General features: G+C 30.4%; 3 protein-coding genes across 3 annotated transcripts; all 3 read right to left on the minus strand.

Moving 5' to 3' along the window:
- Window positions 1-12,028: 12,028 nt before the first annotated feature.
- On the minus strand, window positions 12,029-12,473 carry LOC142241112 (uncharacterized). The gene has a single exon (XM_075312848.1). The coding sequence runs from the start codon at window positions 12,434-12,436 to the stop codon at window positions 12,101-12,103; it is 336 nt and encodes a 111-aa protein (XP_075168963.1). The 5' UTR covers window positions 12,437-12,473; the 3' UTR covers window positions 12,029-12,100.
- A 17,871-nt stretch (window positions 12,474-30,344) lies between these two features.
- LOC142238567 (uncharacterized) lies at window positions 30,345-30,823 on the minus strand. The gene has a single exon (XM_075310255.1). It carries the CDS (start codon window positions 30,735-30,737, stop codon window positions 30,399-30,401), a length of 339 nt encoding a protein of 112 aa, XP_075166370.1. The 5' UTR covers window positions 30,738-30,823; the 3' UTR covers window positions 30,345-30,398.
- Window positions 30,824-53,371: 22,548 nt separating this feature from the next.
- On the minus strand, window positions 53,372-53,837 carry LOC142237482 (uncharacterized). Its single transcript, XM_075308815.1, has one exon. It carries the CDS (start codon window positions 53,785-53,787, stop codon window positions 53,437-53,439), a length of 351 nt encoding a protein of 116 aa, XP_075164930.1. The 5' UTR covers window positions 53,788-53,837; the 3' UTR covers window positions 53,372-53,436.
- Between the last annotated feature and the right edge of the window lie 18,252 nt (window positions 53,838-72,089).

Below are 72,089 nucleotides of genomic sequence, written 5' to 3' on the forward strand. Positions count from 1 at the left end.
TAGCCCCCATATAGACCGATTTCCGGATTTTGCTTCTTGGGCATCCAGAAAACTGTATTTACTATCCGATTTGCCTGAAATTGAAAATCTAGAGGAATTTTATGACCAGAAATAGGTGTGCCGAAAATGGGATGTATCGGTATATGCTTTCTTACAGCCCCCATATAGACCGATCTCCAGATTTTATTTCTTGGGCTTCTAGAAACTGTATTTACTATCCGATTTGAAATTTCAAATCTAGAGGTATTTTATGAAAATAGGTGTGCCGAAAATGGGATGTATCGGTTCATGTTTTGGTATAGCCCCCATATAGACCGATCTCCCGATTTTACATTTTGGGCGTCTAGAAACTGTATTTACTATACGATTTGCCTGAAATTTGAAATCTAGAGGTATTTTAAGACCCCAAATAGGTGTGTCGAAAATGGGAAGTATCGGTTCATGTTTTGGTATAGCCCCCATATAGACCGATCTCCCGATATTACTTCTTGGGCGTCTAGAAATTGTATCTTCTATCCGATTGGCTTTAAATTAAAAATATAGAGGTATTTTAAGACCACAAATAGGTGTGTCGAAAATGGGATGTATCGGTTCATGGTTTGGTATAGCCCCCATATAGTCCGATCTCCCGATTTTACTTCTTGGGCGTCTAGAAACTGCATTTACTATACGATTTGCCTGAAATTTGAAATCTAGAGGTATTTTATGACCAGAAATAGGTGTGCCGAAAATGGGATGTATCGGTCCATGTTTTGGTATAGCCCCCATATAGACCGAACTCCCGATATTACTTCTTGGGCGTCTAGAAACTGTATTTTCTATCCGATTTGCTTGAAATTGAAAATCTAGAGGTAATTTAAGACCACAAATAGGTGTGTCGAAAATGGGGAGTATCGGTCGAAGTTTTGATATATCTCCCATATAAACCGATCCCCCGATTTGGGGTCTTGAGCTTCTAGAAACCATAGTTTTTATTCGATTTACATAAAATTGGAAATCAAGATGTATTTTAGGACCCCAAATAGGTGTGCAGAAAATGGGGTGTATCGGTCCATGTTTCGTTGTAGCCCCCATATAGACCGATTTCCCAAATTTACTTCTTGGACTTATAGAATCCGTAGTTTTTATCCAATTTGCCAGAAATTGGAAATCTGGATGTATTTTAGGAGCATGAAGAGGTGTGTCGAAAATGGTCCGTATCGGTCCATGTTTTGGTATAGCCCCCTTATAGACTAATCGCCCGATTTTGGATTTCGAATATTGGTCCATGTTTTATTTCTTAGGCTGCCAGAATCCACTTTGCCTGAAAATGTAAATATACTCGTATTTTAGACCCTCAAAAATTTGTATCGCTTTTATTTCTATCGGTCCATTTTGTAAGACATTGATCGATCGACCGATTTTACTTCTTCAGGATATAGCAGGAGCACTGATCATATAAATTGCTTGAAACTAAAAGTAAAATTTCCAGATTTTACTCCTCGTTATCATTTAAATAATGGCGGTAAATATCTACGGATTTAAGATTTCAAATCAAGGGTTTTTTCATAATTTACACGATATGTTTATGATTTGTTTAAAATTCAAACAAAATTGGTTCTTATAAATCCAACATCTGATCTAGTATTCATAGGTAGAATCTTTAACTATATCTTCGGGAGTGTACTGGTTGAATTGATCTGCTTGGGAGAATATCTGTCATCAAATATTATCAAGATACCCGCACATGCGAAGAGTTTTAAAAGGAAACTAGTATATTTGATTCATAGTGGTGGGTATTTAAGATTCGGCCCGGCCGAACTTACTACTGTACCGTTTTTTTTTTAACTTAGCGTCTTTTTATTTTCGACATTAGAATTTTCCACTTCATAATCAGAGTATTCCGTATATGAGATGTTACCAATAATTTCCATTTCAATTTCAGATTTTTGTATTGATCATTGATCAAATTTGAAAATTTGGTGGGTATTTAAGATTCGGCCCGGCCGAACTTACTACTGTACCGTTTTTTTTTTTTAACTTAGCGTCTTTTTATTTTCGACATTAGAATTTTCCACTTCATAATCAGAGTATTCCGTATCTGAGATGTTACCAATAATTTCCATTTCAATTTCAGATTTTTGTATTGATCATTGATCAAATTTGAAAATTTTATATATGTGCATATTTAGTCGCAGTCGGGTGCAACAGATATCGCAGATTTCTGTGATTTAAAAAAAAATCGCACAAAAGGTTGCAAAAGGCTCTTAGAGTCGCACAACGATAAAACCGATCACAAGGTCTTTGGCAAGCTGTTTTCACTCCCACTACTTGCCCACTTTTCGATGGAGAGAATATTTTGTGATTCCGACGACAAAAAATGTCCCATGTATATTCTGCAGATGATGAATTTCTGTCATATCAAAAATAAGGTTTGAATTACTATAGAGAGCAGTATTACCATTGTGCCACTTTTTCAATAGCTGATGCGTTTGTCTTACTTTTTGTACTGCCACTAAATTCCACAGTATTGAAGTTGTGACAACCAAAGCCTAACACTGAACCCATGTAATCTTGTGTCTTTGTCTTATTTACTTGTTGAGCTAATTCGAAGCACTGTCCGCCATGGATGTTTAAACTAAATCTCACTGCCATAATAAGAAAGGCATACAGATCACGTTTTATATTTTATTGACGCATAAAAAAATTAAATAAAAATTTAAATAATTGTTTACCTCTTTTTTTTGTTTACTGGGTATTACTTGCATATGTTGTGTAAAATATTCTCACAAATTTGTGAGAAATTGGATTTTTGGTACTTTTTTTGAAGTATTTTATAATCATACTAAGAGGAGTTATGTTCTGAAGACGCAATGATTTCGCTTTGTAAAATACCCAATAAGAAGATATTGGTACTCTCTTTAAGTATTCTAAACCTGTGTTTGTTTTTTTTTTTTTAAGATCGTTGGTGACATTGTATTGGCATTGCACAAACAAATCTCAAGTGGCATAGTATTTCTTAAAAATAATACAATTATCTAAAATACACGGAAATTTCGTGGAAATTTGATTTTCAGACATAAAAGAATCGAAACTTTACGCTTATAGAAAATTAATTATTAAGAGTCGGAAGTTTAGTCTCATTAATAATTCCTAAGAAGAAGATTTCGTGCTTAGTTCTCGGAGAATTTTGTCCAAATAAGACTTTCATTAAGAATCTACGAGAGAGGTGTGTTAAATACTTAGCATCAATTGAGGACACGGTTGCCACAGTTGGTAGAATTTTATCAACAGTGGTAGATTATTTACTTTTTGATAGATTCGTAGAATTCTTAGTAGATTTTAAACTTTTTAAATACATAAACATATTGAGAAAAACATTTTTACAGAAATATTTTTTTTTTACAAAATTTTCTATAGAAATAACATTTCGACAAAATTTTCTGTAGAAATAAAATTTTGACAAAATTTTCTATAGAAATACAATTTTGACAAAACTTTCTATAGAAATAAAATTTTCTATAGAAATAAAAATTTTTGCAAAATTTTATATAGAAATAAAAATTTGACAAAATTTTCTATAGAAGTAAATTTTCTATACAACTAAAATTTTGACAAAATTTAACAAACATTTTCTATGGAAATAAAATTTTAACAAAATGTTCAAATTTTTCTATAGAAATGAAATTTTCTGTATGAATAAAATGTTGACCAAACTTTCTATAGAAATAAAATTTTGACACATTTTTCTATAGAAATAAAATTTTTGCAAAATTTTTTATAGAAATAAAATTTTAACACAATTTTTATAGAAATAAAATTTTTACGAAATTTTCTATAGAAACAAAATTGTGACAAAATTTTCTATAGAAACAAAATGTTGACAACATTTTCTATGGAAGTAAAATTTTTACAAAATTTTCTATAGAAATAAAATTTTGACCAAATTTTCTATAGAAGTAAATTTTATATACAACTAAAATTTTCACAAACTTTAACAAACATTTTCTATAGAAATAAAATTTTAACAAAATTTTCTATATAAATACAAGTTTCACAAAGTCTTCTATAAAAATAAAGTTTTGCAAAATTTGTACGGAAATCAACATTAGACAAAATTTTCTAAAGAAATACAATTTTTTACAAAATTTTCTGTAGAAATAAAATTTTGACAAAATTTTCCATAGAAATACAATTTTGACAAAACTTTCCATAGAAATAAAACTTTAAGAAAATTTTCTATAGAAAATTGTCTACAGAAATAAAATTTTAAATTTAACAAACATTTTCTATAGAAATAAAATTTTAACAAAATTGTCTATATAAAACCTTCTATAGAACTTTCTATCGAAATAAAATTTTGACAATTTTTTCTATAGAAATGAAATTTTCTGTATGAATAAAATGTCGACCAAACTTTCTATAGAAATAAAATTTTAACAAAATTTTCTATAGAAATAAAATTTTGACAAAACTTTTTATAGAAATAAAATTTTGACATGTTTTTCTATAGAAATAAAATTTTTGCAAAATTTTTTATAAAAATAAATATTTATCAAAATTTTTATAGAAAATGTTTCTATAGAAATAAAATTTTAACAAAATTTTCTACAGAAATAAAATTTTTACGAAATTTTTTATAGAAACAAAATTTTCACAAAATTTTCTATAGAAACAAAATGTTGACAAAATTTTCTATGGAAGTAAAATTTTAACAAAATTTTCTATAGAAATACAATTTTAACAAAATTTTCTATATAAATAGAAATTTGACAAAGTCTTCTATAAAAATAAAATTTTGCAAAATTTGTACGGAAATCAACATTAGACAAAATTTTCTAAAGAAATAAAATTTTTTACAAAATTTTCTGTAGAAATAAAATTTTGACAAAATTTTCTATAGAAATACAATTTTGACAAAACTTTCTATAGAAATACAATTTTAAGAAAATTTTCTACAGAAATAAAATTTTAACAAAATTTTCTATAGAAATAAAATTTCGACAAAACTTTCTATAGAAATAAAATTTTCTATAGAAATAAAATTTTAACAAAATTTTCTATAGAAATAAAATTTTGACAAAATTTTCTATAGAAATAAAATTCTGAATAAGTTTTCGACAAAATTATCTATAGAAATAAAATGTTGACAAAATTTTCCTATAAAAATAAAATTTTTATCAAATTTCCTATAGAAAAAAATTTTGACAAAACTTTCTATAGAAATAAAATTTTTACAAATTTTTCTATAGCAATGAAATTTTCTGTATGAATAAAATGTTGACCCAACTTTCTATAGAAATAAAATTTTAACAAAATTTTCTATACAAATAAAATTTTAACAAAATTTTCTATAGAAATAAAATTTTAACAAAATTTTCTAAAGAAATAAAACTTTGACATATCATAATTTGTTATAGAAATAAAATTTTGACAAAATTTTCTATACAAATAAAATTTTAACAAAATTTTCCATAGAAATAAAATTTTAACAACATTTTCTATAGAAATAAATTTTTGACAAAACTTTCTATAGAAATAAAATTTTGACACATTTTTCTATAAAAATAAAATTTTGAAAATTTTTCTATAGAAATCAAATTCTGAAAATTGTAAATAGAAATAAAATTTTGACAAAATTTTACTATAAAAAAAAATTTACCAAATTTCCTATAGAAAAAAAATTGACAAAACTTTCTATAGAAATAAATTTTTTTCAAATTTTTCTATAGAAATAAAATTTTCTATAGGAATAAAATGTTGACCAAACTTTTTATTCCTATAGAAAATTTTCTATAGAAATAAAATTTTGACAAAACATTCTATGGAAAAAAACATTTTGAAAAAGTTTCTATAAAAATACAATTTTGACAAAACTTTCTATAGAAATAAAATTTTGAAAATTTTTTCAATAGAAATAAACATTTGTCTAAATTTTTATAGAAACATTTTGACAAAACTTTCTATAGAAATAAAATTTTGAAAAATTTTTCAATAGAAATAAAATTTTAGACAAAACTTTCTATAGAAATAAGTTTTTGACAAAATTAAGTAAAAATTATTTTACTACAAAAATAAATTTTTTAACAAATTTCCTATAGAAATAAAATTTTTACCAAATTTCCTATAGAAACAAAATTTTGCCAAAATTTTCTAAAAAAAATAAAAGTTTTTCAAATTTTTCTAAAGAAATAAAATTTTGTCAAAATTTTCTAAAGAAATAAAATTTTGTAAAATTTTCTATAGAAATAAAATTTTTTCAAAATTCTCTATAGAAATAAAATTTTACAAAAATTTTCTATAGAAACCAAATTTTGAAAAATTTGATTAAAAGGTTGGTTTAATTTTCCTAAAATTTTGGTAGATTATTCTTGGCACTATTGGCAACTGGGATTGAGGACCTATATGTTTCAAATAAGCGTGATGTGAAGGTATGAAGCGATATATAGGTCGCTTTGGGAGAAACGCTGCTCTGACGACATATACGTCGGGGAAGTTGTTGATTCAGAAGGCTTAAATATATTTTGACATGACACAGGGCAACCTTTTTTGGATATTAGATAAAAAAAATCTAAACCCCAAGCCCTGATTCATGCGTACCACGAGAGCAATATCAGGTCGATTATTAAATTTTGGTACAGCTTTCTATGTGTCCGGTCATGGACTTCCAAAGATACCTGTTTCTTACAAATCGCCAGGTTTATATTTTCAAATTGCACGAATGTCTTCTCTAAACGCCACAATCATTAATCACACTGACTAACAAATCTCATGTGAGCCTCTCGACAAGTGTGCATGTGATTGGTAATCTTTGTCACGTAATGTAAATCTCGTTATGAGACAAAGCATCGAAAACCAACAAGAAATACTCTGTCATTCATACTCCTTTGCCGAAAATAAAATTATTCATTCACTTAATTCTTACTTTGGTTCCAAACAAAAAAAAAAAGAAAAAATGAAACAAATATGACATTAAACTCAAAGTAAATCAACAAATTGACGTCAATTAAAGCAATCAAAATTTTAAAAATAGAAATAATTTGGAGCAATTTTTTAATAGTATGTTGAAATGACAAGCAAATCTGCCATGGTCCTACGTACTTTGAGGAATCCATTTTGATGGTTGGCAGATGGAAAATTCTCCACAAGGCTCGGGCGGAGTAGTGTCTCAAGAGTCTTGGCTATTGGCGAGAGAAGGGAAAACGGTCTGTACGATGAACTCTTGCTAGAGTTTTTGCCTAGATTCGGAAATGGAATCATCCTACCCATTTTCCAGTACCCATTTTCCAGACAAAAGATGGCTCGATGGTCATGTTGATGGAGACTATCAACATGACCATCCTATGACAAGGCTTGGGCTGATTGAGTCCTCTATATATGTATGTTGAAATGGCATGCAAAGCTGTCGTGGTGCTGTGTACTTTGCAAATCCATTTGGATGGTTGTGGAGGAGTAGTGCCACAAGAGTCTTCGCTACTGGCGAGAGAAGAGAAATCGGACTGTACTATTATCCTTTGCTCGAGTCTATGTCTAGATTCAGCAGTGGAATCCCCCTACCCATTTTCCAGACATCAGATGGCTCGGAGACCACCAAGAAGACCATCTTATGTCAAAGCTTGGACTAATTGAGACCTCTATTGATATACGTTGGAATAGCATGCTAAGCTGACGTGGTGCTATGTACTTTGCGGAATCCTTGTTGATGGTTGGCAGCTGGAAAATTATCCACAATGCTGGGGAGAAATTGTGCTTCAAGAGTCTTGGCTACACTCAAAAAAAAAAAGTGAACTCACTATTTCACTAAAGTCAATTTAACTATATTTTAGTTCATGAAATTATTATATTTGGAGAAAGATTCATTTACTCTAATAATTTTTTGCGTACGTTAGTTAAATGAACTAAAAGACGGGAAAAAATTATACACAAATGAAGTAAAAAGTTTTTTCGTACTTCTCAAAAAATAGTTCATTATTTCCTTAAATTTGTAAATTTTACTACAACAGCATCCATCATGAACTTCGTATGTCACTAAAGACATTCTTGCAATTTTGAACTCCAATTTTTTCTTACAAACTACAAAATTTTCTTTAAAAAGTGAAAAAAATCATTTATGTCTAATAAATTTTCTTGAATTTGTCGAAAAATATTTACTTATTTTTGTGATATCGGCGACGCCAGCGCTTGTAATACTGTTTAGTTAAAAATTTCTAAAACTATTCAAAATTTTCTAAAATTAATCAAAAGTTTTCTTCCTGGTGGGTTCACTGTTTTTTCAGTGTACTGGCGAGAGAACGGAAATCGGACTGTACAATTCATCCTTGGTCGAGTCTTTGCCTGGCTTCAGAAGTATAATCCCCTACTCATTTTCCAGACATCGGGTATGATGACAAATTTAGGAGACAAATTGGTCTGGTCTGGTCAAGTACTCAACAGCCAGTATTCTCAGATGCTTCGGCATTAGCATAGAAATTCCGCCCATCGTCTTGAATGGTTTCGCGCTATTGATAACATCGGTAACTTCGGCTGTGGTAAATTGTGGTTTATCGCTGGTTCGGAGACCACCAGATTTTGGGCTGATTGAGTACTCTAGTTATATATACCGAAATGGCATGGAAATCCGTTGTGAACATACGACAAATTGGATCTCTTTGGATCAGTCACCGTCATGTTACCAAAGGTTACTAAGATCCAATCATATCTTGTAGCGCGGTTCGAGAGGTCTCTTACTGTTAACCACAACTTACATGTTCCTACGCCTAGGTTACATTGCTTCCGGTGCTCTAACCATGTGTTCCGCTTGTATTCGTCTACTAACTAACTAGTTCAGTTCCCTCATTCTAGGATTAGCAGGCGTTCATCATTCTCGTCTGCAAGTCCCGCCGCTTTTGCTGGGAAGTTGGGCCTCACCTGGGAAATTTGGGCTGCTGCTCACGCCCAAAGCAATATGAACATCGGTGCCTAAAAGAATGGGCTGCCTCTATATTTAATCTTAATCTAATCATTTATTCCATAGTGTGGCGCAGGGTTTAATTAACCCCTGAGCGCTATGCTAGGGTAAGAAGTTTCCGAACTGCCCTCGTACGGGAGCTATATCTAAATCTGAACCGATTTCTAATAAATTTGGCACACTTTACGACACTATCAGTTGTTCTCTTTTTGCAAAATTTTAGAGCACATCATGTAAAAACTTTGGCTTCTGGAGCCATATAAGTACATATCGGGCGAAACATATATATGGGAGCTATATCTAAATCTGAACCGATTTCTTTCGAAAATCAAAAAGGTTCTATTCTGACACAAAATACATAATTGTATCAAATTTGAAGTCAGTTGGACTAAAATTGCTACCTAGTCTTTGATCACAAAAATACGTTCACAGACAGACGGACATGGCTAAATCAGGGGCCGACCCTGAGCATTATTTCCAAAGACATATTTCCAAAAACATTTGTCTATCTCTTCTCCTTATGGGTGTTGCAAATATATGTACTAACCCTGTACACAGTGTGGCGCACGGTATAATTAACCCCTGAGCGCTGGACACTTCTAAAATCTGGACAAAATTCCGCCGGTCGTGAGGGTCCACTTCTGTGAGGTTTCACTGTATTTTCAATTAACCCCCTTCGACGAGGGTGGTGCGTCTAAAAGATTCGGCCCGACCGAAATTACGGTTTTATATACACTGGTAAAAAAAGTTTCGTTATATCAACGAAATGTGTCATTAAAAGTGAGCTAATGAAACAAATTCGTTAATACAACGAAATTGTTCGTTATTATAACGAATTTTCTTTTAAATCAACGTAACGTTTCGTTCTAATATAATATTTTCATTGTATTAATGAAAATGGTTCGTTATATCAATGAAAAATGTTCATTGGATCAATTTTATTGGAATTTTCTTTGTGTGTACTTGTATTTGTTTAGAAGTGCCTGTTTTAGTGGACTTTTGATTTAAAGATTTTAAAGAGTAGCTGTGTGTTGCGAGTCAAAATTGGTTTAATTAGTTTCGAATAACTCGCTTTAGAACGATTTTCCACCTATACATGTATCCACACTCACAAAAAGAAAATTTTACTAAAATTGAGCCAACGACAGTTTTTCATTGATATAACGAAATTGTATCATTGATACAATGAAAATGTTAATTAGTATTATGAAATGTTTCATTATATAAAGAAAAAAATCATAATAATAATGAGAAGTTTCATTGTATTTATGAAATTGTCTCGATGGCTCAATATCAATGATAAATTTCGTTAATATTACGAAGCTGTTTTTATAAGTGCAGCAAATTCAAGGTCTGGTTTTGATTATATCGCTTCAAGTTCCAAGTGTATCAGATTAAACTATAGTACACATTACATTTAGACATATAATTAATACTTACTTTACTCCATAAGCCAGAAGCCCGTTCTTCTGACAAAATTATTGAAAGTCCTTAAAAGTCTTGGACCTTGTTGTCATGGTTGCCATAGTTGGTAGAATTCTACCAAAAATGGTAGATTTGTAGAATTTTTGTAGATTTTGTAAAACATTCCCCTTCAATAAAAGGGAATTCCATAAATTTTCCCTAAAATAAGATTTCGACAAAATTTTGAATAGAAATAAAATTTTGACAAAATTTTCTATAGAAATAAAATTTTGACAAAATTGTCTATAGAAATAAAATTTTGACAAAATTTTCTATAGCAATAAAATTTTGACAAAATTTTCTAAAGAAATAAAATTTTGACAAAATTTTCTATAGAAATAAAATTTGGACAAAATTTTCTATAGAAATAAAATTTGGACAAAATTTTCTATAGAAATAAAATTTTTAAAAAATTTTCTATAGAAATAAAATTTTGACAAAATTTTCTATAGAAATAAAATTTTCACAAAATTTTCTAGAGAAATAAAATTTTGAAAAAATTGTCTACAGAAATAAAATTTTGACAAAATTTTCTATAGAAATAAAATTTTGACAAAATTTTCTATAGAAATAAAATTTTGACAAAATTTTCTATAGCAATAAAATTTTGACAAAATTTTCTATAGAAATAAAATTTTGACAAAATTTGCTATAGAAATAAAATTTTGACAAAATTTTCTATAGAAATAAAATTTTGACAAAATTTTCTATAGAAATAAACTTTGGACAAAATTTTCTATAGAAATAAAATTGGACAAAATTTTCTATAGAAATAAAATTTTGACAAAATTTTCTATAGAAATAAAATTTTGACAAAATTTTCTATAGAAATAAAATTTTGACAAAATTTTCTATAGAAATAAAATTTAAAATAATAATAAAATGGTAGATTGGTAGAATTCTTGATGTTTTTGTAGATTTTGTAAAACATTTCTCTTCAACAAAAGGGAATTCCATAAATTTTCCCTAAAATCAGATTTCGACAAAATTTTGACAAAATGTTCTATAGAAATAAAATTTTGACAAAATTTTCTATAGAAATAAAACTTTTTACAAAATTTTCTATAGAAATAAAATTTTGCCAAAATTTTCTATAGAAATAAAATTTTGACAAAATTTTCTATAGAAATAAAATTTGGACAAAATTTTCTATAGAAATAAAATTTTGACAAAATTTTCTATAGAAATAAAATTTTGACAAAATTTTCTATAGAAATAAAATTTTGACAAAATTTTCTATAGAAATAAAATTTTGACAAAATTTTGTTTTAAATAATATTTTGAGAAAATTTTCAATAAAATAAATTTAAATAATAATAAAATAAAATTTCCCATAGAAACAAAATTTTGACAAAATGTCCGATAGACATTACATTTTGGCAATATTTCCTATATAAATAAGATTTTGACAAAATTTTCTATAGAAATAAAATTTTGAAAAAATTTCCCATAGACATAAAATTTTGACAAAATTTCCTATAGACATAAAATGTTGACATTAAATTTTGTTGACATTTCCTATAGAAAGAAACAAAGTTTTGTCAAAATTTTCCATAGAAATAAGATTTTGACAAAATTAGAAACAAAATTTTGACAAACTTTCCTATAGAAATAAAATTTAAAATAATAATAAAATAATTATTCCACTTCTTCAAATTATTTATTTTTTTGTATTGCGTTTATATGAAAAGAACATCCAAATCATTAAATCTAGCCATAATAAGGAAATCCACCATATCCTCCATATCCACCATATCCACCATATCCACCATATCCACGATATCCACCATATCCACCATATCCACCATATCGTGGATATCCACCAAAACCTCCGCCGTAAGGAAATCCACCATATCCGCCATAGCCATAATGATGTCTTACATTACGAGCTTCCTCCATTGCATGGTTATCTCCCAAGTCAGCTACATCCAGTAGACTATTCGCTTCAAATGATCCTCCGTGTTTTTTCTCACTTTTCTCGATAGGTTGACCTAAGACAGCTACAACAATAATAGCGATCATACCCAAGATAAATAAGGACTTCATTTTGTCTTAGTTTAAGTGTAGCTCCGAAATTGTTGCCTTTCGTAGGAATTCAAATGTAAACTGAATGAAATTAATGAAAAAATCAATAATTTTATACCTTTTTTTTCACCTCACATACATTCTAAGTCAATAATTGGATAATTTATTGGCCAATGATAATATTTTTATTTGCTACATATAGATTAAGTCATATTGTCAAAACAATTTTTTTTTTTTTTTTGAGTCAAGGCTATTTTGCGGTATTCGGTATTCATCCGAATGACGAGATTTCGTATTGAAATTAATACTTGTAAATGTGGTCATTAACAAATCACGATTACTAAGGAATACAATGTATTCCTGATGTATTGACGTATTTACGATAACAAAAAACGGTCCAGTCAAGTGTGTTAGAAAATATAGCAAAATGTCTTAGGATTTCCAAATAATATTTCCGTCGCGATATTCAGAAAAAAGTGAACTAAAAATGTGAGCAAAAGTTGCATACAAATGAAGTGCACAATTTTACTAGATTTGAAACAATTAATATTTTAGGAACATTGGTGAAGTATACTTAAATTGTGTTCATAGAATTCTGAAATGAGTAAAGTTTTCTTAAATTATGACTGTCTTGAACTTCATATAGCGCTAAATACATTTCAACAATTTTTATACCCTGCGTCACATAGGGCATTATAAGTTAGTGCATATGTTTGCAACACCCAGAAGGAGACGAGATAGACACATGGTGTCTTTGGCAAAAATGCTCAAGGTGTGCTCCTGAGTCGATATAGCCATGTCCGTCTGCCCGTGAACGCATTTTTGTAATCAAATACATTTCAACAATTTTTATACCCTGCGTCACATAGGGCATTATAAGTTAGTGCATATGTTTGCAACACCCAGAAGGAGACGAGATAGACACATGGTGTCTTTGGCAAAAATGCTCAAGGTGTGCTCCTGAGTCGATATAGCCATGTCCGTCTGCCCGTGAACGCATTTTTGTAATCAAAGTCTAGGTCGCAGTTTTAGTCCAATCGACTTCAAATTTAACACAAGTATGTGTTTTGGTTCAAAATTGAGCCCTATTGATTTTGGAAGAAATCGGTTCAGATTTAGATAAAGCTCCCATATATATATTTCGCCCGATATGGACTTATATGGCCCCAGAAGCCAGAGTTTTACCCTAATTTGCTTAAAATTTTGCACAAGAAGAACAATTAGTACTATAGTCAAGTGTGCCAAATTGTATTGAAATCGGTTCTGATTTAGATATAGCTCCCATATATATCGTTCGCCCGATATGGACTAATATGGTCCCAGAAGCCAGACTTTTACGCCAATTTAGTTGAAATTTTGCACTAGCAGTACAATTAGTAGTGTAGTGAAGTGTGCCAAATTTTATTGAAATCGGGTCAGATTTAGATATAGCTCCCATATATATATTTCGCCCGATAAGGACTAATCCCAGAAGCCAGAGTCCCAGAAGCCAGAGTTTTACACCAATTTGGTTGAAATTTTGCACTAGGAGTACAATTAGTAGTGTAGTGAAGTGTGCCAAATTTTATTGAAATCGGGTCAGATTTAGATATATCTCCCATATATAGCTTTTGCCCGATTTACACGCATATGACCACAGAGGCAAATTTGTAACTCCGATTTAGTTGAAATTTTGCACAGAGAGTAGAATTAGCATTGTAGCTATGCGTGCCAAATTTGGTTGAAATCTGTTCAGATTTAGATATATCTCCCATATATAGCTTTCGCCCGATTTACATGCATATGACCACAGAGGCCAATTTTTAACTCCGATTTAGTTGAAATTTTGCACAGAGAGTAGAATTAGCATTGTAGCTATGCGTGCCAAATTTGGTTGAAATCGGTTCAGATTTAGATATAACTCCCATATATATCTTTCGCCCGATAAGGACTAATCCCAGAAGCCAGAGTCCCAGAAGCCAGAGTTTTACCCCAATTTGGTTGAAATTTTGCACTAGGAGTACAATTAGTAGTGTAGTGAAGTGTGCCAAATTTTATTGAAATCGGGTCAGATTTAGATATATTTCCCATATATAGCTTTCGCCCGATTTACACGCATATGACCACAGAGGCCAATTTTTAACTCCGATTTAGTTGAAATTTTGTACAGAGAGTAGAATTAGCATTGTAGCTATGCGTGCCAAATTTGGTTGAAATCGGTTCAGATTTAGATATAGCTCCCATATATATCTTTCGCCCGATAAGGACTAATCCCAGAAGCCAGAGTCCCAGAAGCCAGAGTTTTACCCCAATTTGGTTGAAATTTTCACTAGGAGTACAATTAGTAGTGTAGTGAAGTGTGGCAAATTTTATTGAAATCGGGTCAGATTTAGATATATTTCCCATATATAGCTTTCGCCCGATTTACACGCATATGACCACAGAGTCCAATTTTTAACTCCGATTTAGTTGAAATTTTGCACAGGGAGTAGAATGAGCATTGTTGCCATGCGTGCCAAATTTGGTTGAAATCGGTTCAGATTTAGATATATCTCCCATATATAGCTTTCGCACGATTTACACCCATACGACCACAGAGGCCAATTTTTAACTCCGATTTAGTTGAAATTTTGCACAGGGAGTAGAATTAGCATTGTAACTATGCGTGCCAAGTTTGGTTGACATCGGTTCAGATTTAGATATATCTCCCATATATAGCTTTCGGCCGATTTACACTCATATGACCACAGAGGCCAATTTGTAACTCCGATTTAGTTGAAATTTTGCACAGGGAGTAGAATTAGCATTGTAACTATGCGTGCCAAATTTGGTTGAAATCGGTTCAGATTTAGATATATCTCCCATATATAGCTTTCGCCCGATTTACACCCATACGAACACAGAGGCCAATTTGTAACTCCGATTTAGTTGAAATTTTGCACAGGGAGTAGAATTAGCATTGTAACTATGCGTGCCAAATTTGGTTGAAATCGGTTCAGATTTAGATATAGCTCCCATATATATGTTTTTCTGATTTCGACAGAAATGGTCAAAATACCAACATTTTCCTTGTAAAATCGCCACTGCTTAGTCGAAAAGTTGTAAAAATGACTCTAATTTTCCTAAACTTCTAATACATATATATCGAGCCATAAATCATAAATAAATCAGATTTAAATATTTCCCATATTTATAACCTGCGCCACACTGTGGCGCATTATTTTACTAACATTGTGTTCCACCCTAGTGCATTAGCCGACTTAAATTTTGAGTCTATAGATTTTGTAGAAGTCTATCAATTCTGTCCAGATCGAGTGATATTTAAATGTATGTATTTGGGACAAACCAACACATTTGACGGATTTGATATGGTATCGAAAATTTAGATCTACAAAGAGGTGCAGGGTATAATATAGTCGGCCCAGCCCGACTTTAGACTTTTCTTACTTGTTTAATTTACATCCAAAACATTGAATTCGGATCACACCTAAAGAAGTGATGCAAATTCAATGCAACGGCTGTTGAAATGAAGGAATTCCGTCCTATGACAAGCCCATGTTTAATTCATCGCTTCTGCGTCAATTTTGCACCACTTCCGGATCCAAAAAGAACATTTTCATTACTGTTTTGGAGACGCTTTTTTTGCTGGGTTATTTTAAAATTTGTTATTTCCGGCTTTTTTTTAACAATAAAATTAAAAACAAATTTAATATATTTTTTATATTTTATATTACTTTGATGGATTAGATATCATACACACTGTAAACTGAATTGATGTAATCGATAGACCAAAAAAATGTGTACAATACTATGTAGTCGATTTCGTGGCTGACTGTAGCCTTTCGGACATTCCTATTTAATGTGAACTTGATATAGAACCCCAAATTATGTTTGTTATCACTTGTACCTTCTACCAAACGAATCAATTTAAACTCTTTTGAAATATTTATTTGGACATTTCATGTACAAAGCATGAAATGAAGCAGAACGCACGGACATTGCGTTCTGCTTCATTTGCATGGCTATCACCAACATCGGCAACATCCAGTAATCCAACAATTGGTGCAGATCCTTCGCTATGATATGCGGGGTCCACCCCAGGATGCGACATCACAACCATGGCAACGGCAGCAATTACTCCCAAAAGCAAAACGGATTTCATTATGATTTTTGATTGTTTATTTGATTAAATGATCAAATTGTGTTGACACCTTGAATTCTAACTGGGAACTGGGTTAAATTTATCTAACATTGGTAGATTTTATATATCTTTTTGTTTTGGTGTCATTCAAAATATGTGGCTAACGTTGTCAAATGGAATGATTTTATTCTATTACTGTGAAAAAAAGAAAGGGGAATTTTTTACCAAAAGATATGCGTTTCAAATGTATTTCGTTATAAAGAAGAAACCAAAATTAATGAATTAATCCATGACGCAATTAACGATAATGACGATAATAAAAAAAGAAATTAAAGAACAACGGCAAAAAATATACACAGTTTTTAAATTCGAAGACAAAAAAAATTAAATCATTTTAACAACATACAAAATTTTGAAAGAGATAAAAATATGTAATGCTAATAAAACTGAACTGGTCTGTTAAATTTACAATTGGCATTCGAAACGAAATGCATACACACAAAGAAAAAATCCTATCCTGCGAAACGAAATTTTACACAATCGAAATTCCCCTTTGTTTTGTTTTTAATTTGATTCGAAATTGTTACTGAACTACGGTTGTCACTCGTGCCAACAATAATCTAACAAAATTTTAGGACAAAATTTACAAAATAAAAAATCTTATTTTGAAAATGTTGTCAAAATGTTATTTCTATAGAAAATTGTCTCCAAATTTTATTTCTATAGAAAATTTTGTCAACATTTTATTTCCGTAGAAAATTTTGTCAAAATTTTAGTTCTATAGAAAATTTTGTTAAAATTTTATTTTCGTAGAAAATTTTGTTAAAATTTTATTTCTATAGAAAATTTGGTCAAAATTTTATTTAAGCTGATTTAAGGTTTTAAGCTGAAATCAAAAAAAAACAACAACAATGATTAAAGAAAAAAACCAACAATAACAAAACAAAACGAATGAAATTTTATTTCTATAAAATAGTTCCTAAAAATTTTATTTCTACAAAAAAAATTATCAAAATTTTATTTCTATAGAACATTTTGTCAAAATTGTATTTCTATATAGACAATTTTGTCAATATTTTATTTCTATACAAATTTTATTTCTATACACAATTTTGTCAAAATTTTATTTCGGTAAAAATTTTTGTCCAAAATTATATTTCTATAAAAAATTTTGTCAAAATTTTATTTCTATAGAAAATGTTGTCAAAATTTTATTTCTATAGAAAATTTTGTCAAAATTTAATTTCCGTAGAAAATTTTGTCAAAATTTTATTTCTATAGAAAATTTTGTCAAAATTTTATTTCAATAGAAAATTTTGTCAAAATTTGAAATAAAAAAACAACAAAAATTTTATTTCTATAGGAAATTTTGTCAAAATTTTATTTCCGTAGAAAATTTTGTCCAAAATTTTGTTTCTATAGAAAATTTGGTCAAAATTTTATTTAAGCTGATTAAAGGTTTTAAGCTGAAATCAAAAAAAAACAACAACAATGATTAAAGAAAAAAACCAACAATAACAAAACAAAACGAATGAAAATTTATTTCTATAAAATAGTTCCTAAAAATTTTATTTCTATAAAAAAAATTTATCAAAATTTTATTTCTATAGAACATTTTGTCAAAATTGTATTTCTATATAGACAATTTTGTCAATATTTTATTTCTATAAAAATTTTGCCAAAATTTTATTTCTTAGACAATTTTGTCAAAATTTTATTTCCGTAGAAAATTTTGTCAAAATTTTATTTCTATAGAAAATTTTGTCAAAATTTTATTTCTATAGAAAATTTTGTCAAAATTTTATTTCCGTAGATTTCTCCAAAATTTTATTTCCGTAGATTTTGTCTAAATTTTATTTCTATAGAAAATGTTGTCAACATTTTATTTCCGTTAAAAATTTTGTCAAAATTTTATTTCTATAGAAAATTTTGTCAAAATTTTATTTCCGTAGAAAATTTTGTACAAAATTTTATTTCTATAGAAAATTTTGTAAAAATTTTATTTCTATAGAAAATTTTGCCAAAATTTTATTTCTATACAAAATTTTGTCAAAATTTTATCTCCGTAGAAAATTTTGCTTCATTTTATTTCTATAGATAATTTTGTCAAAATTTTAAAATATTTTCTCAAAATTTTATTTCTATAAACATTTTTGTCAAAATTTTATTTCTATAGAAAATTTTGTCAAAATTGTATTTCTATAGAAAATTTTGTCAAAATTTTACTTCCGTAGAAAATTTTGTCAAAATTTAATTTCCGTAGAAAATTTTGTCAAAATTTTATTTCTATAGAAAATTTTGTCAAAATTTTATTTCCGTAGAAAAATTTGTCAAAATTTTATTTCCGTAGAAAATTTTGTCAAAATTTTATTTCTATAGAAAATTTTGTCAAAATTTTATTTCCGTAGAAAATTTTGTCAAAATTTTATTTCTATAGAAAATTTTGTCAAAATTTTATTTCTATAGGAAATTTTGTCAAAATTTTATTTCTATAGAAAATTTGGTCAAAATTTTATTTCTATAGAAAATTTGGTCAAAATTTTATTTCCGTAAAAAATTTTGTCCAAAGTTTTATTTCTATAGAAAATTCATTCAAAGTTTTATTTCTATAAAAAATTTTGTCAATATTTTATTTGTATAGAAAATTTTGTCAAAATTTGATTTCTATAGAAAATTTTGTCAACATGTTATTGCTATAGAAAATTTTGTCAAAATTTTATTTAAGCTGATTTAAGGTTTTAAGCTGAAATAAAAAAAAAACAACAACAATGATTAAAGAAAAGAACCAACAATAACAAAAAAAAACGAATGAAATTTTATTGCTATAAAATAGTTTCTAAACATTTTATTTCTATAAAAAATTTTATCAAAATGGTGTTTCTATAGATCATTTTGTCAAAATTGTATTTCTATATAGACAATTTTGTCAACATTTTATTTCTATAGACATTTTTGTCAAAATTTTATTTCGGTAGAAATTTTTGTCCAAAATTTTATTTCTATAGAAAATTTTGTCTAAATTTTATTTCTATAGAAAATTTGGTCAAAATTTTATTTCCGTAAAAAATTTTGTCCAAAGTTTTATTTCTATAGAAAATTTTGTCAAAATTTTAGTTCTATAGAAAATTTTGTCAAAATTTTATTTCTATAGAAAATTTTGTTAAAATTTTATTTTCGTAGAAAATTTTGTTAAAATTTTATTTCTATAGAAAATTTGGTCAAAATTTTATTTAAGCTGATTTAAGGTTTTAAGCTGAAATCAAAAAAAACAACAACAATGATTAAAGAAAAAAACCAACAATAACAAAACAAAACGAATGAAATTTTATTTCTATAAAATAGTTCCTAAAAATTTTATTTCTACAAAAAAAAAATTATCAAAATTTTATTTCTATAGAACATTTTGTCAAAATTGTATTTCTATATAGACAATTTTGTCAATATTTTATTTCTATAGACAATTTTGCCAAAATTTTATTTCGGTAAAAATTTTTGTCCAAAATTTTATTTCTATAGAAAATTTTGTTAAAATTTTATTTCTATAGAAAATGTTGTCAAAATTTTATTTCCGTAGAAAATTTTGTCAAAATTTTATTTCCGTAGAAAATTTTGTCAAAATTTTATTTCTATAGAAAATTTTGTCAAAATTTTATTTCCGTAGAAAAATTTGTCAAAATTTTATTTCCGTAGAAAATTTTGTCAAAATTTTATTTCTATAGAAAATTTTGTCAAAATTTTATTTCCGTAGAAAAATTTGTCAAAATTTTATTTCTATAGAAAATTTTGTCAAAATTTTATTTCTATAGGAAATTTTGTCAAAATTTTATTTCTATAGGAAATTTTGTCAAAATTTTATTTCCGTAGAAAATTTTGTCCAAAATTTTATTTCTATAGAAAATTTTGTCAAAATTTTATTTCCGTAGAAAATTTTGTCCAAAATTTTATTTCTATAGAAAATTTGGTCAAAATTTTATTTCCGTAAAAAATTTTGTCCAAATTTTATTTCCGTAGAAAATTTTGTCAAAATTTTATTTCTATAGAAAATTTTGTCAAAATTTTATTTCCGTAGAAAAATTTGTCAAAATTTTATTTCTTAGAAAATTTTGTCAAAATTTTATTTCTATAGAAAATTTTGTCAAAATTTTATTTCCGTAGAAAATTTTGTCAAAATTTTATTTCTATAGAAAATTTTGTCAAAATTTTATTTCCGTACAAAAATTTGTCAAAATTTTATTTCCGTAGAAAATTTTGTCAAAATTTTATTTCTATAGAAAATTTTGTCAAAATTTTATTTCCGTAGAAAAATTTGTCAAAATTTTATTTCTATAGAAAATTTTGTCAAAATTTTATTTCTATAGGAAATTTTGTCAAAATTTTATTTCCGTAGAAAATTTTGTCCAAAATTTTATTTCTATAGAAAATTTGGTCAAAATTTTATTTCTATAGACAATTTGGTCAAAATTTTATTTCCGTAAAAAATTTTGTCCAAAGTTTTATTTCTATAGAAAATTTTGTCAAAATTTTATTTCTATAGAAAATTTTGTCAAAATGTTATGTCCGTAGAAAATTTGGTCCAAAATTTTATTTCTATAGAAAATTTATTCAAAGTTTTATTTCTATAAAAAATTTTGTCAATATTTTATTTGTATAGAAAATTTTGTCAAAATTTTATTTGAGCTGATTTAAGGTTTTTAGCTGAAATAAAAAAAAAACAACAACAATGATTAAAGAAAAGAACCAACAATAACAAAAAAAAACGAATGAAATTTTATTGCTATAAAATAGTTTCTAAACATTTTACTTCTATAAAAAATTTTATCAAAATGGTGTTTCTATAGATCATTTTGTCAAAATTGTATTTCTATATAGACAATTTTGTCAACATTTTATTTCTATAGACATTTTTGTCAAAATTTTATTTCGGTAGAAATTTTTGTCCAAAATTTTATTTCTATAGAAAATTTTGTCTAAATTTTATTTCTATAGAAAATCCCAGCAAAAAATTTGGAAGTTCTTCCAAAGGCACAACTTTAAAAGCACTTCCAGAAGATGCACTTCCAACGATGTTCTTTATTTTGACTATCCAGGAAGTTCTTTTAATTCAATTTTCATAACTTGGTTTTTTTCATATTTTTAATGGGTAATTTTAACTTTTTTATTTCAAATAGGTTAAAAACAGAGTATCAATTCATAAAATGGTACAAATCGTTCAAATTTTGTCGAAAAAATGCTAAATCCAATCTGAAAAAATTGTGAATTTTTAAAAATATTTGAGGTCAAGCATTTCAGACAAGCGTTAAAGTCCATTAAAAATTTATAAAAAATTATAAAAATTATTTATTTGACAAAATATCACAGAATTTTTTAATTTACATCCAAAACATTGAATTCGGATCACACCTAAAAAAGTGATGCAAATTCAGTGCAACGGCTGTTGAAATGGAGGACTTCCGTCCTATGACAAGCCCATGTTAAATTCATCGCTTCTGCGTCAATTTTGCACCACTTCCGGATTCAAAAAGAACATTTTCATTACTTGTTTGGTGACGCTTTTTTTGCTGGGATTTTGTCAAAATTTTATTTCCGTAGAAAATATTGTCCAAAATTTTATTTCTATAGACAATTTTGTAAAAATTTTATTTCTATAGAAAATTTTGTCAACATTTTATTTCAGTAGAAAATTTTGCTTCATTTTATTTCTATAGATACTTTTGTCTAAATGTTATTTCCGTAGAAAATTTTGTCAAAATTGTATTTCTATAGAAAATGTTGTCAAAATTTTATTTCTATAGAAAATTTTGTCAACATGTTAATTCTGTAAAAAAATTTCTCAAAATTTTATTTCTATAGATAATTTTTGTCAAAATTGTATTTCTATAGACAATTCTGTAAAAATTTTATTTCTGTAAAAAATTTTGTCAAAATTTTATTTCTGTAGAAAATTTTGTCAAAATTTTATTTCTATAGAAAATTTTGTCAAAATTTTATTTCTATAGAAAATTTTGTCAAAATTTCATTTCCGTAGAAAATTTTGTCAAAATTTTATTTCTATAGAAAATTTTGTCAAAATTTTATTTCCGTAGAAAATTTTGTCAAAATTTTATTTCTATAGAAAATTTTGTCAAAATTTAATTTCCGTAGAAAATTTTGTCAAAATTTTATTTCTATAGAAAATTTTGTCAGAATTTTATTTCTGTAGAAAATGTTGTCAAAATGTTATTTCTATAGAAAATTTATGAAGCACCTCATAGTTGGAGAAGAATATTTTGCAAAATCTTCCAAAACATCAAGAATTTTACCAATCTACCAAACATTAAAAATTTTCCATTTTTGGTAGACTCGAGTTCATAATTGTATACAGCCCCCATATAAAGCAACCCCCATATTTCAATTCTGGCTCTTTAATAACCGCACAAAAGTTCATATCGGTTCGTAATTATTTCATTCCTATATACACCGGTCAAGAACTGAATATATATGTATTTAATCGACCTTTCTTTTGTCTAATATATATACGGCATTGACTAACTTACAATTTAAATCATAAATGGGATTTTGTAAAATTGCATAAAAATGGCTTTAGATTTAAATATTTCCCATATTTTTTTACTAGGCTAAATGCTTACGTCATATATTACAAAAGTTCTCTTTAGAGCCACTTAATTAAAGTAAGCAACTAAGATCCTCCGATCAATATATTGATGGAAAAAAATTTCGCGAAAAATTTTCCAATTGAAATTTTAATTAAGTTTTAAAAAATATTTAATTAAAAATTTAATTGATTCAACAAATTTTTTAACTGAAACAAAAATCAATCATAAAAATTAATAGTATCAATTAATTGTTTAATTGGATCAATTAATTTTTTAATTGACCTTCAATTAATTGTTTAATTGATACTATCATTTCTGTGATTGAAGACATTTCAATTAAAAAATTAATTGGATTAATTAATTTCGTGATTGAATCAGATTTTTTTTTTTGTGTACAGAATGGCTTGATTTTAAATTAGATGTATATTTGGATATTATAAACATTTCAATCAATCATAGAATGAACTAAATATTTAATGACGAAAAAACACCTGTTGTTGGGAAAACCCAACAACATATTTAACTTCCAATAAAAATTAAGTAATTATTTTTTTTTTTTACAAATTAAAACAACTCAAAACCGCAATAAATAAAATTGTATAAGAATTACTGGTTTTTTATTACGAAAATTTCCAAGATTTAAAATAAACCGCAAAATATGTTGATTACTCTTTAGTCTGACATCAATTATTTATTATTTTAACATTTCATGATCTCACACAACAATCTTAAATTATAAAGTGAATCCTATATGTTTACTATTATATGCAAAACATAATATTTGAAATAGAAATTTTTGAAATATTGGGAAAATTGTAACCTGTATCATTTCTAAATTTTTGTCATTTTGCTCAAATGTGTATGCCTATGTTGGAAAGAATTTTTTTAACAGGTTGGAAGTTTACATTAACTTGTTGGGTTATATGGGGATTACTCTCGAAAAATACGCATTTGATGACGATCAATGACAATTATTCTAATTTTAATAATTCAGATTTCATATATCAAATAGAAATTAACGTTTTTTCAGCCCAGCCATTAGAATAACCACAGGAACTGGATTTTTATTTTTCAAACCAGATTTCAAATTTAAAAAAAAAGAAATCCCCTGAAGAATAAAACATCTCAAATTAAGTCGGTCATTGTGCTTTCCAAACAAAAACTCATGTTATCATGTTTTTAACTTCCAATGCATTTGTTTTGAACAAATCAGCAAGAAAGTAGTGCAGCGACGACAATAAGATTGCCTACACAGAAAAAATTGTCACCGATATTTGTCCAATAAAAAATTGATAGAATTTGAAAACGTTTTCCGTTAAAAAATTAATTAATATCAAATTAATCAAATAAAAAAAATAAATTCATTTTCGAATATAAATAATTATTTTATTTTTTTAATTAATTAAATGAATTTTTTTGCGACAAATATTCTCCGTCCATAATAATGTTTCGGCAATATCCAATAATATAATATATAGAGAAGCAATATAGTAGTGCAGCGACGACAATAAGATACCCTACACAGAAAAAAATTTCACCGATATTTGTCCAATAAAAAATTGATAGAATTTGAAAACGTTTTCCATTAAAACATTAATTGATATCAAATTAATCAAATAAAAAAAAATAAAGTCACTTTCGAATATAAATAATTAAATAATTATTTTATTATTTTAATTAATTAAATGAATTAAATGAATTTTTTGCAACAAATGTTCTCCGTCCATAATAATGTTTCGGCAAAAACTAATAATATAATATATAGAGCAGCAATTTTTTGAGGGTGTATATTTATGGTTTATCGGTTGATAATATGTATTAGATTTATAGAAAAAATTGAGTCATTTTTATAAATTTTCAACTTAGCAGTGGCGATTTTACAACGAAAATCTATGTAAAGGGTGATACGGTCAAAATTTGGTCAATATAAACTTGACGTATTTCTTTCAATTTTGCATTTAAAAAACCTTAACACCCCCCATTTTGAAGGTGTGTGTGTATAATGTTGCTCCTATTTTGATTTTGGAATTCACTCTTCAGTTGTCAAAATGCCGTCCACGCAAGGAGAGCAGCGCATCGCGAAAATCCGAACTACTCGCACGCAAAGCTGGCAAAATCGCTAAAAGTTGCCAAAGTGTTTGGGGAACGTTTGTCGACAGCCAGGAAGTCTGGATCGGGGGGAAATCGAAAACCGAAAGCCGCTGAGACGACAAAGAGAGTTGCCGGTAGTTTCAAGGGAACCCCTAATCTCTCTCTCCGAGATGCCGCAAATAAGCTGGGTGTATCGTCTACAACCGTGCATCGAGCCAAAAAACGAGCCGGACTATCGACTTACAAGAAGGTAGTGACTCCAAATCGCGATGATAAACAAAATACGACGGCCAAAGCGCGATCCCGGAGGCTGTACACGACGATGCTGACGAAGTTTGACTGCGTGGTAATGGACGACGAAACCTACGTCAAAGCCGACTACAAGCAGCTTCCGGGACAGGAGTTTTATACGGCAAAAGGAAGGGGAAAGGTAGCAGATATTTTCAAGCACATAAAACTATCAAAGTTCGCAAAGAAATATCTGGTTTGGCAAGCCATCTGTACCTGTGGCTTGAAAAGCAGCATTTTCATAGCTTCCGGACAGTCAACCAAGAAATTTACGTGAAAGAGTGTTTGAATAAACGTCTGCTGCCTTTCCTGAAGAAACATGGTTGTTCCGTACTGTTTTGGCCGGATTTGGCATCTTGTTATTACGGTAAAAAGGCCATGGAGTGGTACGCCGCCAACAACGTGCAGGTGGTTCCCAAGGACAAGAACCCTCCCAACACGCCAGAGCTCCGCCCAATTGAGAAATACTGGGCTATTGTCAAGCGGAACCTAAAGAAGACCAAAAAAACTGCTAAGGACGAGCAGCAGTTCAAGGCAAACTGGCTTTCTGCGGCGAAGAAGGTGGACAAGATGGCTGTACAAAATCTGATGGCAGGTGTCAAGCGTGAGGCCCGGCCATTCGGATTTGGAAAAGCGAAAGCCTAACTGAATATTTTTCCTGAATTTTATACTAATTGAACTTGAAAAAGAAATTTAATTTGATTTTTTAAATAAACGATTTCACCGATTTACACGCGTTTTCCCGTGACCAAATTTTGACCGTATCACCCTTTATTTTGGCCATTTTTAACCAAATCGGAAAATGATTTATATGGGAGCTTTGCCTAAATCTGAGCCGATTTTGACCAAATTTGGCATACATAGCTAAAATTTTGATAGTATTGTCTGTGTAAAATTTCAAGTAAATCGGAGTGAAATTTAGAGCTACGGTGGTCATATATGGTTCATCCATTTCCTGTAGGGTGCATACACTCAAAAAAAAGTTTACATAGATCCAAAGATTTTGACTTTCCTTTAAGGATTTTGGTATTGATTCCAAGCCAAAGATGCTGGTTCTTTAAAATAAGGAAATTTTTTTGCGACCTATCTGGCTTTAAATCTAGGATCTATAAAATTAAAATTAGGATACAGATCTCATTTATCGAAGTTTCATTCTATGTTTCCGGTATATTAATAAAGCTATTCACGTACAAACAAATGCCAGTTTAAAAATCCAAATTATGACGGATACTTCGCAGTAAAAAACATTTTCTTAATTCCAAAAAAAAAAAACTTTAAACCAAAGATGCTAAATTCTCAAAATAAGTCTTAGCCTATATTTGAAGAGTTTTTATCTTAAATCTAAAGACTCAATATTTCAGTTAATTTAAGGACGATTACTTTAAATCAAAAATGTGTTTCGTTACTTTAAGGAAAATTTGCCTTAGTTTAAGGACATGCAACTTTAACGAAGGGACGCAAATTTTCTAAATGTGGGTCCTAAATTTAATGCAAAAAATAATTTGAAGCAAATATTATAAACTTTCTTTTAATTAAAATTTCATTATTTTAAAGAAATTTGCCTTTAATATTGTGTAAATTGGGCATCCTAAAATTAAGGTTGCGTAATCTTTAATATAACGTAAATATTTTTTTCAGTGTACGGGAGCTATATCTATAGTGAAAATGTTAATTCTACTCCATGTGCAAAAAATGTATGTCAATCGGAGTGAAACTCTGGCTTCTGAAGCCTTATAAGTGCATATCGGGCGAAAGATATATATGGGAGATATAACTAAATCTGAACCGATTTCTTCCAAAATATGGTTCTATTCTGACCCAAAACACATAATTATGCAAAATTTGAAGCCGATTTGACTTAAATTGCGACCAAGACTTTGATTACAAAAATGTTTTCACAGACAGACGGATATGGCTTGATCGCCTCAGAGGCCGTCAGTGAGCATTATTGTCAAAGACACTATGTGTCTATCTCGTCTCCTTTTGGGTGTTGCAAACATATGTACTAACCTATAATACCCTGTTCCACAGTGTGGCGCAGGGTATAAAAATACAAATGAAAGTTCTGATTTGAAATAAAATTTAAATTATTCAGCAATCATTTGATAACGATTTCATCGAAAATCACCACACGAACTTTATACACCAGGGGAGTAACACACTTTACTTACTATAACCGACTTTCGTTGCATAGTTTGTGGCGGTAGAAAACATTTTGGTATGCGAAGAGAAAAGTGATTACAAATGTACCATTGCACTATGGGCGGAAATTGAAAATTTGCCGCAAAAATTATTTGCAATAAATCTAGTATCTCCAAACGTGTTTTCTTGGTAAAAGGACAAACACAGTTGAATTTGAAAATAAATTGGATCAAAGTTAGATATAATCCCCATATTATATTTTGACAAATGAGATCATACTGCGCTTATTTACTACCCGATTGTCTTCAAATTTAACACATCATAATGCGTGTACACTAATAAAAACAAGTTCTCGTATTTACGGCCGTAATTTCGGTCACTCTGAATCGTATTTACCTTCCACCATGGATTGCGTAGAAACTTCTACTAAAGACTGTCATCCACATTTCTTGTGTCTATCCACATCCACATTACTTGTGTTGTGGTAACTCTTGCCGATGGCAAGGTATCTTAAAACTTCTTAACACCGTCTTCTAAATTGTATGTTAGTCCATACGAGATATAATTAAACAAAAAAAGCCGATTAAATACGTATATAATTCAGTTTGACAAAATTTTCTATAGAAATAAAATTTTGACAAAATTTTCTATAGAAATAAAATTTTGACAACATTTTCTATAGAAATAAAATTTTTTTAGATTCATTTTGGCGATATGGACCAATTTTTGTGTGATTGGCCATCGGCTATATATAACTATAGACCGATATGGACCAATTTTTGCATGGTTGTTAGAGACCATATACTAACACCACGTACCAAATTTTTATCAAATAAAATTTTGATAAAATTTTCTATAGAAATAAAATTTTGACAAAATTTCCTATAGAGATACAATTTTGACAAAATTTCCTATAGAAATAAAATTTTGACGAAATTTTCTATAGAAATAAAATTTTGACGAAATTTTCTATAGAAATAAAATTTTGACAAAATTTTCTATAGAAATAAAATTTTGATAAAATTTTCTATAGAAATAAAATTTTGACGAAATTTTCTATAGAAATAAAAGTTTGTCCAAATTTTCTATAGAATTAAAATTTTGACAAAATTTTCTATAGAAATAAAATTTTGATAAAATTTTTTATAGAAATAAAATTTTGATAAAAATTTCTATAGAAATAAAATTTTGACAACATTTTCTATAGAAATAAAGTTTTGGTAGATTCATTTTGGCGATATGGACCAATTTTTGTGTGATTGGCCATCGGCTATATGTAACTATAGACCGATATGCACCAATTTTTGCATGGTTGTTAGAGACCATATACTAACACCACGTAGCAAATTTCAATCGGATCGGATGAATTTTGCTCCTCCAAGAGGCTCGGCAAGCCAAATCTGGGGGGTCGGTTTATATGGGGCCTATATATAATTATGAACCGATATAGACCAATTTTTGTATGGTTGTTAGAGATCATATACTAACACCACGTAGGAAATTTCAATCGGATCGGATGAATTTTGCTACTCCAAGAGGCTCCGCAAGCCAAATCTGGGGGATCGGTTTATATGGGGCCTATATATAATTATGGACCGATATAGACCAATTTTTGTATGGTTTCTAGAGATCATATACTAACACCACGTAGCAAATTTCAACCAGATCGGATGAATTTTGCTCCTCCAAGAGGCTCCGGAGGTCAAATCTGGGGATCGGTTTATATAAAGCCTATATATAATTATGGACCGATATAGACCAATTTTTGTATGGTTGTTAGAGACCATATACTAACACCACGTACCAAATTTCAACCGGATCGGATGAAATTTGCTCTTCCAAGAGGCTCCGGAGTTCAAATCTGGGGATCGGTTTATATGGGGTCTATATATAATTATGGACCGATATGGACCAATTTTTGCATGGTTGTTAGAGACCATATACTAACACCACGTAGCAAATTTCAATCGGATCGGATGAATTTTGCTACTCCAAGAGGCTACGCAAACCAAATCTGTGGGATCGGTTTATATGGGGGCTATACGTAAAAGTAGTTCGATGGGCCATTTGCAATACCATCCGATCTACATCAATAACAACTACTTATGTTTCAGTTTCAAGTCGATAGCTTGTTTCTTTCGGAAGTTAGCATGATTTCAACAGACGGACGGACATGCTTAGATCGACTCAGAATCGGACATGCTTAGATGACCCAGAATATATATACTTTATAGGGTCTTAGAGCAATATTTCAATGTGTTACAAAAGGAATGACAAAGTTAATATACCCTCCATCCTATGGTGGAGGGTATAAAAATTACGTTTCACAATCGTGAACGGACGTTATCAAAATTAAACGGAAACATTCACAAAAAATCAAAACGGAATTTTCACGATTTCGTCCACGGGCGTTCACAATTTCATGAACGGCATTCGTTTTTCTTTGGCCATGAAAAGTCTTAAAATAATCGTTAGACGTTGTTATGGCAATTCCCCCGTTGGTGCAATGTGCTAAGGCGACAGTTAATGCGTATCGTACAGGGAATACAGGTTCGAGTCAGGGTAGTGGAAATCTTTGTTTTAATTTTGTATCATAATTGCTTCTTTTCCCCCATTGCTACTTTTTCCCCCCATTACACTTTCATCTTGTTTGACCGTATGGCAAAATACTCCGCAACAAAAACAGACACAGAAATTTGAAGTAAGAAAGTTTATTCATACAAACATTCGAATTCTAAAAGTATTTAAGTTAGCCATAAATTCCAAAACCGGGATAACCCCATCCTCCACCATATCCCCCACCCCATCCAAATCTTCTACCATAACCAAATCCTCCGCCATAACCATAACCTGGATAGCCCCAGCCACCTCCGTAACGGGGATAGCCCCAGCCACCTCCATAGCCCCAGCCACCTCCATAGCCACCCCATCTAGCTTTACGTTCGCCATTATTTGAATGTCCATCTCCATGATCGGCAACATCCGCCAAAGCTATCGATTTTTCACCCTTTACATCCTTGGCAGCCGGCAATGGAGCCACAGTATAGACGAGTCCAATTAATAACAGCACCACCAGTAAAAGACGCATCTCTGGCCTCCTATTATTGATTTTTGTAACTTTCAAAATTCAAATGTTTTTATCAAGAAATCTTGAGTTCAACTGATCTAGAATCAATTGAGAGTGCTGTTTTTATATAGCAAAGCACTTTCATCTTCGTGATATAATAAATTCGATTAGCAATTAATTTTTATAAAAACAATTAACAAAAATTGCTCTCACTTTCTTGCCAATGCAATTTTTATCAGAAGATCTGCAGGGGATCACAGTTTTTGCTTACCAAGTATGTAGATACAGCCATAGGCTTGCTACGCTCTTATGAGTGTCATTGACACTTTTGTTTTTAACACATTTATTAGAAAAAAAGTACCACCTCTCATAATAACAATGGAGCTATAATTAGTTAAACAAATACAAAATGCATCGATTTTGAGAGATATAAATGTTTTGATATGTAACTCTGTACACTGAAAAAAAGGTTGACCTAATATGAAAGATTATGCTACCTAATTTTTAGGACATGCAAGCTAAACAATATTAAGTATGTATTTCTTTAAAATAAAGTTATTGGAGTTAAAAGGAATTAGTTTTCCTTACATCTAGGATAAGAATATTTGATATTTTAGTCCTTCCGTTAAAGTTGTATGACTCTAAAATAAAGCGAATTTCCATTAAAGTAAAGAAAAACATTTTTTTGATTTAAATAATTCATCTCTTTAAATTAACTGAAATACTGAATTAATTCTCTTACGAAAATTATTGATTTTTTTACGTTTTTAATTAAAATATTTTCCCAGTTTTAATGAACTAAGAAAATATTTCCAATAAAAAATATAATTGAAAGTTTTGGTCATTGATTGAATTAATTTTTACTTAAATCCAAAGAAAAAACAAGTAAGGAAAGTCTAAAGTCGGGCGTCGTCGACTATATTATACCCTGCACCACTTTGTAGATCTAAATTTTCGATACCATATCACATCCGTGTTGGGGGCTATATATAAAGGTTTGTCCCAAATACATACATTTAAATATCACTCGATCTGGACGGAATTTGATAGACTTCTACAAAATCTATAGACTCAAAATTTAAGTCGGCTAATGCACTAGGGTGGATCCCAATGTTAGTAAAAAAATATGGGAAACATTTAAATATGAAGCAATTTTAAGGAAACTTCGCAAAAGTTTATTTATGATTTATCGCTCGATATATATGTTTTAGAAGTTTAGGGAAATTAGAGTAATTTTTACAACTTTTCGACTAAGCAGTGGCGATTTTACAAGGAAAATGTTGGTATTGTGACCATTTTTGTCGAAATCAGAAAAACATATATATGGGAGCTATATCTAAATCTGAACCGTTTTCAACCAAATTTGGCACGCGTAGCTACAATGCTAATTCTACTCCATGTGCAAAATTTCAACTAAATCGGAATTAAAAATTGGCCTCTGTGGTCATATGAGTGTAAATCGGGCGAAAGCTATATATGGGAGCTATATCTAAATCTGAACCGATTTCAACCAAATTTGGCACGCACAGCTACAATGCTAATTATACTCCCTGTGAAAAATTTCAGTTAAATCGGAGTAACAGATTGGCCAATGTGGTCAAATGAGTGTAAATCAGGCGAACGATATATATGGGAGGTATATCTCAATCTGAACCGATTTCAATAAAATTTGGCGCACTTGACTATAGTACTAATTGTTCTTCCTTTGCAAAATTTAATTTAAAATTAGGGTAAAACTCTGGGTTCTGGGGCCATATAAAGGGTGATACGGTCAAAATTTGGTCAAGGGAAAACGTGTGTAAATCGGTGAAATCGTTTATTTAATTAAATTTCTTTTTCAGGAAAAATATTCAGTTAGGCTTTCGCTTTTCCAAATCCGAATTGCCGCCGGGACTCACGCTTGACGCCTGCCATCAGATTTTGTACAGCCACCTTGTCCACCTTCTTCGCCGCAGAAAGCCAGTTTGCCTTGAACTGCTGCTCGTCCTTAGCAGTTTTTTGGTCTTCTTTAGATTCCGCTTGACAATAGCCCAGTATTTCTCAATTGGGCGGAGCTCTGGCGTGTTGGGAGGGTTCTTGTCCTTGGGAACCACCTGCACGTTGTTGGCGGCGTACCACTCTATGGCCTTTTTACCGTAATGGCAAGATGCCAAATCCAGCCAAAACAGTATGGAACAACCGTGTTTCTTCAGGAAAGGCAGCAGACGTTTATTCAAACACTCTTTCACGTAAATTTCTTGGTTGACAGTCCCGGAAGCTATGAAAATGCTGCTTTTCAAGCCACAGGTACAGATGGCTTGCCAAACCAGATATTTCTTTGCGAACTTTGACAGTTTTATGTGCTTGAAAATATCTGCTACCTTTCCCCTTCCTTTTGCCGTATAAAACTCCTGTCCCGGAAGCTTCTTGTAGTCGGCTTTGACGTAGGTTTCGTCGTCCATTACCACGCAGTCAAACTTCATCAGCATCGTCGTGTACAGCCTCCGGGATCGTGCTGTGGCCGTCGTATTTTGTTTATCATCGCGATTTGGAGTCACTACCTTCTTGTAAGTCGATAGTCCGGCTCGTTTTTTGGCTCGATGCACGGTTGTAGACGATACACCCAGCTTATTTGCGGCATCTCGGAGAGAGAGGTTAGGGTTTCGCTTGAAACTACCGGCAACTCTCTTTGTCGTCTCAGCGGCTTCCGGTTTTCGATTTCCCCCCGATCCAGACTTCCTGGCTGTCGACAAACGTTCCCCAAACACTTTAATTACATTTGTAACGGTTGATTTGGCAACTTTTAGCGATTTTGCCAGCTTTGCGTGCGAGTAGCTCGGATTTTCGCGATGCGCGAGCAAAATTTTGATACGCTGCTCTTCGTGCTTGGACGGCATTTTGACAACTAAAGAGTGAATTCCAAAATCAAAATAGGAGCAACATTCTACACACACACACACCTTCAAAATGAGGGGTGTTCAGGGTTTTTAAATGCAAAATTGAAACAAATACTTCAAGTTTATATTGACCAAATTTTGACCTTATCACCTTTTAGAAAATATAGTCTCTAGACGCCCAAGAATTAAAACCGAGAGATCGGTCTATATGGGGGTTATACCAAAAAATGGACCGATACACCTCAATTTCGGCACACATATTTGGGGTCGCAAAATACCTCTAGATTTCCAATTTCAGATTTCCGGGTAATAAATACGGTTTATAGAAGCCAAAGAATAAAAATCGGGAGATCGGTCTATATGGCGACTATACCAAAACATGGACCGATACGGACCATTTTCGACACACCTCTTTATGGTCCTAAAGTACCTCTAGTTTTTCAATTTGAGGAAAATCGGATAGAAAATACAGTTTCTAGACGCCCAAGAACCAAAATCGGGAGATCGGTCTATATGGGGGCTATACCAAAACATGATCCGATGGGCACCATTTTCAGGAGACCTCTTTATGGTCCTTAAGTACCTCTAGATTTTCAATTTCAAGCAAATTGGATAAAAATTACGGTTTTTATAAGACCCCCCTAAATCGGGTGGTTGGTTTATATGGGAACTATATCAAAACTTAGACCGATATACCCCATCTTCGAACCGATCAAACTTATTATACCCTGACCACTATGTGGTTTAGGGTATAAAAATGGACCGATAGGCACCATTTTCGGCACACCTTGTGATGATCTTAAAATACCTCTAGAATTACGGTTTTTATAAGACCACCCTAAATCGGGGGGTCAGTTTATATGGGGACTATATCAAAACTTAGACCAATATAGCCCACTTTCGAACTTGACCTGCCTACAACCAAAAAACGAATCTGTGCCAAATTTCAGGAAGATAGCACAATTATTGAAGGCTGTAGCGTGATTACAACAGACAGACAGACAAACGGACATGCTTATATCGTTTTAGAATTTCTCCCTGATCAAGAATATATACACTTTATATAGTCGGAAGTCGATATTTCGATGTGTTACACACGGAATGACTAACTTATTATACCATTCTATGGTGATGGGGGTATCGTCCTGAAATTTGGCACAGATTCGTTTTTTGTTTGCAGGCAGGTCAAGTTCGAAAGTGGGCTATATTGGTCTAAGTTTTGATATAGTCCCCATATAAACTGACCCCCCGATTTAGGGTGGTCTTATAAAAACCGTAATTCTAGAGGTATTTTAAGATCATCACAAGGTGTGCCGAAAATGGTGCCTATCGGTCCATTTTTATACCCTAAACCACATAGTGGTCAGGGTATAATAAGTTTGATCGGCCAAAAAATGTGCCTACCAGAAATATTGATTTTAGACCCCATAAAATATATACCGATCGACTCAGAATCGACTGAGTCGATCTAGCGCTTGGTGTCCGTCCGTCTGTCCATGTATTTGTTGTTCACAGGATTCCGGTCGCAAATATTAACCGATTTTGATGAAATTTGTTGAATTTTGAAGAAATCGGATCAAATTTAGATATAGCTCCCATATATATGTATCGCCCGATTTCGACAAATGGGGTCACGTTGCGCGTTTTTTCAAACGGATCGTCACCAAATTTGTCAAAAGGTAATCTTTTCCATCGCCCTTCAAGTCTGCAAAATTTCATCCAAATCGGTTCAGATTTAGATATAGCTCTCATATATATGTATCGCCCGATTTTCCCAAATTTGGCCACAAAACATTTATTTGTCAAACGATCTTACTCAAACTTGGCTAAATATAATTTTCTATAGCATTTACTATATGTGCAAAAAATCATCGAAATCGGTTCAGATTTAGCTATAACTCCCATATATATGTACCGCCCGATTTTTCTAAATTTGGCCATAAAACCCTTATTTATCAACCGATCTTAACCAAATTTGGCTAAATGTAGTCTTCTATAGCACTAACTATATGTGCAAAAAATCATAGAAATCGGTTCAGATTTAGATATAGCTCCCATATATATGTATAGCCCGATTTTCCCAAATATGGCCATAGAACCCATATTTATTAACCGATCTTACTAAAAGTTGGCTAGATCCAGTCCTCTATAGTACTAACTATATGTGCAAAATTTCATCGAAATCGGTTCAGATGTAGATATAGCTCCCATATATGTATCACCCGATTTTGAAAAATTCGCCCCTAATAACCTTATGTTTTACCATACAGGCCTCATTTCTTAACTGATCTTACTCAAATCTTGCACAAGGTAACCTTTTGTGGTATTAATCAAACCCGCAAATATAATGCAAATTTGTTCAGATTTAGATATAGCTTCCATATATATGCATCGCTCGCAAATTTGGCCATAGTACTCTTATTTATTAACCAATGTTACTCAAATTTCAAATTTTGATGTACTAGCTGATCGTACTTATACGTACTTGTAGCTCTTACATAAGAATATTACTCGATTTTGACAAATTTGTATTTATTACCCACACTAATTTAACGATTTTCTCTTTTTTAATAATGGGCTCAATATTAGTGGCATACTAACTCCGTAGGCGCAATATCAACACAGCCAGTGTTGCTAGATGTAGGGGAAATTCCCTATAAGTAGGGGTTTTCTAATATATAGCGTCTTGTAGGGACGTAGGGCCACAATGTAGGACATTTTCACTCATCACATTTTGTAATAATTTTTACATTTTGGTGGCTCTAGAGGAGGAAATTAGAAGCCGGCAAGGCTTGATCTTTAACAATGTGTGGTATACTTTATTCCTGTAGCGAATTTTGTCAACATTTTATTTCTATAGAACATTTTGTCAAAATTGTATTTCTATAGAAATTTTTTTCAAAATATTATTTCTATAAAAATATTTCTCAAAATTTTTTTTCTGTGGAATTTTTTCTCAAAATTTTATTTCTATAGAATTTATTGTCAAAATTTTATTTCTATAGAAAAATTTCTCACAAAAATTTGTTTATAGAAACTTTTTCCAAAATTTTATTTTTATAAAGATTTAACAAAAAAGATTACTAATTTGGGTAGAATGCTACCAACTGTGGCAACCGTGGTGGTAATACAAATTTATATTCTAAGTTATATACGTTGCATATTCATGTTTTAAGATAATAAAGTACTTAAAACCATTTTTGTTTTGTAAAATTTTTTAAATTTAACGAAAAATATAGTAGGGAAAATTGTTTGGGAATGTATGGGAAAGTAGGGAACTTTTTTTGTCCTTGTAGGGTAAACCGAACATTTTCCGTGGCAACATAGTCAGATTGACACAAAGCACCCATAGACATGTACCCCTTAATTTTCTTAAATATGCAACTGCGGTTTACCTCCCAGACCTATATGTTACCCCACAAATGCTTATGATTACTAATTCTGTAATGGTGGTTTAGGGTATGATATAGTCGGCCCCGCCCGACTTTCTACTTTACTTACTTGTTTGGTATAGCCTCTATATAGAAGGCATCGATATACACCGATTTCATTTTTAGATGGAATTGAATCCGAAAACAAAAATTCTGTGAAGGCTTTGAACTGCATATTAATTTGGCTACCATAAATAAGAGTTTTTTTTTTTTTTAGGACAATCGAAATCCGGCATGACCTACACGGAAAGAAGAGTTTTCTTTTCTGAGGAACGAAATTTTAGACAAACGAAGATTTCTTTTGATGCTAAACAATTTGCTATAGAAGCAAATAAAACAGATAAGTGACCAATGTTACAACTTTTGTCATCAATTCGGGTTTATTTCTCAATGAAAATACTTTATGTCAAAGGGAAATTTTGTTTGTCCAAAATTTCGTTCCTGAAGCCTAGTACTAAGATCACGGTTTCGCATGAAAAACTATTATACTCCATATAAAAAAAAAAACAAAAACATTAGCGCGGAATAAATACGAAATCTTTGTTTTGAGCATTTTTAAACACATATTTATATAACCCTGGATTTTTCGCACGAAAAATAGGTAGGCATATTATTTCGCATAAATAAGTTAACACCCCTGCCATTGAGACCCTATTTACGGAGATAAATGAAGATATTCGTTTTTCGCAGAAACGAACTTACACAGAAAATAATATTATAATTTTTGAGCTAACAACAAATTGTTGCTACAGAAAATTTTTAAGTTCAACAAAATTTTTGTTGATATAACAAATTTGGTTGCTAAAGTGACTAAATTTTGTAATTGTATTTACAAATTACGTTGTTAGCTCAAATTTAAACATAATTTTAATTGTATTGATAATCGAATTAATTGATATTTTTTGTGTGTAGTACTAAGCATTAGGAAAGTATTTTTTCTTTGGGTGTAGATTTTAAATTGTAGTTTTTTTTTTTTTTAATTAAGCTTTGGATATCAGAGCCTATTTGTGTGAAAATTTCATACCACTTGCCATATAATTTATAAGTACATGGTTTGATGTAAAAAAATTTATTATTTTAGTTTGTATTTTTTTTTTCAATAGTATCGAAATGTTGACATTAACTTTTTTAAGATTAACACAAGTCTTATTTAACACACATTTTACTTTCAATTCTAAATGTGGGAATAAATGTTTTAGGTTGAATTTCAATCATCAATTTATCCCCTAATGCGATATCCATATCCTCTAATAGGATATCCATATCCCCAACGGCGATATCCATATCCCCAAGGACGATAGCCCCAATTACGATAACCCCAACGCCAGGGTAAATAACCACGTCTTCCATATAGTATATAACGAGCATTACGATCTCCATTATTTGAATGGAAATTTCCACCAATATCTGCAACATCTGTTAATTCTATTGGTCTGTTGTCATTTACTGCCATTGTTGTATGTGGATTATCAACTTTAGATGATTGTGTAGCTGGTATAGAGTCTCCCAATGTAAATAGGGTTATTAAAACCAGACAAATTAAAACCTTCATTTTCGCCACACGTAAGTAATTTTTCTTAATTGTAACAAATAGGTGTTGACCGTTTGTAGTTCGTATTTGGACTAAAATACTTAAGTAAGTGCATGAGGTTTTTATATATAGTTGTTTTCTTTTTTTTTTTCTACTGGCCCCCATTTAGGGGTCAATAGGTGTGATTTGTATCTCAATTAACATTTTCATTGAATTTCATAGAAAAACTAGCTTAGTAGGTGTACCAATAGAATGTGATAAATTATATTATCAAGAGGAAATGCAAGTTTTCTACTATAGCATTACACTTAAACAAATATGGATAAATAGCGTACATTGAATAATATTTGCGCTCAAAAAAGGGTTACTTGGTCCTAAATATTTTGATCTTATATACAGTTTGTCAAGAAAGTGTTTTGACAATGGGATAAAAATTATGTTTTGTTCCAAAATTAAATATAATGAAATTTTAAAAAAATATTTTATTATGTATTTTGCAAAGTATACATACGTACACAGAATTAAAAATTTAATAAAATATTTAATATTTCAATTATTTCTAGAATTTGAAATATTTGGCAATGTCAAAAGACTTTCTTGACATACTGTATATACCCTCCACCATGGGGGGTATATTAACTTTGACATTCCGTTTGTAACACATCGAAATATTGCTCTAAGACCCCATAAAGTAAATATTCAGGGTCGTGGTGAAATTCTGAGTCGATCTAAGCATGTCCGCCCGTCTGTTGAAATCACGCTAAGTAGATGTTATTGATGTAGGTCAGATGGTATTGCAAATGGGCCATATCGGACCACTTTTACGTATAGCCCCCATATAAACCGACACCAAGATTTGGCTTGCGGAGCCTCTTGGAGGAGCAAAATTCATCCGATCTGGTTGAAATTTGGGTCGTGGTGTTAGTATACGGTCTCTAACAACCATGCAATAATTGGTCCATATCAGTCCATAATTATATATAGACCCCATATAAACCTATCCCCAGATTTGAACTCAGGAGCCTCTTTGAAGATCAAATTTCATTCGGTCCGGTTGAAATTTGGTACGTGGTGTTAGTATACGGTATCTAACAACCATGCAAAAATTGGTCCATATCGGTCCATTAATATATATTAACCCCATATAAGCCGGTCCCCAGATTTGACCTCCGGAACCTCTTGGAGGAGCAAAATTCATCCGATTCGGTTGAAATTTGGTACATTGCGCTAGTTTATGGCCGCTAACAGTAATGCAAAAATTGGTCCATATCGGCCAATCACACAAAAATTGGTCCACATCGCCAAAAATAATCTACCAATTTTTTTTTTTATTTCTATAGAAAATCTTCTCAAAATTTTATTACTATAGTCTTGTCAAAATTTTATTTCTGTAGAAAATTTTGCCAACATTTTATTTCTATAGAAAATGTTATTATAGAAAATTTTATCAAAATTTTATTTCTGTAGAAAAGTTTGTCAAAATTTTATTTCTATAGAAAATTTTGTTAAAATTTTATTTATATAGAAAATTTTATCAACATTTTATTTATATAGAAAATTTTATCATCATTTTATTTATATAGAAACTTTTATCAAAATTTTATTTCTATAGAAAAGTTTGTCAACATTTTATTTCTCTAGAATATTTTGTAAAAATTGTATTTCTATAGAAATAAAATTTTGACAAAATTTTTAATTTTATTTCTATAGAAAATTTTGACAAAGTTTTCTATAGAAATAAAATTTTTTACAAAATTTGAAAAATATAAAAAATTTTGTAAAAATTGTATTTCTATAAAAAATCCACCAGAACTCCAAGTATTCTACCAATCTACGTAACAGTTCAAAATCTATCACTATTGGTCGAATTCTGCCAACTGTGGCAACTGTTTTTCTTGTTCTTTGTGGAACTTACGAGGGCAGTTCGGAAACTTCTTAGCCTAGCACAAAAAGCGCGGTATAAACAGAAAAAAGTTAAGTCTTTTAAAAACTTCCATCTCTGTTATGACCACATTTTAAATTTTGTTTTGAACTGGCAACTCCTTCATATAGAGACAGGTGTTCAAAAAAGACCCATCCACAATTTTTTTACAATGGCAAAATTAGAAATGCGTGCTGTCAATAAATATTTACATAAAAAAGAAAATTTAGAAAATTTTATCAAAACTTTATTTCTATAGAAAAGTTTGTCAAAATTTTATTTCTATAGAAAATGTTGTCCAAATTTTATTTATATAGAAAATTTTATCGAAATTTTATTTCTATAGGAAATTTTATCAAATTTTTATTTCTATATAAGAAATTTTGTCACAATTTTATTTACATAGAAAATTTTGTCAAAATTTTATTTCTATAGAAAATTTTATCAAAATTTTATTTCTATAGAAAAGTTTGTTAACATTTTATTTCTACAGAAAATTTTTCCAAACTTTTATTTCTACAGAAAATTTTGCCAAAATTTTATTTCTATATATTTTCTCAAAATTTTATTTCTTCAGAAAATTTTACCAAGATTTTATTTCTTCAGAAAATTTTGTCAAAATTTTATTTCTTTAGAATTTTTTTCTATAGAAAATTTTGTCAAAATTTTATTTCTATAGACAATTTTGTCAATTTTTTTCTATAGAAAATTTTGTCAGAATTTTATTTCTATAGAAAATTTTGTCAATTTTTTTTTTCTATAGAAAAGTTTGTCAGAATTTTATTTCTATAGAAAATTTTGTCAAATTTTTTTTCTATAGCAAATTTTGTCAGAATTTTATTTCTATAGAAAATTTTGTCAAATTTTGTTTCTATAGAAAATTTTGTCAGAATTTTATTTCTATAGAAAATTTTGTCAAAATTTTATTTCTATAGAACATTTTGTCAAAATTTTATTTCTAAGAAAATTTTGTCAAAATTTTATTTCTATAGAAAATTTTGTCAAAATCTTATTTCTATAGAAAATTTTTTCAAAATCTACCAGAACACGAAGAATTCTACCAATCTACCAAACAGTACAAAATCTACCACTATTGGTTGAATTCTACCAACTGTGTCAACTGTGTTTGTTGTTGTTTGTGGAACATATAACTTATTCAAGTAACGGCCATTTTCATATAGCTCCTTTAGAACTTAACTGCCAGTTAACAGAAAGTAAACTGTAAATATCTTTTCTCCGGTTAACTTTAACTAAAATAATTTCAGCAGTTAAATTCCTAACTAGAATATGGAATATATGGTCAATATAACAGATATGTACATAGTACGGTTCAAAATTTCGTTAGCTAACGTAGCACTAACGGAGCTTCATGAAAATGGATGTACTAAAACAACCAGATACATATACACATTATTGAGGAATATATTTAAATATTTTTACAATGAATCAATATTATGGCAATTTAAGTTGAAAAATCAATACCAGCCACCCCATCTGTGATAGTACCAGCTGTTCCATCCTCCTCCTACATAGGGAACGCCATAACCACGCCAGCCCCACCGTGCAGGGAACCATATGAAACGAGCCTGACGTTCGGTACCATTCGAATGAACCTCGCCGAGATCAGCAACATCCATTAAACTAATGGGCTCCTCATTCACATCCTTGGAAGTTGGTAAGGCTGTAATTGTCCAAATGAAGGCAACAAGGATTAACACACCGAAAATACGCATGTTTGAATATTGGTAGATGAAAAAATTGTTGATTTGTGGAAATGCAACTAGTGACTGATATCTGCAGTCTGAAAAGTTTGTTCTTTTATTATCCAAAATGTTATACACGTTGATATTCATTCATTTCTTCATGCATTCAAGCATAATATCTTTGGTAAACTTTCTTTCACTGACGTACAAAGAACACAAATACATCCCAGCAAAATCTCCTATTACCAGGTATGAGTACAAGTATGCCTGCGCCAAATTGGTAACAACTTCCTCGTACATATATCAGTAGTAATACTTTTACACGGGCATGACATTGGAGGAAAGTACTTCCGTGCAAGCATACCAGCAGTCGAAAAATAAGTACTTCTTCGCAAGCATACCAGCTCTCCAAAAATAATATCTTTACCATAAAGATACCCAAAAAGTGCGAACTCACACCTGTTGTTTTGTAATTCAACACACTATTGCACGCTCCACGACATGAATCTTTTCTATGATGTTATTTTGTAATATAAATTATGTACAATACAACTTTAGAAAACGAAGGTATATTTTATTGACAATTTTTTTCTGAAATGTAATTTGGAATTACTTATCGCTACTATTAACGGTGCCCACTGTAGAGCCGAACCTGGACCTCAAGATGTGATTTTCATTACCGGTATTAATAGAAGAATCACTTTTTGCCTACACTGGTAAGTTGTTATTTTTAAACCCCAGGTAATACTGCAAGTAGTAACTTTTTGATTACCGGTATTACTGAAAGAATCACTAGTGCTTACCCAGTTTTTGCTGGGATATTATCAACGATATATATAAGTTCATTTGTACTCGCCATTGACTTCTAATAACTCAGACAGATTTGTGTATTCAGCAAAGTTCGATTGGAATCAGTTTTGATCCATTTAGCAACGACAACAATGTAGTCATCCACCAAGTTATGTTATCAAATTGCATTAATAGGATAAGCAATTTGAAGTCAAGTGCTAATTAAAATATTAAAATTTCTAAGAAATTAAATATTAGGCTACTAAATAAGCCATACATATTCTGATGCTGATTATGATTATTGTAAACATTTTTGCAAACGAGAATAAGTGAAATACATATCTAGGAAATTTCTTAATAAGATGTTTGTGTCAGATAATTTTACCAATACCATCACAATGTTGACTTAATTGAATGATGTGTATAAACCATCCTTTGCACCTTTAATTCATCATATTTTAATGACCAGTTTTACTCATATCACGTTCTATATTGACATTTCCCATAATGCAGGCAAAATTTTTGGAAAAAATAGGCTTAGATGATTTTTAAAATTTTTGGCCAATATAAAAACTCCAACTCTACAAACCATGATATCAGTTAACATTTGAATTTGCTACTAGCAATACAAACTATATTTTAAATAAAAATAAAATTAAAGATGCGTTGTTTAATTGTACTATCCTTGATTGGCTTTATTTGGGCTGCTTCAGCATTACCAGTTTCCGAGGATGTGAAAAACGACGAACCCATTGGTTTATGGGATATTGCCGATCTCGGAGAAGGCCATTCGAATGGTACTGAACGCCTGGCTCGTTTCATATGGCATCCTGTAGGATGGGGCTGGGGTGGTTATGGACTACCCTATGGAGGAGGATGGAACAGCTGGTACTATCATAGATGGGGTGGCTGGTATTAATCAACAATTAAAGTTTAAATTTAAAAAGTCTTGATTGTTAATTACTAATTTTAGTGTAAATATTTATTTTATGGATTACAATCCTTACACAACAGCAGATTTAAAAGTAAATAAAATCAAAATTAAAGTTAAAGTTAAAGTTAGAGCTTGTTAATAGTTACTTTCTCTTTGTATAGTCCATAACACTAAGGGGTTAAGGTTAGTTAATAATCTGCATGCAGTTTTATTGCTTTTAGGTTAGGCGGCACCCCGATGTATCAGGCTCACTTAGACTATTCAGTCCATTGTCATACCACGTTGGTGAACTTCTCTCTTATCACTGAGTGCTGCCCTATTCCATGTTAAGTTCAATGACAAGGGACCTCCTTTTTATAGCCGAGTCCGAACGGCGTTCCACATTGCAGTGAAACCACTTTTTGAAGCTTTGAAACCCTCAAAAACGTCACTCTCTTATCACTGAGTGCTGCCCTATTCCATGTTAAGCTCAATGACAAGCGACCTCCTTTCTATAGCCGAGTCCGAACGGCGTTCCACATTGCAGTGAAACCACTTTTTGAAGCTTTGAAACCCTCAGAAATGTCACTCTCTTATCACTGAGTGCTGCCCTATTCCATGTTAAGCTCAATGACAAGGGACCTCCTTTTTATAGCCGAGTCCGAACGGCGTTCCACATTGCAGTGAAACCACTTTAGAGAAACTTTGAAACCCTCGGAAATGTCACCCGCATTACTGAGGTGGGATAATCCACCGCTGAAAAACCTTTTGGTGTTCGGTCAAAGCAGGAATCGAATCCACGACCTTGTGTATGCAAGGCGGGCATGCTAACCATTGCACCACGGTGACTCCCTACCTGCTGCTTTAGAATTTAGTAGCAAATTTTGCAATTTTTCGTATGATGATACTTTTGTGCCACTAATTTCTACACTTTTTGCATTTTTGTGCCACCTTGTTTTAATAGTTGTTATTTATTAATCCCCTAACCCAACCAAGTTTATGTGTCCAATCCTACATTTGTGAAAAATGAATCCACATATTGCGCCTAAAAGTATGCAATTGCCTCAAAGAAAATATTCTATAGTAGGTAAACTGGGACACCAGAACCCCCTGAATTGTAAATTTGGTGGAAAGATTTTTGATAGATTAAGGGAGGTTCTATGTTAAGTTTACAAACTGATTTTTTTTTTAATTTGTATTTATTGAGTCTTTTTTTTACGTAAATGATACAATACAATGAAACTGACCTTGTTTTCACGGTTACGTTATTGCTTAATTATGATATATTTCGCAATTAATTCCTTGGAGCTTTTCCATTCATAATTTGACAAGGTTCGATAAAAATATAATCGTCTCATAGTTCCACTTCTAATTTAGTCATTTTAATCATGGTAATCACCTTTAGATTTCAAATTGTCAGACTAATCTAATTTTCACAAAAAAAATTAAAATTTTATATAAAAACTGATATAATTTCCTTGTGAGAAGGATCGCCACATGTTTAAATTTGTATGCTTTCTTTTCTACGAATGGCATTTTTTATTTATCAGCGCATGGAAATAACAGGTTGGCTGATAAGTCCCCGGTTTCACACATACATGGCGTCGCTAGTATTAAATGCATATTATTTTTATATAGTACCAACCTTCAAATGATTCGTGTCAAATTTGACGTCTGTAAGTCAATTAGTTTGTGAGATAGAGCGTCTTTTGTGAAGCAACTTTTGTCATTGTGAAAAAAAAATGGAAAAAAGGCATTTCGTGTTTTGATAAAATACTGTTTTCTGAAGGGAAAAATACGGTGGAAGCAAAAAACTTGGCTTGATAATGAGTTTCCGGACTCTGCCCCAAGGAAATCAACAATAATTGATTGGTACGCAAAATTCAAGCGTGGTGAAATGAGGACGGTGAACGCAGTGGACGCCCGAAAGAGGTGGTTACCGACGAAAACATCAAAAAAATCCACAAAATGATTTGAAATGACCGTACAATGAAGTTGATCGAGATAGCAGAGGCCTTAAAGATATCAAAGGAACGTGTTGGTCATATCATTCATCAATATTTGGATATGCGGAAGCTCTGTGCAAAATGGGAGCCGCGCGAGCTCACATTTGACCAAAAACAACAACGTGTTGATGATTCTGAACGGTGTTTGCAGCTGTTAACTCGTAATACACCCGAGTTTTTCCGTCGATATGAGCCATGTTTCATCCATCACTACACTCCTGAGTCCAATCCACAGTCGGCTGAGTGGACAGCGACCGGTGAAACGTTTCCGAAGCGTGGAAAGACTCAAAAGTCCGCTGGCAAAGTAATGGCCTCTGTTTTTTGGGATGCGCATGGAATAATTTTTATCGATTATCTTGAGAAGGGAAAAACCATCAACAGTGAATATTATATGGCGTTATTGGAGCGTTTGAAGGTCGAAATCGCGGCAAAACGGCCCCATATGAAGAAGAAAAAAGTGTTGTTCCACCAAGACAACGCACCGTGCCACAAGTCATTGAGAACGATGGCAAAAATTCATGAATTGGGCTTCGAATTGCTTCCCCACCCACCATATTCTCCAGATCTGGCCCCCAGCGACTTTTTCTTGTTATCAGACCTCAAAAGGATGCTCGCAGGGAAAAAATTTGGCTGCAATGAAGAGGTGATCGCCGAAACTGAGGCCTATTTTGAAGCAAAACCGAAGGAGTACTACCAAAATAATATCAAACAAGTAAGGAAAGTCTAAAGTCGGGCGGGGCCGACTATATTATACCCTGCACCACTTTGTAGATCTAAATTTTCGATACCATATCACATCCGTCAAATGTGTTGGTGGCTATATATAAAGGTTTGTCCCAAATACATACATTTAAATATCACTCGATCTGGAGAGAATTTGATAGACTTTTACAAAATCTATAGACTCAAAATTTAAGTCGGCTAATGCACTAGGGTGGAACACAATTTAGTAAAAAAATATGTGAAACATTTAAATCTGAAGCAATTTTAAGGAAACTTCGCAAAAGTTTATTTATGATTTAGCGCTCGATATATATTCATTAGAAGTTTAGGAAAATTAGAGTCATTTTTACAACTTTTCAACTAAGCAGTGGCGATTTTACAAGGAAAATGTTGGTATTTTGACCATTTTTGTCGAAATCAGAAAAACATATATATGGGAGCTAAATCTAAATCTGAACCGATGTCAACCAAATTTGGCACGCATAGCTACAATGCTAATTCTACTCCCTGTGCAAAATTTTAACTAAATCGGAGTTAAAAACTGGCCTCTGTGGTCATATGAGTGTAAATCGGGCGAAAGCTATATATGGGAGCTATATCTAAATCTGAACCGATTTCAACCAAATTTGACACGCATAGCTACAATGCTAATTCTACTCCCTGTGCAAAATTTCAAATAAATCGGAGCAAAAAATTGGCCTCTGTGGGCAAATGAGATTAAATCGGGCGAAAGCTATATATGGGAGCTATATCTAAATCTGAACCGATTTGGCTGATATTTTGCAAGTTTTTCGAGACTCTTAAAATATTCGGATGTACGGAATTTTAGGAAGATCGGTTGATATACACGCCGATTATGACCAGATCGGTGAAAAATATATATGGCAGCTATATCTAAATCTGAACCGATTTCAATAGGGATCGTCTTTGAGTCGAAACAGGACCTTATACCAACTTTATACCTTATACCACTTTGCACACAAAAATACATCAACAGACAGACGGACAGACAGACAGACAGACGGACATCGCTAAATCGATTCAGAATTTAATTCTAAGACGATCGGTATACTAAACGATGGGTCTCAGACTTTTCCTTCTTTGCGTTACATACAAATGCACAAACTTATTATACCCTGTACCACAGTAGTGGTGAAGGGTATAAAAATTGGAAGGTCGTTATAATTTTTGTATCGCTCTTGAAGGGAACTATGTTGAATAATAAAAACGAATTTTAACAAAAAAATGTGTTTTTCTTTGTTAGACAAGGGACTTATCAACCAACCTGTTACAGGTGCATAAAACAAATTGTCTCATGCCACAAATTTTCACGAAAAACTTTAGCTCATACGACAAAGTTTCACTAAAAATGTATAACATGCGATAAATTTTCACGAAAATTTTTACCTCATATGAAATTTGCAGAGCCTAAATTGTTGTTTAATGTGACGTGCAAATAAGAAAGTGCTGAATTAGATTAAAATTTTTGTTGCATTTTTTTCAATTTTCAGCGCATGAAAATAATTTTTTACACAAAATTTATATCATGCGACAAATTTTCAATAAACATTTTGTATCATGCGATAAAATTTCACCAAATTTGCAACACAAAATATTTTGTCATATGTAAGTTTCTCTAGGTTAGGTTAACTTAACCTAACCTAACCTAAGTTTCTCTAAACAATTTTTACCATGCGGCTAATTTTCACGAAAAACTTTATCTCACCAGACAACTGTGTATCATGAGACAAATGTTCACCAAAAAAATGTAAAATAACACTTTCTGCAATAAAAAATTGTTACCACCAAACAATATTCACCAACAATCTTGTATCATTCGACATATCTTAATCAAAAAAAAAATGTAAAACAAACAAGACATTAGAGCCTACAAGATATTTGGCAATCCCCATCTTATCCCAATAAAGCAATTACATTTCCCTTAACCTGCATATAATGAGAGATACATTGAAATATCTCAGAAGTTATCACCTCTCAGAAAATGAAGAACCTCTGAAACTTGGACACTCTGAAAACCGGACACCTTTCAAAAGTGGACAATTGTCATGCGACGTTTGCTATGTTTAGTCATTAAAATTAATCTGTCATACACAATTCAATTAATTTTTAATTGAAATGTCTTCAATCACAGAAATTATCAATCACAAAAAGTATCAATCACCAAAGTCAATGAAAAAATTAATTGATAGAACAAATGTATATGATTGATTTTTGTTTCAATTAAAAATTTTGTTTAATCTATTAAATTTATAATTGAACACTTTTAAAACTAAATTAAAATTCTAATTTTCGTGATATTTATTCTGTGCAACTGGACACCTCCCAAATGTGCACAAAATTGAGGCGAACCGGGGTGTCCACATCAGAGAGGTTTCACTGCACAGAAAAAAATAATTTTTGGATTCAATCACGAAATTAATTGATCCAATTTTTAATTGAAATGTCTTCAATCATAGAAATGTTTGTATCAATCACCGAAGTCAATTAAAAAATTAATTGATCCAATTACAACATCAATTAATACTATTATTTTTTGTGATTGATTTTTGTTTTAATTAAAAAATTTGTTGAATCAATTAAATTTTTAATTGAATATTTTTGAAAATTCAAATAAAATTTTAATTGAAAATATTTTGATCAAATTTTTGTGTGTGTATGTGTAGTGATCAAATTGACTAAAATTCAAATTTGTCTTCTAATAAAATGGAAAATTATTTTTCGGAAATTTTTGACAATGATTTTTGACCATACACTGAAAAAATATTGTCGTGAGTCCAAAGATTTCATGTCCTTAAAATACGAATGCAACTTTTGCTTAGCATAGAAGATGCATTTCTATAATATAAAGTTTATTTCCTTGTCCAAAAGTCGATAAACTTTTCAATGAAATCGTATTGTCCTCACAATTAAGTGATTTGACTTAAAAATGGGTATGATAACATGAAAGAAAAAATTTTTGGGGTAAGGTCAACTTGACCTTAATAATTCAGAAAAATTCTTTAAAATTAATGTAATTGTCTTTAAATTTGTTGTCTTTTTGCATCTTGACTACAAAGCAAAAAATCGTTCAAAAATAGGACATGTTTTCAACACTTTATTTTAAAGACGTTTTTTACTTGAAACATAGCATAAATTCTACCGGAAGTCGAGTCTGAATTTGGAAAATGAAGTTGTCGTTAACTCGTTTTTAAGGGACTTTGATGGCATATGAAGAAAAAAAAACTGAAAAAAAAAACGAAAAATTAAAATTTGCTTCCTAGAAGCAATTACACAAAACCCAAATTTAAAAGAGAATTGTGTCTTAAAAGTATCCTTACTTGTATTCTCCGCTTCTTTGGCTCGGAATCAATACCAAAATTGTTTAAGTAAAGACAAAATCTTTGGAACCGGACATGCTTTTTTTCAGCTACGAGAGAGCTAGTTTCATAAGGCAGTCATTTTGTTTTTTTTTATGATAATAATCATGTTTCATTAAAAAAGGAAAACATAAAAATGTTTTAAAGGATCAACTTAAATTTTACAGGAAAACCAGGGTATGATTCTCTCTTATAAAAAATAAAATTTAAAGATTGCAAAAAATATATTCACGGTCTTTATATTGAGTGTAAATTCAAACAAATAACTTCACTTAAATTTTTTTATTTTTGTACTATTCATATATTTTATTCTTTATATCCTTATTTATCTACATAGTTCTTATCCCATTACCCAGGCATAATTGCGCACACGTCTCCTGCGACCATTACGACGACGGCTACGATATCCATATTTACGCCTTGGCTTAGAAGTCATGCCTCTTGGATCACAATCCGCATCCCATTGATGATAATCCAAAGAGCCATACAAAAATCTTGATTTTCTTTCAGCAACATTTGAATGTATATCGCCCGCATCTACCTCAAATAATTGGATTGGTTTCCCCCGATATTCCATAAGGTCGTCTTTAGCATCATCTGCGTGAGTATTTGAAGTTATGGTAAACTGTGAAGTTCCAATTACGAGGATACTTAATAAAGTCAATATGCATATATAAAATAGCATTTTTATCAAAACTATATTCAAATAATATATATTTTTTTAATGTGATATTATTTAATGATCACTGCTTTTCGTCTGATATGAAAAATTTGAGTTCTTATTGATTTTATAATTTTGTTAAATCAATGGGAAAATTTTTATATATTTTTGTTTTTAATTAAAAGGTGTAAATTAGTTTCATTTTTAGTTAACAAGATCAAAATTATTTTTCCATCATTTTTGCCAAGATGTTTCTGACGTAAATAAAATTCCAATATGATGAGTCAATAGATTCAATTGTGGATTTCATTGAGACCAGGAAAGGCAATAAAAATTCTTCATAAATGTTTATTTAATTGATTAAGGAAATTTCCTAGTTTGAAGGAAATATTTGGAGTTCGAAATGGATTAATTTGTGGTCAAATATGCAAATTTGAATTTAAGCAAGTTTGTGGCAAATACGAATTTAGTAAATCTTTATGGTTTATTTTTGCATAATTTTCTCGCTTTTTTAGCTGATTTAATTAACGTATATAAAATATGAATAATGTCAAGGAAACTTTCTCCTATTTCCATGAACTAAAATAGCGTTAAATTGGATTTAAAGCCCACGTGCAAAGAAAAATTAACTTTGTCATTCCGTTTGTAACATATCGAATTATTGCTCTAAGACCCCATAAAATAACTATATATATATATTCTGGGTCGTGCTGAAATTCTGAGTCGATCTAAGCATGTCTGTCCGTCCGTCCGTTTGTTGAAATCACGCTAACTTCCGAACGAAACAATCTATCGACTTGAAACTTGGCACAAGTAGTTGTTATTGATATAGGTCAGATGGTATTGCAAATATCGGTTCACTTTTACGTATAACCCCCATATATACCGATCCCCAAATTTGGCTTGCGGAGCCTCTAAGAGACGAACATTTCATTCGATCCGGCTGAAATTTGGTACATGGTGTTAGTATATGGTCTCTAACAACTATGCAAAAATTGGTCCACATCGGTCAATAATTATATATAGCCCCCATTTAAACCGATCCCCCGATTTGGCTTGCGAAGCCTCTAAGAGAAGCAGATTTCATCCGATCCGGCTGAAATTTGGTACATGGTATTCGTATATGGTCTCCAACAACTAAACAAAAATTGGTCCACATCGGTTAATAATTATATATAGCCCCCATATAAACCGATCCCCCGATTTGGCTTGCGGAGCCTCTAAGAGAAGCAAATTTCATCCGATCCGGCTGAAATTTGGTACATGGTGTAAGTATATGGTCTCTAATGACCATGCAAAAATTGGTCGAAATCGGTCATAATTATATATAGCCCCCATATAAACCGATCCCCAGATTTGACCTCCGGAGCCCCTTGGAAGAGAAAAATTCATCCGATTCGGTTGAAATTTGGTACGTGATGTCAGTATATGGTATCCAACAACCATGCAGGAATTGGTTCATATCAGTCCATAATTATATATAGTCCCCATATAAACCGATCCCCAGATTTGACCTCCGGTGCCTTTTGGAGAAGCAAAATTCATCCGATCTAGTTTAAATTTGGTACGTGATGGTAGTATATGATATTTAACAGCCATGCCTTAAATGGTCCATATCAGTCCATAATCATATATAGCCCCCATATAAACCGATCCCGAGATTTGGTTTTGGAGCCTCTTGGGGGAGCAAATTTCATCCGAGTCAGTTGAAATTTGGTACATTGTGCTAGTATATGGCCGTTAACAACCATGTCTAACTAGGTCCATATCGGTCTATAGTTATATATAGCCCTCAGATAAAGCGATCTCCAATCACACAAAAATTGGTCCATATCAAGTTCATAATTTTATATAGCCCCCGTATAAATGACCCCCATATTTCAATTCTGACTCTCTACCACGTATGGACTAACTCACAATTTAGAAAACGATGTTAAGAAGTTTTAAGATTGTGTAAAAAAAATTCATTCGATTGTGGATGACAGTCTTTCGTACACGCAGAGAAGGAATATGATCACCTCAAACATGTTTCAAGAGCAAAATGTTATTTTTGTATGGTGACCATGTAACATGTTTGTCACTAAAATGTTATTTTCTCGTCAAATATAACCTGCTTGCCGAAATCAGATACATGATTTCCGAGAAAATAACATGGTTGCGAAAACCATGCTACATGGTCACCACCCAAAAATAACATTTTGCTCTTAAAACATTTTTGAGGTGATTATATTCCTTCTCTGGGTGTAGAAGTTTCTACGCAATCCATGGTGGAGGGTACATAAGATTCGGCCTGGGCGAACTTACGGCAGTTTTGTTTTTGTTCTCTAATCCCCAAATATAAATGTGCAATCCTCGTAGCCCTATGTAAGCCCATTCCCAGATTTGACTAAGAGGCTCCGGAACTCAAATGCTGCGGAAATGAATTTTTTTTCCGATCCGGTCCAATCGGTTCAAAATTTATACAAGCCCAATATAAACTGACCCTCAGTATTTGACTTCTGAAATCTCATGGAGATCATAGAGGCAAAACAAAACATAGCAATAGCTATAGAACTTCTCCTTTGGAAGTGCCCCTGTTCACATATCTTGTCCCAAAGAAATTAAAATACGTTTTATAACAGACATTTTATTCTCTCGAATACAAAATATCTTTGAATGTTAAAAATAAAATAAATTAAATTAAAAATAAAATCAAGCACTATTAATTTATAAATATGATTTATTAATTTTGTAATACCATATATATGTCGTAATTAAAGAAAAAGTATGAACTCCATCACCCTTCATCATTAGCCAAAAATCCAAGCATAATTTCTTACTCTCCTCCGGCCACCATAACCCATTCTGCGACCATACTGATATCTATAACCATAGCCCTTCCATGGTCTATAGCCCCATCCATAGGGAGAACCATAGCCCCAATTCAAAGGTCCATAATGGAAGGGATTGAAGAAAAATCGAGATTTACGATCTGCAGTATTTGCATGATAGTCACCAGCATTTGAAATATCCAATAATCCGTTTGGTCGATGTTCGTATTCCATTGGCTTATCATCATTGGAATCATTGGTGCTTGTTATGGATTGAGATTTTCCCAACGCTAATATGCATAATAACGTTAAAATTTTCAAGAACTGCATGTTGTAAAAATTACACTTAATTAAATTTATTGCGATTTTCTTCAATTGGGCTAAGAGATTGACGGCTATTGCTTATCTGAATCATAAACTTTGGAGCCATTTCGGTTTTATACATTTCAAATATTAAGGAAGTGAGAGAATTTTTTCACATCACGTTTTTTCAACTGAGCTTTTACTTTTATTTTTTTGGGAAATGAAAACATTTTGTCGCAATGGAAAAACAAAAAATTTACATTCTATCGATCTTGTCAGTAATCCTAAATATATGGGCTTTTCATTCGTTGAGTTTATGTTTCGTAAACCCCCAGTTTTTACCTCCCACCCAGAGGAGGAATATGATCATCTCCTAGAGAAAAATGTTATTTTTGGACAGTGAACATGTAACATGTTCATCACAACCATGTTATTTTCGCGGACATTGTGTACCGATTTCGACAAACATTTTATGTTTGGCGAGCAAAACAACATTTATGTGGTATAATCTTTCATATTCTCTAGTTGTCTAAACATAATAGTTTAGACTTAAAAACTATTTGTCATAAATATTTGTACGATACTGAATTGAGTAATTGTCATGAATTTTATAGTTGTAAAAACACTGTTCTCTATTGTGAATTATTGAAATATTTATAAGATGTTTCGTGGATGGTACATGAATTTTTTAACACTCACTTGGTTCAAAGACTTACTTAGGTGAGCACACAAAACATCCCAATAAATCAACCACAAACCTAATTCTCACTCTCTTTTCATTTCCCACTTATTTGCCCATAATATCTTTTGCGTGAGATATTATGTCTGGCAAGGGTTTCCAGCATTGATCTCTCTTCTTTTCATTGAAGTTCTTCGCCGTCTTTGACCATCACCAATTACAGTCCACTTCCCCTCAAGGCATCGGTCAAAGCACCTCCTAACCACCAAGCACTTTGCAGCTTTCGCCCCGAGTCTCCCCCTTAATTAAACACTAGTCAAAAATAACATTTTGCTCTAGAAGGTATTCAGGTTAATATTATTTCTTATTATTGCTAAAAAAATTAGAAAAAATTAAAACAGATTTTAATCAACTACAGTTTAATTCTTTCTTCCTATCTGAATAAATTCGAATGTCATAAAAATTAGGATGTATGTGATTCATCATACATCTGTCCAACTGCCATACATGTAATCAGTCAATTTAATGAAGGTGATGACGATGATGCTTTCTTTTGTAAACAAAATATTTATGGAGTGATGAGTTAAGCTGGCACGGGAGTTCGTTATGCCTGAAAGTGTAAACAGACGTAATTCGCAGATATTCTCTCAATGTCATTTCTTAAGAATCAATAATCCATTCGATATGGTCTTGAACTTCAGAAGCGGAAAGTAAATAAATACAACAGCAGCATCAAATAAACGGAAAAATGTGTTAACAAATATAGAAAGTGAGAAAAAATAATAAATAACAAGGGCATGAATGATCTCGCTTGAAGTTATTTATAAAAATAAACTTCCATAAATATTTTCGAATACACCAATGTCTCGTCCAACGGGACATGTATCTACAAAAGAATTTTTGTTTTGAGGCATGCCAATCGGGTGAAACTAGCTTAGGTGAAGTTGTGATATCTTGGTAATGTTGTAGGTTACGGCCGCAGTTGGTAGAATTCTACCAAAAATCGTAGAATTTTTATAGTTTGGTTCTTTGGTAGAATTTTCGAAATATTCCTCTCCACCTTTGAGATACTCCACAAATTTTCTACAGAAATAAAATTTAGACAAAATTTTCTAAAGAAATACAATTTTGACAAAATTTTCTATAGAAATAAATTATTGACAAAATTTTCTATAGAAATAAAATTTTGACAAAATGTTGTAAAGAAATAAAATTTTGACAAAATGTTGTAAAGAAATAAAATTTTGACAAAATTTTCTATAGAAATAAAATGTTGACAAAATTTTCTAAAGAAATAAAATTTTGATAAAATTTTGTAAAGAAAAAAATTTTGACAACATTTTGTACAGAAATCAAAATTTGACAAAATTTTCTATAGAAATAAAATTTTGACAAAATTTTCTATAGAATTAAAATTTTGACAAAATTTTGTAAAGAAATAAAATTTTGACAAAATTGTCTATAGAAATAAAATGTTGACAAAATTTTCTAAAGAAATAAAATTTTGACAAAATTTTGTAAATAAATAAAATTTTGACAACATTTTGTACAGAAATAAAATTTTGACCAAATTTTCGTTAGAAATAAAATTTTGACAAAATTTTTTATAGAAATAAAATGTTGACAAAATTTTTTAAAGAAATAAAATTTTGACAAAATGTTGTAAAGAAATAACATTTATTACAAAATTGTGTAAAGAAATAAAATTTTGAAATAATAATTCTGCAGAAATAAAATTTTGACAAACATTTAGAACATTTTGTCAACAAATAAAATTTTGACAAGATTTTGTCCAGAAATAAAATGTTGGCAACATTTTGTCCAGAAATAAAATTTTGACCAAATTTTCAATAGAAATAAAATTTTAAGAAAATTTTCAATAGAAAAAAAATTTAAGAAAATTTTCTAACAAACAAAATTTTGACAAAATTTTCTAAAGAAATACAATTTTGACAAAATTTACTATAGAAATAAAATTTAGACAAATTTTTCTATAGAAAAAAAAACTTTGACAAAATTTACTATAGAAATAAAATTTTGACAAAATGTTCTATCAAAATAAAATTTTGCCAGAATTTTCTATAGAAATAAAATTTTCTATAGGAATAAAATATTGACAAAATTATCTATAGAAATAAAATTTTGACAAAATTTTGGCAACATTATGTGCAGAAATAAAATTTTGACAACATTTTGTACAAAAATAAAATTTTGAAAAAATTTTCTATAGCAATAAAATTTTGACAACATTTTCAACAGAAATAAAATGTTGACAAAATTTTTTATAGAAATAAAATTTTGATAAAATGTTGTAAAGAAATAATATTTTTTACAAAATTGTATAAAGAAATAAAACTTTGAAAAAATGTTCTGCAGAAATAACATTTTGACAAACTTTTCTATAGAAATAAAATTTTTACAAAATTTTCTATAGATATAAAGTTTTTACAAAATTTTCTATACCAATAAAATTTTCTATAGGAATAAAAATTTGACAAAAGATTCTATACAAATAAAAAGTTGACAAAATTTTCTATAAATAAAATTTTGCCAACATATTCTACAGAAATAAAATTTTTCTATAGGAACAAAATATTGAAAAATTTTCTATAGAAACAGAATTTTGACAAAATATTCTGTAGAAATAAAATTTTGACAAATTTTTTTATAGAAATAAAATGTTGACAAAATTGTTTACAGAAATAAAATTTTGACAAAATGTTGTAAAGAAATAAAATTTTTTACAAAATTGTGTAAAGAAATAAAATTAAAAAAAAAAATTCTGCAGAAATAAAATTTTGACAAAATTTACTATAGAAATAAAATTTTTACAAAATTTTCTAAAGATATAAAGTTTTTACAAAATTTTCTATAGGAATAAAAATTTGACAAAAGATTCTATACAAATAAAAAGTTGACAAAAATTTCTATAAATAAAATTTTGCCAACATATTCTACAGAAATAAAATTTTGACAAATTTTTCTATAGGAACAAAATATTGACAAAATTTTCTATAGAAATAAAATTTTGACAAAATTTTTTATAGAAATAAAATGTTGACAAAATTTTTTACAGAAATAAAATTTTGACAAAATATTGTAAAGAAATAAAATTTTTTACAAACTTGTGTAAAGAAATAAAATTTTGAAAAAAAAATCTGCAGAAATAGAATTTTGACAAAATTTTCCATAGAGATAAAATTTTGACCGAATTTTCTATAGAAATAAAATTTTGACAAAAGTTTCTATAGAAATACAATTTTGACAAAAATTTCTATAAATAAAATGTTGACAACATTTTCAATACAGATAAAATTTTGACAAAATTTTCTACAGAAATATTGACAAAAATATTGACAAAATTATCTATAGAAATAAAATTTTGAAAAAATGTTGTAAAGAAATAAAATTTTTACAAAATTTTCTATGGAAATAAAATTTTGACAAAAATTTCTATAAATAAAATGTTGACAACATTTTCTATACAAATAAAACTTTGACAACATTTTTTACAGAAAAAAATATTGACAAAATTATCTATAAAAATAAAATTTTGACAAAATTTTGTAAAGAAATAGAATTTTGACAAAATTTTCATAGAAATAAAATTTTGCCAAAATTTTCTATACAAATAAAAATTTAACAAAATTTTCTATGGAAATAAAATTTGAACAAAATTTTCTATAGAAATAAAATTTTGACAAAATTGTGTGAAGAAATAAAATTTTGAAAAAATTTTCTATAGAAATAAAATTTTGACAAACTTTTCTATAGAAATAAAATTTTTACAAAATTTTCTACAGAAACAAAATATTGACAAAATTTTGTAAAGAAGTAAAATTTTGACAAAATTTTCTATGGAAATAAAATTTTGACAAAAATTTCTATAAATAAAATGTTGACAACATTTTCTATACAAATAAAATTTTGACAAAATTTTCTGTAGAAATAAAATTTTGTCAAGATTTTCTATAGAAAAAAAATTGACAAAATTTTCTATAGAAATAAAATTTTGACAACAGTTTCTACAGAAATAAAATTTTGTCAAAATTTTCTAAAGAAACAAGATTTTGACAAAATTCTTTTTAGAAATAAAATTTTGACAAACTTCTCCTTAGAAATAAAATGTTGACAAAATTTTCTATGGAAATAAAATTTTGACTAAATTTTCTATAGAACTAAATTTTTTTCATTTGACAAAATTATGTTTGGCTCAAGTGGCAACCATGCACAGTGTTGGCTTGATTTGGCCTTTTAAAACTTCTTTTGAAAATTTCGCTCTCTGGACAAGGAGGGTTCAAATTAATACGACTTTAACAGAGGGACTAAAATTTTAAAGATTCCTATCCTAAGAAGAATATCCTATCCTAAGAATTTTGTCGTTAACATTATGCAAATAACAGGTCCTAAAAGATAGATTGCATAATCTTTAATATAAGGTCAATATTGTTTTCCGTGTACGAATAGTGCTGGATCGTTTTACGGCTTCAGCCTGAGAAAGCCTATGTGAGTAATTTCACAATTATTACATTTTTTTTGGTTGTGGGTAAAAATTTCCTACAAAATTTTTATTATAACAACAACTAACTAACTTACACATTATAACAACAATAACACTAACAAAAAACTCTATTATTAACTTATATAAATAACTTAAAAATACAAACGTTTTGAATTTTTCTTTAATGCTCTGCGACCTTCATCATCAGCTGCTACAGGTTCATCGGAGGCGGTGGCACCATTTACCAAAGGTCTTAATTGTTGACCCAAAAGTTGACCCAATAAATTTGCAACTTGTTGTGGGGGAAGACCACTTAGACTAGAAGCAGGGGGAGCTGAAGATGATCCACCAGGTGGAGAAGATGAAGATGTGGCTGCTATACTTCCTGTTGCTGCTGCACCATTATTCGAAGATGTTATTGTTGGTAAACCACCACCATAAGCTGGACCTTGATATGGACCCACTGGATAACCACGTATGGGACCATAACCAATTGGTGCTGCAATTGGTCTATAGCCATAAGAAATGGGATGATGGAGAGGAACCACGGGTCCATAACCACCAAATCCTCCATATGTATCATAAGCTCCTAAACCATAATAAGGATCAGCTACAATACGCCGTCTATAGCCAGTAATCGGTGCATCGTATCCCACCAAATTAAAATTGGCCAAATTACCCAAACTTCCAAGACGATTGGCTCCAAAACTTAATATTGGCCCAATTAGGCCCAAGGTACGTCCTTCCCTCTCTGCTCTGCTATGACTTTGGCGAGATCTTTGTCGATATCTTGTGTTGTATTTTTGAGCATCCGCTACCATCAGTGATAGAAGCACGATATAGGCTCCAATTAACAAATTCATTTTTCGTTTTGTGCTTCTTTAGTTTCCAATTTCACATTAAGAGTTTGCTGTTTTACTGTGAAGTGATGCAATAAAACTATTTTCAGTATACTAGTGACCCACAATTTTTATAGATTTTTGTTTTGCCAAATTTTGCAATGTTTCAAACTTATCTTTAATGACTGACTACAAGTAAGAATATCGAAATTTGGTTCTTTTCTTTTTCTATTTTAGTGCGACATATATGGATAGAGTCTATTTAGGTGTTTTAATTAATATGGAAATATAACTACAACAACAAGAAATAATCTTACCAATGACATCTTAGATATGTTCAAATGATGTAGACTCATTTTCAATTCCAATTCGTTTTTTAAATGAGAAAGATGGAGAGAATATTACTGAATTGAAATACCTTTATAAAATATGTTGTCTATTCAGAAGTTGTCATTTGTTTCTACTTTATACACAAAAAGGAGCTTCCAAACATGTACTATGGCTCCCCAATGTGTGATACGTAACCCAGCAAATAAAAGACCTTCCAAGAAAGTATTTTGGATCTCCAACTTGTGATCCGAAAGTAGTGCAAATTTAGATCATCTTCTATGAATTTTACACGCTCGACGACGAAACGTCAATTCAAATCCCAGGAAAAAATTAGAAATTCTTCTAAAGACACAGTCAAAATAAAAGTTTATTTTGATTCAAAGATTTTGACCTTTCCTTAAGGATTTTGGCATTGATTCCGAGCCAAAGATGCATTTTCTTTAAAATAAATACATTTTTTAGCGACCTGTCTGGCTTTAAATCTACACCCAAAAAAAAGGGGCTCAAATGCCAACTGAACTTTATTTTAGTTCATGAAGATTAGTTGATTTTAGTTAAATTTTGCATAATATGAGTAAATATTCCTTATTTGAATAATTTTTTGCTAACTTTAATGACGTGGACTAAAAATAAAATAAAAAATTTTATACAAATGTAGTGCTCAATTTTACTAAAAAATAAAATAGTTCATATTTTCCTAAAATGGCAGAAGTTTACTTAAATTGAGTTCATAAGTCTCTCAAATGGATAAATTTTACTAAAATTGTACCTGTCTAGAACTTCGTACAGCGCTAAAGACATTTTAACATTTTTTAAATCCAATTTTTTCTTCCAACATATGAAATTTTCTTAAACAACAGAAAAAAATTAATTATTTTTAAAAAATTTTCTTCAATTTGACAACAAGTATTAACTTATTTGTAACATGTTGCAATTAGAAAACTATTTTAGTTAAATTTTTCTTCCACGGTGGGGTCACTTCTTTTGGGTGTAGGATCAATAAAATGAAAGTATACAGATCTCATTTATCGAATTTTCATTCTCATTTCGCGGTATATTAATAAAGCTATTCAGGTACAAAACAAATGCCAGTTTAAAAATTCAAATTATAACGGATACTTCAAAGTAAAAAAGGTTTTTTTTTTAATTCCAAAAAAACGTTTAAACCAAAGAAGCTAAATCCTCCAAATAAGTCTTAGCCTATATTTGAAGCGCTTTTATTTTAAATCTAAAGATTTAATATTTTAGTTAATTTAAAGACGATCCCTTTAAATAAAAACTGTATTTCTTTACTTTAAGGGAAATTTGTCTTAGTTCAAAGACATGCGACTTTAACAGAGGGACGCAAATTTCCAAAATTTATGTCCTAAATTTAATAAAAAAAAACCTTGAAGCAAAGATTATAAACTTTAGTTTAATTACAATTTCATTATTTTAAAGAAATTTGTCCTTAATATTTGGTAAATAGCACATGGGAAATGTAGTTTGCGTAATTGCGGGTGGCCTTTGGCTAGGTATAGAGATTCTTGCAGAATTTCCTCATATTCCTTAAACTACACCGAAAAAATATTGACACGTAACTTCTTAATATTAAGGACAAATTTCTTTAAAATAAATAACTACATAAAAAAATCTGAGTCAATTACGAAATTAATTGATCCAATTAATTTTTTTAATTATTTTTTTTTTTTTAATTCAAAATAAAAAAATATTGAATTGAAAGCAAAAAATGAAATTGAAACTTCTTCAGTCACAAAAATTATACAATCAATCACAAAATTTATTAGAAATAAAAAATTAACTTAATTAAAAAATTATTTGATTTATTCGGCACTTTCTATTAGTGTTTTAATTGATACAATTAAAAATTTAATTGATTTTGGTTGAAAACCTCAATTAATTTTTTAATTGCGGCAATCAATTATTTATTGTGTTATTGTTCTAACTTCTAATTGAAATGTCTTCCATCACGAAAATGATTGTATCAATCACAGTTTTAATTGGGCATAAAAAAATATTTAAGTAAAAAGTTAATTGATTGGAAATTTTAATTAAAAATTCAGCTGATGTCCATTGGAAAGCTCAATCAGTTTTTTTAATTGATTCTGTTAATTATTTAGTTAAACTTAAATCCAATTTCCAATTAACTTTTTATTAAAGCAATTAAAAAATTAATTGAGTTTTGCAAGCAAAAGTGAATATATACGTTTTTTTTTTAATTTTCGGTAATTTTACCCCCTTTTTATACCCTCCACCATAGGATGGGGGTATATTAACTTTGTCATTCCGTTTGTAACACATCGTAATATTGCTCTAAGACCCCATAAAGTATATATATTCTGGGTCGTGGTGAAATTCTGAGTCGATCTAAGCATGTCCGTCCGTCCGTCCGTCTGTCCGTCTGTCCGGCTGTCCGTCCGTCTGTGGAAATCACGCTAACTTCCGAACGAAACAAGCTATCGACTTGAAACTTGGCACAAGTAGTTGTTATTGATGTAGGTCGGATGGTATTGAAAATCGGCCATATCGGACCGTTTACGTATAGCCCCCATATAAACCGATCCCCAAATTTGGCTTGGGGAGCCTCCCGGAGCAGCAAAATTCATCCGATCCGGTTGAAATTTGGTACCTGATGTTAGTATACGACATCTAACAACCATGCAAAAATTGGTCCATATCGGTCCATAATTATATATAGCTCCCATATAAACCGATCCCCAGATTTGACCTCCGGAGCATCTTGGAGGAGCAAAATTCATCCGATCCGGTTGAAATTTAGTACGTGGTCTTAGTATATGGTCTCTAACACCCATGCAAAAATTGGTCCATGTCGGTACATAATTATATATAGCCCCCATATAAACCGATCCCCAGATTTGACCTCCGGAGCCTCTTGGAGGGGAAAAATTCATCCGATCCGGCTGAAATGTGGTACCTGATGTTAGTATACGGTCTCTAACAACCATGCAAAAATTGGTCCATATCGGTCCATAATTATATATAGCCCCCATATAAACCGATCCCCAGATTTGACCTCAGGAGCCTCTTGGAGGAGCGAAATTCATCCGATCCAGTTGAAATTTGGTACATGGTGTTAGTATATGGTATCTAACAACCATGCAAAAATTGGTCCATATCGGTCCATAATTATATATAGCAAAAGTCATCCGATGCGGTTGAAATTTGGTACATTTTGTCAATATATGGCCTCTAACAGCCATGTAAAAATTGGTCAATATCGGTCTTTAGTTATATATAGCCGATGACTTATTACACAAAAATTGGTCCATATCGCCAAAAATAATCTACCAACACTTTATTTCCATAGAAAATTTTGTCAAATTTTATTACTATAGAAAGTTGTGTCAAAATTTCATTTCTATAGAAAGTTTTGTCAAACGTTTATTTCTATAGAAATGTTTGTCAAAATTTTATTTCCATAGAAAGTTTTGTTAAAATTTTATTTTTATAGAAAATTTTGTAAAAAATTTATTTTTGTAGAAAATTTTGTCAACATTTTATTTCTATACAAAAATTTTTCAACATTTTACTTCCATAGAAAATTTTGTCAAAATTTTATTTCTATAGAAAATTTTGTCAAGTTTTCATTTCTATAGAAAATTTTGTCAAACTATATTATATACGTATTTAATCGGCCTTTTTTTGTTTAATATATACCCCGTATGGGCTAACTTACAATTTAGAAGACAGTGTTAAAAAGTTTTACGATACCTTGCCATCGGCAAGTGTTATCCCAACCCAAGTAATTCGATTGTGGATGACAGCCTTTAGTAGAAGTTCCTACGCAATCCATGGTGGAGGGTACATAAGATTCGGCCTGGCCGAACTTACGGCCGTATATACTTGTTCTTAAATGACTTTGTGTTCTTAGCTGAATAAAAAAAATTGATTGTATCAAATAAATTTTTATTACACACAAAAAAGTCTTCCTGATTCAATCACGAAATTAATTGATACAATTAATTTTTTAATTGAAATGTCTTCAATGAAGAAAACGATAGTATCAATCACAGTTTTAATTTGGCATTAAAAAATATTTGATTAAAAATTTAATTGTTTTCATTATCAAATTTCAATTATTTTTTTTTAAATTGATTCAATTAAAAATTTAATTGATATTGATTGCAAAACTCAATTAATTTGTTCTTTAAAAACTATTTTCAGATACTTTCTTAACTAAGTGTTCTTGAAAAATAGATTATTTAAAATTAATTGTTAGTTAAAAATTAAAAAAAAAATCATCACTTTTTATACTCTCCACCATAGGATGAGGGGTATATTAACTTTGTCATTCCATTTGTAACACATCGAAATATTGCTCTAAGACCCCATAAAGTACATATATTCTGGGTCGTGGTGAAATTCTGAGTCGATCTAGGCATGTCCGTCTGTCCGTTGAAATCACGCTAACTTCCGAACGAAACAAGCTATCGTCTTCAAACTTGTTGTAGTTGTTATTGATGGTATTGCAAATGGGCCATATCGGTCCACTTTTACGTATAGCCCCCATATAAATGGACCCCCAAATTTGGCTTGCAAGGCCTCTAAGAGAAGCAAATTGCATCCGATCCGGCTGAAATTTGGTACATGGTGTTAGTATATAGTCTCTAACAACCATGCGAAAATTGGTCTATACCGGTCCATAATTATATATAGCTCCTATATAAACCGATCCCCATATTTGTCCTCCGGAGCCTCTTGGAGGAGCAAAATTTATCCGATCCGGTTGAAATTTGGAACGTGGCGTTAGTATGTGGTCTCTAACAAGCACGCAAGAATGGGTCCATATAGGTCCATAATTATATATAGCCCCCATATAAATGGATCCCAAGATTTGACCTCCGAAGCCTCTTGGAGGAGCAAATTTCATCCGATGCGGTTGAAATTTGGAACGTGGCGTTAGTATGTGGTCTCTAACAAACACGCAAAAATTGGTCCATATTGGTCCATAATTATATATAGCCCCCATATAAACCGTTCCCCTGATTTGATCTCCGGAGCCCCTTGGAGAAGCAAAATTCATCTGATTCCGTTGAAATTTGGAACGTGGTGTTAGTATATGGCCGCTACTAACCATGCCAAAATTGGTCCATATCGGTCTATAGTTATATATAGCCGATCCCCAATCACACAAAAATTGGTCCATATCGGTTCATAATCATGGTTGCCACTCGCGCCAAAAATAATCTACGAAAATTTTATTTCTATAAAAAATTTTGTCAACATTTTATTTCTATAGAAAACTTTGTCAAATATTATTTCTATAGAATATTTTGGCAAAATTTTATTTCTATAGAACATGTTGGCAAAATTTTATTTCTATAGAAAATGTTGTCAAAATTTTAATTCTATAGAGAATGTTGTCAAAATTTTAATTCTATAGAGAATGTTGTCAAAAATTTAATTCTATTGAACATTTTGTCAAAATGTTATTTCTATAGAAAATTTTGTCAAACTTAATTATATACGTATTTAATCGGCCTTTTTTAGTTTAATATATACCACGTATGGACTACTTTGCAATTTAGAAGACGGTGTTAGGAAGTTTAAAGATACCTTGCCATCGGCTAGTGTAACCGCAACCCAAGTAACTCGATTGTGGATGACAGTCTGTAGAAGTTTCTACGCAATCCATGGTGGAGGGTACATAAGATTCGGCCTGGCTGAACTTAAAGCCGTATATACTTGTTTTAATTGAAGTAGTCTTCCGAGTTTGATTAAAAAGCTAATTGTATCGTATAATTTTTTAATTAACATTTTTAAAAAATTCAATCAATGACTTAATTAACTTAATGTGTCCATCTTGATTAAAAAGTTAATTATATCAATTAACTTATTAATAGAAAAATTTTTCAACTTCAATCAACTTTTTAATTGGAAATATTTTGGTGAAATTCTTCGTGTGTATAAATTAAAAAAAAATCATTCTTAATTAACTTAATGTGTATATCTTGATTAAAAAGTTAATTATATCAATTAATTTATTAATTGAAAAATATTTCAACTTCAATCAACTTTTTAATTGGAAATATTTTGGTGATATTTTTACTGTGTATAAATTAAAAAAATCATTCATGTTGAAACTGACTTAGAATTTCGAGTTTGATGAAAAAGTTATTTAAATCAATTAATTCTTTAATTAAAACATTTTCAATCATTGACCTAATAGACTTAATGTTACGAGTTCGATTAAAAATTGAACTGTATCAATCAATTTTTTAATTAAAAAAATTTTCAGCTTCAATTAAAATGTTAACTGGATGATAGTTTGATGATAGTTTTTTCTGTGTAAACCTCGATAGCTCCCTAAAAATGTCTTTATCATTAACAAGTCTCATCTCTAGCTCGGAATCAATACCAACATTCTTAGGGGAAGATCAAAATCATGGGATCCAAGAACACTTTTTATGAGTGCACCATCTGCTTTAAGCTGAGCACTATGTTCAGCTTAAAATCAGCTTGTTTTCACGGTTACTTTTTTAATTTAATTAAATTATAAATTAAAAAAAATCACAATCAATTCCTTAGATCTTTTCCATTCATTATTTCACAAGACTTTTTTAAAAATATAATCGTCTTCAAATAGATTTTTGTACTTTTAATTTAGTGTTTTGGTGAAAAATACGAACATAGTACTCACCTTTGAACAAAATACATTGAAGGCTTTCGAATGTAAACAACTTACAATTTTTATTCGATTATTAATTAATCTTTTATTAATCTTTTTATGTTAATTTTTAATTTTTTTTAGTAACAACTTAAGACTATATCAACAATATTAACAATAATACTATAGGCAAATAATATAAATTTCTATGAAAATTTGTTTCATTTATAATATGGATTTGAGCCTCCTACCAAAGAGCTGGGAGATACACCAGGTGTATCACTAGCTGTTGCACCATTAATCAATGGCCTCAATTGTTGACCCAAAAGTTGGCCCAATAAATTGGCAACTTCTGCAGCTTGAGCCCCATTTAAACCAGCCAGAGATGGTGAGGGTGTAACTGAACCAGCACCACCCGCAGGCGATCCAATAGCAGAGCCACCATAGCCAGGACGTTGATATTGATTATAAGAAGGATAGCCGCCGCCACCATATCCTCCAAGTCCTGGATAAATTTGAGGTCTATAACCATAGCCGCCATATTGAGGGTAAACACTGCCATAACCGCCATAGCCTCCATAATAATTGGGTCTATAACCATAACCACTATAACTCGGTCTATATCCATAGCCACCATAACCATTAGAAGGATAACCGCCGTAACCTCCACCATAGTAGTCAGATTGGGGTCTTGTTGCCGTAGTAGGTCTATAGGGCTGATCATAGCCTAGGCCAAAACCACCCAAGCCACCCAGGCCGCCCAAAGCTCCGCCTAAACTTCCAAGACTTCCGGCACCTAAACTCAAAATGGGCCTCAAAAGACCCAGTGTACGACCTTGCTCCTCTGGGGAATCATTATTTTTCTGGACTCTCGGTTTTGAGTTTCTCTCACGATTTTGGCCCATTACCATTGTCACCATGAATAGCATTACACACGTGATTACAAACACTTTCATTTTTATTCTTGATATCTTGAATTGAATTTAAAAATTGTTTTCTTTTAGTTCTTTGATTTATCGTTTTTTTTTTCTAGTTTCACTTCCCCGACCAATGTCTGGCTTCTTGGGACTGACGTTAATGCTAAACTACTTTGGATATTTTCATTAAGCCAAAGTTTTATTCAAACTTTGCCAAATTTAGTACTGTTAGCCATTTAGACAATGATGATGACGATGAGCCCCAGAACATTTGTGGTAGTGTTTATTTGGTTTTCAAAATTTCCAAAAACCACCAACCCTGAAGACCTTCATCCCAACTGATTCACTTTAACCAATGTTCTACGCATGTGAATGAACGGAAATTCAAATCTTTTGTTTATTTTTTTTTTTTTTACGATTGTTAGCAACAATCAGAGCATATACCAGCACATAGTAGAGCATGTTCAATTCGTCATTATGATGCTAAATCGTCATTAACCAGTTTTGGGATGTTGTGGACCGGTCGATAACGTTCTTGCATAACGATGCGGGCGAGTGTTATTGTCTCTTATAACATCGACACCGGCTTTTTTAGGAGTACCGCTCTACCAACTATAGGTAAACTTAGATACTCAAACTCTTTGTGACACTCGCAATAGCATGCCCAAAAAAAAGTTTAGTTGGATCAAAAGATTTTGACCTTCCCTTCCTTAAAATGAAGATTGTTTTTGGGAAGCTACCTAGTTTTAAATCTAGGCTCTATAAAATTAAACTTAGAATACAGGGCTTATTTATCGAATATTCATTCTTTTTTCCGATGCTATTTACACTCGAACTAATGTCGGCTTAAAACCCCAAACAATAACAGATACACTTAAACAAAAGTGAACCCTCTGGGGCACTAAAGCCAATTTAACTATATTTTAGTTCAAGGAATAATTACATTTTGAGAAAGTTTCCTTCACTTTAATAATGTATACCTTTTTGTTATATGCACAAAAAAGGTTGAAAAAAAAATATACAAATAAAGCATAAAGATTTACATTATTCGTATTTACTACAAATAGTTCAGAATTCTTTAAAATTTGTAAATTTTACTACAAATGCGCCCATCGTGAACTTCTTATGGGGCTATAGACATTTTTGAAATTTTGTACTCCAAATTTTTTAAAATTAACCAAAATGTTCCTTCCTGTTGGGTTCACTGTGTTTTCAGTGTATGTTAGATTGAAAAGAGGGGTGACAAAAGTTTTTCCAATTAAAGTCTTTATTGAGTCTTAAAAAATATAAAAATAAAAAATTTAATTGATTCAACAAATTTTTTAATTGAAACAAAAATCAATCGCAAAGATTAATAGTATCAATAAATTATTTAATTGGATGAATTAATTTTTAAATTAATACACACAAACAATTTTTCTCTGGTTCAATCACGAAATTAATTGATCCAATTAATTTTTTTAATTTAAATGTCTTCAATCACAGAAATGATAGTATCAATTAAAAAATTAATTGATACTATTAATTTTTATGATTGATTTTTATTTCAATTAAAAAATTTGTTGAATCAATTACATTTTTAACCCAGATATGCCGAGGGGCCGTTATATTCTGTAGCACACCAACAAGTAGATTAGAAAATGTAACACACTGTAAGCGCAGAAACCTGAACATAATAGGTGTACTACATGTAGTACGGTCGGCATATCTGGGTTAATTGAATATTTTTATACCCTCCACCATAGGATGGGGGTATATTAACTTTGTCACACATCGTTTGTAACACATCGAAATATTGCTCTAAGACCCCATAAAGTATATATATTCTGGGTCGTGTTGAAATTCTGAGTCGATCTAAGCATGTCCGTCCGTCCGTCCGTCCGTCGGTTGAAATCACGCTAACTTTCGAACGAAACAATGGTCGGATGGTATTGCAAACGGGCCATATCGGTCCTCTTTTACGTATAGCCCCCATATAAAGGGACCCTTGTGGAGCCTCTAACAGAAGCATATTTCATCCGATCCGGCTGAAATTTGGTACATGGTATTGGTATATGGTCTCTAATAACCACGCAAAAATTGATCCACATCGGTCCATAATTATATATAGCCCCCATATAAACCGATCCCCAGATTTGGCTTGAGGAACCTCTAACTGAAGCATATTTCATCCGATCTTGCTGAAATTTGGTACATGGGGTTGGTATATGGTCTATAACAACCATGAAAAAATTGGTCCACATCGGTCCATAATTATATATAGCCCCCATATAAACCGATCCCCAGATTTGGCTTGCGGAGCCTCAAAGAGCAGCAAATTTCATCAGATCCGGCTGAAATTTGGTACATGATGTTGGTATATGGTCTCTAACAACCATGCAAAAATTGGTCCACATCGGTCCATAATTATATATAGCCCCCATATAAAACGTTCTCCAGATTTGATTTCCGGAGTCTCTTGGAGGATCAAAATTCATCCGATCCGGTTCAAATTTGGAACTTGTTGTTAGTATATGGCCGCTAACAACCATACCAAAATTGGTCCATATCGGTCTATAGTTATATATAGCCGATCTCCAATCACACAAAAATTGGTCCATATCGGTTCATAATCATGATTGCCACTCGAGCCAAAAATAATTTACCAAAATTTTATTTTAAAATGGTTGCCACTCGAGCAAAAAATAATGTACCAAAATTTTATTTGTATAGAAAATTTTGTCAAAATTCTACTTCTATAGAAAATTTTGTGAAAATTTATTTTCTATAGAAAATTTTGTCAAAATTTTATTTCTAAAGAGAAGTATGTCAAAATTTTATTTCTAAAAAGAATTTTGTCAAAATTTTATTTCTATAGAAAATTTTGTTAAAATTTTATTTCTATAGAAAATGTTTGTTAAAATTTTATTTCTATAGAAAGTTTTGTCAAACTTTTATTTCTATAGAAAATTTTGTCAAAATTCTACTTCTATAGAAAATTTTGTGAAAATTTATTTTCTATAGAAAATTTTGTCAAACTTTTATTTCTATAGAAAATTTTGTCAAAATTCTACTTCTATAGAAAATTTTGTGAAAATTTATTTTCTATAGAAAATTTTGTCAAAATTTTATTTCTATAGAAAATTTTGTCAAAATTTTATTTATATAGAAAATTTTGTCAAAATTTTATTTCTATAGAAAATTTTGTTAAAATTTTATTTCTATAGAAAATTTTTGTTAAAATTTTATTTTTATAGAAAATCTGTCAAAATTTTATTTCTATAGACAATTTTGTTAAAATTTTATTTCTGTAGAAAATTTTGTGAACATTTTATTTCTATAGATAATTTTGTTAAAATTTTATTTCTACAGAAAATTTTGTCAAAATTTTATTTCTATAGAAAATTTTGTTAAAATTTTATTTCTATAGAAAATTTTGTCAAAATTTTATTTCTATAGAAAATTTTGTCAAAATTTTATTTCTATAGAAAATTTTGTTAAAATTTTATTTCTATAGAAAATTTTGTTAAAATTTTATTTCTGTAGAAAATTTTGTCAAAATTTTATTTCTATAGAAAATTTTGTTAAAATTTTATTTCTATAGAAAAGTTTATTTAAATTTTATTTCTGTAGACAATTTTGTGAACATTTTATTTCTATAGAAAATTTTGTTAAAATTTTATTTCTATAGAAAATTTTGTCAAACTGAATTATATACGTATTTGATCGATCTTTTTTGATTTAATATAACCACGTATGGACTGACATACAATTTAGAAGACGGTGTTAGGAGGTTTTAAGATACCTTGCCATCGGCAAGCGTTACCGCAACTTAAGTAATTCGATTGTGAATGGCAGTGTTTAGAAGAAGTTTCTACGCAATCCATGGTGGAGGCATTAGCGTAGCTAGACAATTTTCCTAGGGGGGCTATAGCTAAAATTTTATAGACTGAACTTATAGGTTCAATTAATGTTTTATTTCATAAAATTTAATAAAAAATTAGACATCAAAATAACTCGACAATTAATTTATAATAAAGCAACTAAAAGTAGTTCAAATTTTGCCATAAAACTGCTAAATCCATTATAGAAAAATCGATAATTTTGGAAATTACTCGAGGAAAAACGTTTCAAACAAGCGTCAGAATGCATTAAAAATCATAAAAACAATAAAAAATTTATTTATTTGGGAAAATATCACAAAATTTTCAAATTCACATTCAAAACACTGAATTCGGATCTCACCTTAAGAAGTGATGCAAATTCATTGCAACGGCTGTTAAAACGGTGGACATTTGTCCTATGACAAGCTCATATTACATTCATTGCTTCTCCGCCAATTTTGCACCACTTCTAGACCCAAAACGAACATTTTCACTACTTTTTTTGGCGACGCTTTTTCGCAGCATTATTAAGATATTAATTTATGAAAGAATAGTTTTAATATCAATATATC

Source organism: Haematobia irritans, chromosome 5, assembly GCF_050003625.1.
Source record: "Haematobia irritans isolate KBUSLIRL chromosome 5, ASM5000362v1, whole genome shotgun sequence".
NCBI classification, from domain to species: Eukaryota; Metazoa; Arthropoda; class Insecta; order Diptera; family Muscidae; genus Haematobia; species Haematobia irritans.

What these genes read in the sequence shown, in the direction of transcription:
- LOC142241112 (XM_075312848.1), bottom strand. Translation starts at nt 12,436, where the DNA reads ATGAAGTCCTTATTTATCTTGGGTATGATCGCTATTATTGTTGTAGCT.
- LOC142238567 (XM_075310255.1), bottom strand. Translation starts at nt 30,737, where the DNA reads ATGCGTCTTTTACTGGTGGTGCTGTTATTAATTGGACTCGTCTATACT.
- LOC142237482 (XM_075308815.1), bottom strand. Translation starts at nt 53,787, where the DNA reads ATGCAGTTCTTGAAAATTTTAACGTTATTATGCATATTAGCGTTGGGA.